Raw genomic sequence first — 59,508 nt, 5'->3', positions numbered from 1 at the left:
CTCTCCTTGGACTAAAGAATTCCGGCTATGTTTCCCCCTTTCGGCTACCCTAGCCAGAGAAACTTTCAATAGCCAGACCCGGCTTTCCAAAGCCTCGAAACTTTGCTTCACAAGTCACTCAGCCACCTTTTCCTCTCCTTCTCTCTCAACTCCTCACTCTAACTCCTCACTGCTAAACCCTAACTCCTCACTCCTTGGAACCTAAAACCTAACTCATGACTGTTCACTCCTCTGAACCTAAACCCTAACTGAACATTAACTGTCGTTTTTCAAACTCTCCCCTCTAAGCTCCTCCCACTTCTCTCTCTAGCCTATATCGTCTCCATGGCAACGCACTCCTCTCAGTTAGGCCGCTCCAGCATTAGTGCAGCCAATCTAAACACAAATACAGTTAAAATCATACAATTTATAATCAACTTCTGTACAGACCGAAATAAATGATTTGATTGGATTGACTTAAAAACAAAACAGTTTTGTCAAAACCTAAAAAAAAATCTCTAAAATCAGTAGATGTGTGAATATTCCTGAAAGTTGTGGGGAATTATCTCCTGTTATCTTGTGTCATTGGATAGAAAATTCAAGGGGATCGCTGTTGTAGTTTTTTTTAATTGTTCCTAAATTTTAGAAAATTACCCAAAATCTGTAGATAACTGAAACATTCTGAAATTTGGTGGGCTATTAGTGGTAAATGTGTTCTACTTTTGTAGCAAGTTTCACCCAAAAAGCTGTGCAAATGAAGGAGTAAGGAACCTCTGAAATTTCCCCACTTGCGCAATTACGAGAACAAAAAAGTCACAAAATTTCGTTATTCTCGTTATAGTAACAAAATTTTCCCTAATGATATTTTAGAATCACTTTAGAAATGAAATGTTGGTGCATTTTGTAATTATTTTTGAAACATTTTTATTGATTGCACATGCCTAGTATATATATACCAGGGCTTCCTAAACTTTTCAAACTCATTTCGCCTGAGAATTTTCTAGGTGACCAAACCAAACATTTACTGATAATAAATCACAACAAATATTTATTTCAAAACAATTCTTTGGTATACATATAATTTTACTATGTATGAAAGATCAAAGCAAATTTGCATATTCATGAGATATGGAAGTGCTTGTTTATTTCTGCATGGAGAATTACATCTTGAATATTTGAGATTGCAGGATGCAGAGTATTTTCAACATTTTTTATGTCATGCTAGCAGGTTGCTCAAGAGAAACAATAGACTTTGCTGGGTCTCCTTTGTACTCCTGAATTCATGTACATCCCCGAAACAACCACTAGGTGGCAAACTGCACACTAATTTAAGTGTATTGTGTGTATTTATTGTATTTTAATCTGTTTTTACCACACTGTTATTATTTAATTGTTATTTAGCTTTTGTATTGTGCTTGGAAGGGAGCAGGGAGAGACTGGTGGAAATTAGGCCTGGGTAACAACGCAAAAATTTGTTTCTAAAATTGATTTGTATTTGGGGGGTTTTTTTGTTTCGATATTTAAAATAATTACAAAATTTTCCTTTTAAAAAGTTCGATATTTACGAAATTTCGTAAATGGTAAAAAATTAACGAATCGATTTCCGAAACAATAACAAATCGATTCGTTAATGGCGGACGCGACCGTGAAATATGCTAAAAAACCTCCAAAAACTTCTGAAGCTTCCCTCTCCCTCTGTTCTTGACTGTTGGTGTGATATTATAATTTTTTTCACTAATTAAACCATAAAACTGGCCCAGACATGCGGAAATAATAACGAAACGACCTCAGAACAATAACGAAACGAATACAATAACGAAATACGAAGCATTTACAAAACGTGTTTAAAAATTCGTTTTTTTTAATGATTGCTCCAGAATGATTCGTTATCGTTTTGTAATTGGAAAAATTAACGAATTATTAACGAATTACGAATTAACGAAACGAAACCGCCCAGGCCTAGTGGAAATCTATATAAATCCTTAGTAGAAGGTGGGAAGGAGTGACAGAGTTGGGCATCATCCGCGTACAGATGACACCGCACCCCAAAACTCCGGATGATCTCCCCCAACGGCTTCATGTATATGTTGAACAACATGGGAGACAGTATTGATCCCTGAGGAACCCCACAAGACAAAGGTTGTGGAGTTGAACAGGTGTCCCCCAACAACACCTTCTGGGTGCAACCCTCCAGAAAGGACTGGAGCCACTGTAAAACAGTGCCCCCCCCCCAAGCCCATTCCAGCGAGGCTTCCTAGAAGGATACCATGGTTGACGGTATCGAAGGCTGCTGGGAGGTCTAGCAGAACCAACAGGGACACACTCCCCCTGTCTAGCTCCCGGCGTAGATCAACTAAGGCGACCAAGACTGTCTCGGTTCCATGCCCTGATCTAAAGCCAGACTGTGCTGGATCCAGATAATCTGTGTCTTCCAATAATACCTGGAGTCGTGAAGCCACCACACATTCCAGGACTTTGCCCAAAAATGGGAGATTGGAAACTGGCCGATAGTTGTCGAATTAAGTGGGATCCAGTGATGGTTTTTTCAACAGCGGTTTTATTACCTTGTTTTAAGCTCGCTGGAATATGGCCTTCCCGAAGGGAGCCATTAACCACCACCTTTACCCACTCAGTCAATCCCCCTCTGGCTTCCTTTAAAAGCCAGGATGGGCAGGGGTCTAGGATGCATGTGGTTGGCCTCATTCCTCCAAGTATCTTGTCCATATCCTCGGGTTTCACCAATTGAAATGAATCCATCAAAACCAGACAAGCAGGTGCTTGTGTTAGATCAGGGGTCCTCAAACTTTTTAAACCGGGGGCCAGTTCACTGTCCCTCAGAGCGTTGGAGGGCCGGACTATTAGGGCTGGGCGGTTTCGTTCGTTAATTTCGTAATTCGTTATTAATTCGTATTTAAATTAGCTTACGATCCGATATTGAGCCATGCAGGAGCAATTAAAAATCGAGACAAATTTTTCAATTTATTTCGTAATTGTTTCGTAATTGTTTTGAAATTGTTTCGTAATTGTTTCCGTATGTCTGGTGCAAGTTTTAGGGTTGTTGTTTGTTTTATCAGTGATAAAAAATAAATTATCACACCAACAGTCAACAACAGAGGGAGAGGGAAGCTTCAGAAGTTCCCCCTGTCCCATTTGGAGGGGTTTTTTTTTTTGCATATTGCGCAACCGCGTCCGCCATTAACGAATTGATTCGTAATTGTTTTGTAATTGTTTCGTAATTTACGAAATTTAGTATATTTCGAACCTTTTTAAAGAAAAATTTCGGAATTCTTTTAAAAAACGAAACGCAAAAACACCCTAAAAACGAATCGAGTTTAGAAACAAGTTTTTCCCTGGTTACCCAGCCCTACGGACTATAGTTTTTTTAAAAAAAATCAATTTAAAAAATCCTTTTATTTGGCTGTGTGGAAGGGTTCTTTCTAGCCCTCTTTAGGCAGTAATTCCAGGAGCAGAGAACGGGAAATCTTCCTATTTCTAGTCTGAACAAAATCTGGCTACCAGTATTTAAAAAAACTCTAAAATTATAACTGTAAATAAAGAACAACACTCAAACACAGGGGACCTCCAGACAAGAAACAATCAGGGCAGCTAATCACCTCTCAACAAAGAATTCTCCCTAAAAACTGTCAGGCTATGAAATGGTAATCAAGGTGGCCAATTGAAACATTCATACCTACCTCCAACAGACAAGAGTTCTTTCTCCCACCCTGGATCTTCCACAATTTTCCTAGTTAAAGGTTTTCCTCTGACATGAAGTCCAGCCGTGTCTGACTGGGGTGTGGTGCTCATTTACATTTCTAAGTCAAAGAGCCGGCGTTGTCCGTAGACACCTCCAAGGTCATGTGGCCGGCGTGACTGCATGGAGTGCCGGGGCAGCCTCCGTTGGCTGGCTCACGCTGCCCATCGGGCCTGTCGGATAGCGTGAGCCAGCCAAGGGAGGGGCACTGTGTGTGGGGGAGGCGCTCCTCCTCTGCAGGCTGGATAAGTGCCCTTGGCAGGCCGGAAGTGGCCCACGGGCCGTAGTTTGGGGACCCCTATGTTAGATCCTCAGAGACTGCTGTTAACATGGCGTCTAGGTCAGAACGGGTCAAAGCAACTTTGTCCGTAAAAAAATGAGCAAAGGCTGCACAGCAGGCTGCCAAGTTGTCAGGGCTCCCATCCTGGATGGTGGGATTTAAAAGGCCTCTGACAACTCGAAACAGCTCTGCTGGATAGTTCTTTGCAGATGCAATATTGGCTGCAAAGAAAGATTTCTTTGTGGCCTTTATTGCCATGGCATATGCTCTTAGAAAGGCAATAAGCCGTGTTCGATTTGGCTCGCTCGGTTCCGAATGCCACACGCTCTCTAGTTCCCTCTTCCTTCACTTTATTGCTGCCAGCTCCTCGTTGAACCAAGGAGCTGGTTTAGCTCGGCTTCTTCTGGAGCAATCATGTCTATTGCCCTAGTCATCTCCCCATTCCAGAGAGTGACCAGGGCATCAATAGGATCACCTACCGAGTTAGCGCGGATCTGTGACTTTAGGGGGAGTGCAACCTCATCAAGCACAGGCTGACAATTTTTTAAAAAAGCACAATGGCGACATTGCTGATAGCATTACCAACAGGCAGTGTAAAACTCTTAGTCTGAAGGGTTGAGAGATGCTGGGAGGGATATCTGTGCTGGCGAGGTGGGAATAAATGGCTCGTAGGAAGAGCAATGAGAGGCCAAGGCAGAAGATGGTCCACAACTAGGGCTGGGTAACAACAGAAAAAATTGTTTCTAAACTCGATTAGTTTTTAGGGGGTCCATTGCGTTTTGTTTTTTAAAAGAATTCCGAATTTTTCTTTAATTTTTTTTCGTTATTTATGAAATTTCGTAAATTTCGAATTGATTCGTTAATGGCGGATGCGATTGCACAATAAAAAAACTCTCCAAATGGGACAGGGGGAACTTCTGAAGCTTCCCTCTCCCTCTGTTGTTGACTGTTGGTGTGATAATTTATTTTTTTTATCACTGATAAAACAAACAACAACTATAAAACTTGTACCAGACATACGGAAATAATAACGAAACAATTTCGAAACAATTTCGAAACGATTTCGAAACGATTTCGAACCAATTACAAAACAATTACGAAATAAATTGAAAAATTCGTTTCGATTTTTAGTTGCTCCTGCATGGCTCAATATCGGATCGTAAGCTAATTTAAATACGAATCAATAATGAATTACGAAATTAACGAACGAAACCACCCACAACACCGTAAGAGCCCAGAGCAAATCCATCTATTCACCTCACCCTGGGATTTTTCTTTACATGAGATAAAATTGAGATAAAATGACAAAAAGCCTGTCATGCCACATGTTGGTCATATTACAGGAAACTTAATTTTACTTAATCTTCAGGTCCATCAGCAAAGCTCATGCATCTTAAATTATCGCTGGTTTAGGTGGAGTCGTCTACCAAAAATTCAAGTAAGGACGAAGCAATTTAGGTTAGAAGCTGAAGCAAAATTTCAATCTTGGCCTTTTTCTTGGTGTTGTCACAAATACGCACTCTCTTGAAGAATGGGAGAATATCTGAGTATAGGCCTGGGTAACAACGGAAAAATTTGTTTCTAAACTCGTTTCGTTTTTAGGGGTCCATCGCGTTTCATTTTTTTAAAGAAATTTTCCTTTTAAAAATTTCGAAATTTACGAAATTTCGTATAATTACGAATCGATTCGTTAATGGCGGATGCGATTGTGCAATATGCTAAAAAAACCTCCAAATGGGACAGGGGGAACTTCTGAAGCTTCCCTCTCCCTCTGTTGTTGACTGTTGGTGTGATAAAACAAACAACAACTATAAAACTTGCACCAGACATGCAAAAATAATTACGAAATAATTACGAAATAAATTCGAAATAATAACGAAATAATTACGAAATAAATTGAAAAAATTGTTTCGAATCTAATTTACTCCTCACACTATTCCTGCATGGCTCAATATTGGATCGTAAGCTAATTTAAATACGAATTAATAACGAATTACGAAATTAACGAACGAAACCGCCCAAGCCTACTGAGTAATTCAAGGGAGAGCTGTCAAATCTTGCCATCAAGACATCAAAATATCAAGTAGATGATAAGGTCATTGGAGGACCTCCTGTTGGTTCAGAACTTGGATCCAGACTTCTATGTCTTACAACACACCATCATCATCATAGACAACCACGGGAAGTTTTACCCTCTATAGGCTTGCGTATCTCCTTTTACAGAGGCAAGGCAGCCTTTTTGGCTTTGCTTTGCTTGCTTTGGGAGAGACGCTTCCAAAGTTTACAAAATACAAACAAAAATGTATTGGCTAAATTCTGATTCTTAAGTTTTGGGCATGGGCCACGTGTCAGATATTGCTCTGGATCTACAGATTTAACTAATTTTCTTATGACTTACAAACTTCCAGAAAGTTTGCACATTCCTAGTAGCTCTTTTGCTCTCATAGAATCATAGAATCATAGAATCAAAGAGTTGGAAGAGACCTCATGGGCCATCCAGTCCAACCCCATTCTGCCAAGAAGCAGGAATATTGCATTCAAATCACCCCTGACAAATGGCCATCCAGCCTCTGTTTAAAAGCTTCCAAAGAAGGAGCCTCGACCACACTCCGGGGCAGAGAGTTCCACTGCTGAACGGCTCTCACAGTCAGGAAGTTCTTCCTCATGTTCAGACGGAATCTCCTCTCTTGTAGTTTGAAGCCATTGTTTCGCATCCTAGTCTCCAAGGAAGCAGAAAACAAGCTTGCTCCCTCCTCCTTGTGGCTTCCTCTCACATATTTATACATGGCTATCATATCCCCTCTCAGCCTTCTCTTCTTCAGGCTAAACATGCCCAGCTCCTTAAGCCACTCCTCATAGGGCTTGTTCTCCAGACCCTTGATCATTTGAGTCGCCCTCCTCTGGACACATTCCAGCTTGTCAATATCTCTCTTGAATTGTGGTGTCCAGAATTGGACACAGGTGTGTGGTCTAACCAAAGTGGAATAGAGGGGTAGCATGACTTCCCTAGATCTAGACACTATGCTCCTATTGATGCAGGCCAAAATCCCATTGGCTTTTTTTGCCACCACATCACATTCCTGGCTCATGTTTAACTTGTTGTCCACGAGGACTCCAAGATCTCTTTCAGACGTACTGCTCTCGAGCCAGGAATTGTCCCCCATTCTGTATCTTTGCATTTTGTTTTTCCTGCCTAAGTGGAGTATCTTACATTTGTCCCTGTTGAACTTCATTTTGTTAGTTTTGGCCATTCATCTCTCTAATCTGTCGAGATCGTTTTGAATTCTGCTCCTGTCCTCTGGAGTATTGGCTCTCCCTCCCAATTTGGTGTCGTCTGCAAACGTGATGATCCTGCCTTCTAACCCTTCATCTAAGTCATGAATAAAGATGTTGAACAGGACCAGGCCCAGGACAGAACCCTGCGGCACTCCACTCGTCACTTCTTTCCAGGATGAAGAGGAAGCATTGGGGAGAATCACCCTCTGAGTTCGACCATTTAACCAATTCCAGATCCACCTCACCGTAGTTTTGTCTAGCCCACATTGGACTAGTTTCCTTGCCAGAAGGTCATGGGGGACCTTGTCGAAGGCCTTCCTGAAATCCAGACACGCTCCATCCACGGCATTCCCCGCATCTACCCAGCTTGTAACTCTATCGAAAAAAGAGATCAGATTAGTCTGACATGACTTGTTTTTGATAAATCCATGTTGACTATTAGCAATGACCACATTTGTTTCTAAGTGTTTGAAGACCACTTCCTTCACAATCTTTTCCAGAATCTTGCCTGGTGTTGACGTGAGGCTGACCGAACGGTAGTTGTTTGGGTCATCCTTTTTTCCCTTCTTGAAGATTGGGACCACATTGGCCCTCCTCCAATCTGCTCTTTCTATGGAAACCGATGGTGTCCTCTCTGTGTGTTGGGAAGCCCATAAGCCTTTCCGGGACCTTTAATGTTTTCTTTTTGCTTCCATTGTGGTCTGTTGGAAACAGAAGATCAGCATCTTTCCTAGAGGTCTACTGACACCTAGAGGCCACCGACGAAAAGCTTTCTTTGAGAAACAAAGGGTCAATGAAATATATAGACTTTGACTATAGTTATAAGGGTTGCAGTGGCGCAATGAGTTAAACCCTTGTGCCAGATGAACTGCTGAGGTTGGCAGTTCGAATCCACAAGATGGGGTGAGCTCCCATCTGTCACCGCTAGCTTCCCTTCGGGAAGGCAATATTCCAGCCAGTTTAAAACAAGCTGTTATAAAACCGCTGTTGAAAAATCCATCAACTGGCCAGTGTCCAATCTCCCCTATTTGGGCAAAGTCCTGGAACGTGTGGTGGCCTCACAACTCCAGGATTTCTTGGTAAACACTGATTATCTGGATCCAGCGCAGTCTGGCTTTAGGCCGGGACATGGTACCGAGACAGCCTTGGTCGCCTTAGTGGATGATCTTCGCCGTGAACTGGACAGGGGGAGTGTGTTCCTGTTGGTTCTGCTGGACCTCTCATCAGCCTTCGATACCGTTGACCACGGTATCCTCCTGGGACGCCTCGCGGGAATGGACCTCGGGGGTACTGCTTTGCAGTGGCTCCAGTCCTTCCTTGAGGGTCGCTCCTAGGGGACTCCTGCTCAACTCCGTGGCCATTGTTCTGTGGGGTCCCACAGGGTTCAGTACTGCCCCCTATGTTGTTCAACATATACATGAAGCCGTTGGGAGAGATCATCCAGAGTTTCGGGGTGCGGTGTCATCTGTACGCAGATGATATCCAACTCTGTTACTCCTTTCCACCTGCAATAAGGAGGCTGTTCAAGTCCTGAACTGGTGCTTGGCCGCTGTGACGGACTGGACGAGGGCTAACAGATTGAAACTAAATCCAGACAAGACAGTCAGTCGAAAGGCCGAACAGGGTATAGGGTTACAACCTGTGCTTGACAGGGTTACACTCCCGCTGAAGGCGCAGGTTCGTAGTTTGGGAGTGATCTTGGACTCATCACTGAGCCTGGAACCCCAGGTCTCAGCGGTGGTCAGGGGAGCTTTTGCACAATTAAAACTTGTGCGCCAGCTGTGCCCGTACCTTGGGAAGCGCTGAGTCCAGGAGGACCCCCAAGCTGTGGACCTGTGTATTCAGGGGGAGTGCAACCCCATCAAGCACAGGTTGCCACCCAATACCCCGGTCAGGCATACGACTGACCTGGAGAACCTCTGTCTTGTCGGGTTTCATCCTCAGCCTGTTTGCCCCCTCCAGATCGACAGAGCAGCCAGGCACTGGTCCAGTATCTGAGGGGCTTCCTTGGATTCTGGTGGAAAAGAGTAGTGGAGTTGGGTGTCATCCGCATATGGAATGTAATAAATATTGTTATTGTTGTTGCACATTAAATGACAGTGTATTACAGTTCGCTTTGCGGTTCGCTTACTGCAGACTCACTGTTTCACGGTTTTCCCTATGTGGCCCCCGAGACTAGCCCAGCACCCCCACATCCATCCTCCTTCCCCTCGTCTTCAATCCCTCCTTGCCTTCCTTCCTCCACCATGGTGCCAGAGGGGGCTTCTTCTTCCCAGCACCCCCCTAGGTGGTGGGAGAAGTTCCCACCAGTGGGGTGGCCAGCCAATGGGAGGCAGACCCTGCTCTCCTTCGATTGGCTGGGCTGGACACTCTCGGGAGCTTTGGGCCTTCCTTGTGTTCAGTGTGCCTTCCCTGTGTCCTGTGTCCTGCAGTGATCTCGGTGATGAACTTGGTGGTGGCGGCAGCGGGGATGTGGCAGCACTGGTTTCTCCGGCGGCTGAAAGTGGGTTTGCTTTGAGCCTTCAGCCCAAGTTTTGTAGGGGAGGGAGGGGTTGTCTCCTTCTGCCTCCCTTTTCCCCTTTTTTCCCTTCAGCCTGGGGTTCCCTCTGGGGTTCCCCCCCCCTTCCCTTCCTTGGTGGCCTGTCTTGCTTTGGGCTTCCTCGTGTGGCCACCCACCACCCTCTGGCCAGCATTGCCACTATTATTAATTAATTAATTAATTAATTAATTAATTTACTGTATTTGCATACCGCCTTTCTCAGCCTTTCAGCGAGAAAGGTTTACAGGCAACAAATAATATACATAATATTCAAAATGTGCATAAAAACATTAAATACAATATAAAACCACAACAGAAATAATAAGCAACAGCCAGGAGACAGGTGTTTTTAAAGTCTCTTCCTCAGTCCCCTTTTCCCTCTAAGCCGGCTTGAAGGTGGGGGAAGAAGCAGTAGAATTTCCTCCTTCTCCTCCTGAGATGTGGCAGGCATATGTAGTAAGCAATAGCCAGGATACAGGTGTTTTTAAAGTCCCTTCCTCCTCTTAGCTGGTTTGGGAGGGGGAGAGTAGCAGCAGGATTTCCTCCTTCTCCTCCTGAGGTGGCAGGCAGATGTAGTAAGCAACAGCCAGGAGACAGGTGTTTTTAAAGTCTCTTCCTCAGTCCCCTTCCTCCTCTTAGCTGGCTTGGGCAGGGGAGAGTAGCAGCAGGATTTCCTCCTTCTCCTCCTGAGGTGGCAGGCAGATGTAGTAAGCAACAGCCAGGAGACAGGTGTTTTTAAAGTCTCTTCCTCAGTCCCCTTCCTCCTCTTAGGTGGCTTGGGGAGGGGAGAGTAGCAGCAGGACTTCCTCCTTCTCCTCCTGAGGTGGCAGGCAGATGTAGTAAGCAACAGCCAGGAGACAGGTGTTTTTAAAGTCTCTTCCTCAGTCCCCTTCCTCCTCTTAGGTGGCTTGGGGAGGGGAGAGTAGCAGCAGGATTTCCTCCTTCTCCTCCTGAGGTGGCAGGCAGATGTAGTAAGCAACAGCCAGGAGATAGGTGTTTTTAATGTCTCTTCCTCAGTCCCTTTCCTCCTCTTAGCTGGCTTGGGCGGGGGGGGGGGGAGAGTAGCAGCAGGATTTCCTCCTTCTCCTCCTGAGGTGGCAGGCAGATGTAGTAAGCAACAGCCAGGAGACAGGTGTTTTTAAAGTCTCTTCCTTAGTCACCTTCCTCCTCTTAGCTGTCTTGTGGGGAGGGGAGAGTAGCAGCAGGATTTCCTCCTTCTCCTCCTGAGGTGGCAGGCAGATATAGTAAGCAACAGCCAGGAGATAGGTGTTTTTAATGTCTCTTCCTCAGTCCCCTTCCTCCTCTTAGCTGACGGGGGGGGGGGAGAGAGAGAGTAGCAGCAGGATTTCCTCCTTCTCCTCCTGAGGTGGCAGGCAGATGTAGTATTGTTGCTGGGGGGAGGGGCTCCCAGCCGATGACCCAGGGAACATGGTGAAAACAGGGACAGCTCATCCATTACGCGAAGTAAGCGGTCGCAGAACATTTTTTTTGCCAGGGGCGCAGAGGTGCTTCTGTAAATGCCCCTCGACTGCCACTTGAGGAGCGCCCCCTCAGCTCACAACAGCCCTAGCAGTCCGGGGGGAGCCTCGGCTTTCTTGCCTCGCTGCCGGGCAATCCTCTTCCCAAAGGGGCCGGGCCCTTGAGCCTTGCCTAGCCCCTCTTGTTCCTGCTCCACCTGGCCACCAGGTGCGCAAGCAGAGCCGGAGCTCAATCGTTCTCCGCGTTCGATCCCTTCCCCATGACCGGCTCCCTTTCCCAATCCCCTGGCACTCCACCTGCCTCCTCTCCTCTCCCCAATCGGCGGGTGGGCCAAGGGGCGGAGCTGCCATGCCTGGCCCGCTTCGGGTCCGGAGGCGTGTCTGAAGACCCCAGCGTGCACACCAAAAGTTGCCTCTTCTCCTGACTTTCTCTTCAGCCATTGGGACCGAGAGAGAGAGAGAGAGAGAGAGAGAGCCCCTCTGGCTGGAGTTATCTCCCACCTCCGCTCCCTCCTTTGTTTTGGCGCCTACCTTCAGGAAAGATGGGCATCTCCACCTCTCTCTCTCTCTCTCTCTCTCGGTCCCGATGGCTGAGGAGAAAGTCAGGAGAAGAGGTGACTTTTGGTGCACATGTCGGGGTCTTCAGGCATGCCTCTGGACCCAAAGCGGGCCAGGCAAGGGAGCAAGTGCGGCAAGTGTAGTTACTGGGATGTATAGTTCACCTACAATCAAAGAGCATTCTGAACTCCACCAATGATGGAATTGAATCAAATATGGCACACAGAACTCCCACGACAAACGGAAAATATATATCAATGATTGGTTGGTTGTGGCACACAGAACTCCCACGACAAACGGAAAATATATATCAATGATTGGTTGGGGGGGGGGCACCAAAATATTGTTTGCTTACCATTGAAAATTACCTAGGGCCGCCTCTGGGTGGAAATCTGTCTTCCTGGCTGCCCCTCTTCACTCTGGCTTCAGAGTGTCAGTTTGTGCTGGGGGAGGGGCACCCAACCGATGATCCAGAAAACACTACTTCACGGATTTTCACTTATCACATGTGGTCCTAGAACATAACACCCACGATAGGTGAGGGAACACTGTATATGACAAGGCATTATATGACAGTAGAAATCCAGTTGAGGGAGCCACAGACCCAAGTTTGCAAGACCTATTGATGACCGAGGCTCTTGTATTCAAAGGGTTGCCAGATGTTAAGCAGATATGATGGCACAAAACCACAACATTGTAGGAAAAACCCTGGAGTGTTTTGCTCCGATTGCACCATGGATAATAATCCAGCCCTGTCTGTGGGACAAAGACATGTTCAACTCCCTTTAACCACGATTAGGAAGGAGAAACCCATAATTAAATCTCATCAATGGGCAGGTTGAAGGCCACCAATTGAGAAAGTCCTCTTACAAAACCTAATCCCTTCCCTCTCTGAATAATGCAAATAGGTGTTCCTAGCATGAAATCTATGGGATTGCCTCTTGCCAAGAACTTGCCTCCGATAGCAGGTTGAAAGACTAACCTCCAAGTTCAGGTTCTGGGTGTGAATCATAGAATCAAAGAGTTGGAAGAGACCTCCTGGGCCATCCAGTCCAACCCCATTCTGCCAAGAAGCAGAAAGATTGCATTCAAATCACCCCTGACAGATGGCCATCCAGCCTCTGTTTAAAAGCTTCCAAAGAAGGAGCCTCCACCACACTCCGGGGCAGAGAGTTCCACTGCTGAACGGCTCTCACAGTCAGGAAGTTCTTCCTCATGTTCAGATGGAATCTCCTCTCTTGTAGTTTGAAGCCATTGCTCCATTGCGTCCTAGTCTCCAGGGAAGCAGAAAACAAGCTTACTCCCTCCTCCCTGTGGCTTCCTCTCACATATTTATACATGGCTATCATATCTCCTCTCAGCCTTCTCTTCTTCAGGCTAAACATGCCAGCATTGCCCTGTCTTCTTCTCGAAGAGATCCTATCGCCTCCTTGTTTTTCCTTTTTCTACTGACATACGAAAAGAAGCCATTTTTATTGTTTTTAATGTCCCTGGCAAGCCTGAGCTCGTTTTGTGCTTTAGCCTTGTGGACCTTTTCCCTACAGGTGTTGGCTATTTGTTTGAATTCTTCTTTGGTGATTTCTCCCTTTTTCCACTTCTTGTGCATGTCTCTTTTGTGTCTTAGCACAGTTAGAAGTACTTTGGACATCCCTCCTCCCTGTGGCTTCCTCTCACATATTTATACATGGCTATCATATCTCCTCTCAGCCTTCTCTTCTTCAGGCTAAACATGCCCAGCTCCTTAAGCCGCTCCTCATAGGGCTTGTTCTCCAGACCTTTTATCATTTTAGTCGCTCTCCTCTGGACACATTCCAGCTTGTCAATATCTCTCTTGAATTGTGGTGCCCAGAATTGGACACAATATTCCAGATGAGGTCTAACCAAAGCAGAATAGAGGGGTAGAATTACTTCCTTAGATGTAGACACTATGCTCCTCTTGATGCAGGTCAAAATCCCATTGGCTTTTTTTGCCGCCACATCACATTCCTGGCTCATGTTTAACTTGTTGTCCACGAGGACTCCAAGATCTTTTCCACACGTACTGCTCTTGAGCCAGGCATCCCCCATTCTGTATCTTTGCATTTCGTTTTTCCTGCCAAAGTGGAGTATCTTGCATTTGTCACTGTTGAACTTCATTTTGTTAATTTTGGCCAATCATCTCTCTAATCTGTCAAGATCGTTTTGAATCCTGCTCCTGTCCTCTGGAGTCTTGGCTCTCCCTCCCAGTTTGGTGTTGTCTGCAAACTTGATGATCCTGCCTTCTAGCCCTTCATCTAAGTCATTAATAAAGATGTTGAACAGGACCGGGCCCAGGACGGAAACACCTTAATGTGAGTCAGGTTGCAGGCGGGGGAAATATTGCTTGAACTCAGATTAAGGTTTAGCTTCGGTTGCTTGTGTTTCACACTGTAAGCCTCGCCTTAAGTCAAGGCCATCCCGTATCCGATACTTGAGAGCAGAGGCGGCCCTAGGTAATTTTCAATGGTAAGCAAACAGTATTTTGGCGCCCCCCCCCCCCAAACCAATCATTGATATATATTTTCTGTTTGTCGTGGGAGTTCTGTGTGCCATATTTGGTTCAATTCCATCATTGGTGGACTTCAGAATGCTCTTTGATTGTAGGTGAACTATACATCCCAGTAACTACAACTCACATATGTCAAAGTCTATTTTCCCCCAAGAGCGCCTCAAGAGCACCCCGGGCAAAATCAACTGTACTGCGAGTGCTTACTTTGCGTAATGGGTGAGCCGTCCCTGATTGAGAGGCAGGTTCCACCAATCACTGTCCTAGCAATCGCCTGTGTTCAATTTTGCCCAACTAATTCCGTTGATCCACCTTGAAAGTAATGAGCAAATCACCTCATAAAGTTCTCAATCTCAGGCCTACTTGTGGGCAGAGACTCAAGGTGGGGAAAATCCCTTTTGCCATTTTGTTTGGGGCCAAGATAACAAGTGTAGGGCGAGTGTTAGTCACCATTAGTAATGGTCGAATGACGGTTTCATTCTTTTTGACTTTGCCTCTTTCTCTCCTTCATTGTTCTCCTCCTCCTTCTTCCTCCTCCTCTTCCTCTTTCTGCTCCTCCTCTTCCTTCCCCTTCCTCATTTCCTTCTCCTCCTCCCCCTCCTCCTTCCTCCTGCTCCTCCTTCTGCTCCTCCTCCTCCCCTTCCTACCCCTTCTCTCCCTCTTCCCCTTTCTTCCCCTTCCCCTTCAGTTCCCTTCCATTACCCACTCCTCCTCCTCCTTCCCCTCCTCCATCTCCTCCTCCTCCTCTTTTTCTTCTTCCTCCTGCTCCTCCTTCTGCTCCTTCTCCTCCTCTTCCTTCCCCTTCTCTTTCTCTTCCCCTTTCCCTTTAGTTCCTTTCCATTTCCCTTTCCTCCTCCTCCTCCCCTTCCTTTCCCTTCCTTCCTCTTCCCCTTTCTCCCTCTTCCATTACCCCTCTCCTCCTCCTCTCCTCCTCCTTCTTCTTCCTCCTACTCCTCCTCCTCCCCCTTCCCCTTCTCTTCCTCTTGTGTGCCATATTTGGTTCAATTCCATCATTGGTGGAGTTCAGAATGCTCTTTGATTGTAGGTGAACTATACATCTCAGGAACTACAACTCGCATATGTCAATGTCTATTTTCCCCCAAGAGTGCCTCAAGAGCACCCCTGGGCAAAATCAACTATACTGCAAATGCTTACTTCGCATAATAGGTAGAGCCGCCCCTGCCCTGGTCAAAGTGGTCCCTGGTCAAAGTGGTCCCTGGTCAAAGTGGTCCCTGGTCAAGTGGTGCCTGGTCAAAGTGGTCCCTGGTCAAAGTGGTCCCTGGTCAAAGTGGTGCCTGGTCAAAGTGGTCCCTGGTCAAAGTGGTCCCTGGTCAAAGTGGTCCCTGGTCAAAGTGTTCCCTGGTCAAAGTGGTCCCTGGTCAAAGTGGTCCCTGGTCAAAGTGGTCCCTGGTCAAAGTGGTCCCTGGTCAAAGTGGTCCCTGGTCAAAGTGGTCCCTGGTCAAAGTGGTCCCTGGTCAAAGTGGTCCCTGGTCAAAGTGGCCCCTGGTCAAAGTGGTCACTGGCCAAAGTGGTCCCTGGTCAAAGTGGTCCCTGGTCAAGTGGTGCCTGGTCACTGATCTAGGTGTTATGCTTCTATTGACACAGACTTTTCACTGGATAGAATGAATTATAGAATGGGAGCTTCCGGGAGTCTGGAGATGATCCAGGAGTCTAGATTCCTGGTTCAGGAGTGTCCGGTGTCATGTTACAAAGGTTCCAGGATAGCCTCTAGTGACATCATGAAGTGTGATGGATTAAGCACCAACTTTAGCTGCTCACACCTTGTTATTCAAATATATGCACACCATCACATCTCACGTTCCCCGGTTTAGAAATTGACTACAAAAGTTGTGCATCCTGTCAGGGATGCAGTATGTGCCACCTTAAAGTTCTGAGTCATAGCCTCAGATACAGGATCTCAGCGGAGGCAGGAAGTTGTGTGGGTGGATCAATGCCCTTTCCAATGCCCTTCAGGTTTTTCAAATGTCTTGAAATACCCAAAGTACTACCACACAGATGGCAAAAAACAAAATCTATTCTCTGTGGCCCCAAAAGGCAGGATTAACTGACACAGATTAAAAAAATACTATTGTTAATCCAAACTATCACAAAAAACATTATTTATTTATTTATTTATTTATTTATTTATTTATTATTTGAACTTATATGCTGCCACTCCCCTGGGGCTCGGAGCGGCTTACAAGAACAGGCTAAAATCTAACACAATTTAAAAACAATTTAAAAACAGCAATATCAGAAATCAAAGGCCCATCGAAACATATATGTCTTACATGCCCTGCGGAAAGCTGATAAGTCCCACAAGGCACGGACTTCAGGTGGCAGAGTGTTCCAGAGTGATGGTGCCACTGTTGTGAAGGCTCTACGTCTGGTTGCTGTTAGACGCAAGGTCTTGACACTGGGGACTTCCAATAGATCTTGGTCCTCAGAACGGAGGGATCTATGGGGTTGGTAGGGGGTGAGGCGGTCCCTCAGGTACATCGGCCCCAGACCATGCAAGGCCTTAAAGGTGTGTACCATCACTTTAAAAGTGATCCGGTGCTCAATTGGTAACCAATGCAGCTGTAGTAAGATTGGGGTTATGTGGCATCTCATCGGAATTCCCGCAAGAAGCCGACCAGCTGCATTTTGTACCAACTTGAGCTTCCGGATCACCGACAGAGGAAGGCCAATGTAGAGGGTGTTACAGTAGTCCAGTCTTGAGATGACCGTAGTCTGGATCACCATAGCTAGGTCGTCCCTGGACAGGGAGGGGGCCAGCCGTCTAGCCTGCCGCAGATGAAAAAAGGTCGTTCTGCTAATGGCGGATACCTGGGCCTCTGTCGTAAGCAGAGGGTGCAAAAGGACTCCCAGACTCTTGACCAATGATGACGGGCGTAGCGCCTCGTCATCCAGAGTAGGCAGCTGGATATCCCCACTGCCCGGTTGACCCAGCCATAGGATCTCCGTTTTTGCTGGATTCACCCTCAACCTCCTGGCATGCAGCGATCCAGTAACGCCCTCGAGGCACTGATGGAAACAATCGGGTACAGAGTCCGGTCGGCCTTCCATCTTCAGCACAAGCTGAGTGTCATCAGCATACTGGTAACAAGCCCAAAATCTCGGACCAGCTGAGCAAGTGGTCGCATATAGATGTTAAACAACAGAGGGGAGAGAATGGCCCCCTGAGGAACTCCACAAGAGAGAGAGGGGGGACCTCTCAGAGACCAGGCCTCCCCTCTCCACTCGCTGTCCACAGTTGAGAAGAAAGGAGGACAGCCAATTCAAAGCTCTCCCCCTGACTCACTCCAGCAACAGCAAGGCGGTGGGTCAAAAGATTGTGGTCGACTGTGTCCAATGCTGCTGTGAGATCCAATAACACAAGCAGCGCCGACCCGCCCTGGTCAAGCTGGCATCGAAGGTGATCCGTGATGGAGACCAGCACAGTCTCTGTCTCATGCCCCGCACGGAAGCCGGACTAGAAGGGAGGAATCTAGTCCGGCTGTGGCGTCTAGGAATTGCTGCAACTGCTCCGCTGTTGCCCTCTCAATCACCTTGCCCAGGAATGAGAGATTCAAAACTGGGCGGTAACTGGAGGGAACCGAAGAATCTAAATCTGGTTTCTTCAGCAGGGGAGAGACCACCGCCTCATTAAGTGAGGTGGTTTTACTTCTCCAAATTTCATTAAACTTTGTAACAAAATTTGAAAACAATTCTGTTCCTGGTTTGAAAGTGTTATTTCCTGTTTAATTGTGGGGTACTTATGTTGAAAGTAGTTTTTTCACTTGAGATATTTTGTTTCTGTGGCTGTCACAAACTAGGTTGGATTTGTGGATACTAGATATTCATTGAAAAACTAGAGTCAACCATGCTGCTGCAGAATGTCTCATAAAAAGAAAGTTTTCTTTGCAGTTTAATACACTTTTTCTATTATTATGATAGAACCAATTAGGAAATGGTATTTATAACCCAGGAACAAAAATCATGTTACATAGTGTAATTTAAGCTACACAAATGACACCGTACTTGTGTCAAAAACTAGCAAAGGCTTGGAACAGTTAGTGAAGAGAGTTAAAGCCGAAAGTGCTAAGGCAGATTTACAATTGAACAGTAAAGTAACATAAGATGGAAAAAAATTAGAATCAATTAGGGAACAACATTTAGGAACACAAATCGTGTTGCATAGTGCTATTCACAGATTTGATTAATATGTTCTCTCGAGATTCCATCCGATGTTGATGATACAGTCTGACTGTTTGAAGACGCAGGTTCGCAGCTTGGGTGTGATCCTGGACTCATCGCTGAGCCTGGAACCCCAGGTTTCGGCGGTGACCAGGGGAGCATTTGCACAGCTAAAGCTTGTGCGCCAGCTGCACCCGTACCTTGGGAAGTCTGACTTGGCCACGGTAGTCCACGCTCTGGTTACATCCCGTTTAGACTACTGCAACGCTCTCTACGTGGGGTTGCCTTTGAAGACAGCTCGGAAGCTCCAACTAGTCCAACGCTCGGCAGCCATGATTTTAACAGGGAGCATACAACCCCCCTGTTGCGTCAACTCCACTGGCTACCGATCTGCTACCGGGCTGAATTCAAAGTGCTGGTGTTGGCCTTTAAAGCCCTAAACGGTTCTGGCCCAAGCTACCTATCCGACCGCATCTCTGCCTATTAACCCACCAGGACTTTGAGATCTTCCAGGGAGATTTATTATTTATTAGGGCTGGACAATTCGTTTTGTTAATTCGTAATTCGTTAAAAAATTCGTTAATTTTTGAATTACGAAACGATTATAAAACTTTTTTTTTAACCTGGAAGTGTTTTTAAATATCAAAACGGCAGGCGCCCCCCCCCACTCCTTCCTCCCTCTCCCCCCAGGAAAGTGCGGGATTGGTCTCTCCGCCTGCCGATGCTTGCTGAGAGGGCGAGCTTACTTTTCCTTGGAAGGGAGAGGGGCGAGCGAGCGGCTCGCGAGAGGGGCGAGCGAGCGGCGAGAGAGAGGGCCCGCCAGAGTGAGTGCCTGCCTTCCCCCCTTAATAATAATTTAATTCTACTAAATTAATAATTAAATTAAAAAAATATTTTAAAAATATTGAAAAAAAAAGGGCGCCATCTTTACAAAATGTTTTGTAAATATTTACGAAATTTCGTAAATACCGAACTTTTTTTTTGGAAAATTTTGTAATTATTTTAAATATCGAAACAAAAAAAAAAACCCCAATTACAAATCAATTTTAGAAACAAATTTTTGCGTTGTTACCCAGGCCTATTATTTATTATTTATTTCATAGTTTTGTATACCGAGCTTCTCAACCTCGTCGAGGGACTCAGCCCGGTTTACAGCCATAAAAACATATACATTCATTAAAATATCATATATCACAAATTACAAAACAACTTTAAAAATACTAAATATAAAACTACAGTGGTCAGTCGTCCTAATAAGATGGATCTATATCCACTTCCATCCAGAGTCCTATGGTGTTGTCTCATTCCTCGAAGGCCTGACTCCACAGCCACGTCTTCACCCGTTTCCTAAATGTTAGGATGGATGGGGTGGTTCTGGCCTCCAGAGGGAGAGAGTTCCAGAGTCATGGGGCCACCACCGAGAAGGCCCTGTCCCTCGTCCCCACCAGCCGCGCTTGCGAGGCTGGTGGGACCGAGAGCAGGGCCCCTCCAGATGATCTTAGTAATCCTGATGGTTCGTAGGGGAGAATACGTTCGGAGAGGTAAACAGGGCCGGAGTCGTTTAGGGCTTTATAGGTCAACACCAGCACTTTGAATTGTGCTTGGAAGCTAATTGGCAGCCAGTGGAGCTGGTGTAACAGCGGAGTGGTGTGCTCCCTGTACCCAGCCCCCATTAGTAATCTGGCTGCCGCGCGTTGGACTTGCTGCAGCTTCCGGGCAGCCTTCAAAGGCAACCCCACGTAGAGAGCGTTGCAGTAATCTAAGCGGGGAGACCCTCCTCTCGATCCCGCCTGCTTCTCAAGCTCGGCTGCCGGGGACGAGAGATAGGGCCTTCTCGGTGGTGGCTCCTCGGCTGTGGAACGCCCTTCCTACGGACATTAGACTAGCACCATCTCTAATGGTATTCCGCAAAAAAGTGAAGACCTGGCTGTTTGAACAGACGTTCGAATAATTAGTGCAATGATTGGTTAATGAACACTGGAATGGAACAATGGATGACGAATCTGGAACATGTTTTTGATGACGAGACGACAGTGAATGGGTATTGTAGTAACTGTTTATTAATTGTGTAATGTGTTAGGTTGTTAACTGTTTCTATACTGTAGCACTGATTTTTTGCTGTTCGTATTTGTTGTGAACCGCTGTGAGTCACCTTCGGGCTGAGAACAGCGGTATATAATAGGGCTGGGCAACCGCGGAAAAATTTGTTTCTAAACTCGATTCGTTTTTAGGGGGTTTTTGCGTTTCGTTTTTTAAAAGAATTCAGAAATTTTTCTTTTAAAAAGTTCGATATTTACAAAATTTCGGAAATTACGAAACAATTTCGAAACAATAACGAATCGATTCGTTAATGGCGGACGCGATTGCGCAATACGCTAAAAAAACCTCCAAATGGGACCAGGGGAACTTCTGAAGCTTCCCTCTCCGTCTGTTGTTGACTGTTGGTGTGATAATTTATTTTTTATCACTGATAAAAACAAACAACAACCATAAAACTTGCACCGGACATACGGAAATAATAACGAAATAATAACGAAACAATTTCGAAACAATTACGAAATAAATTTTAAAAATTCGTTTCGATTTTTAGTTGCTCCTGAATGGTTCAATATCGCTTCGTTATCAAAAAAAATAATGAATTAATTAGGCCTGGATAACAACGCAAAAATTTGTTTCTAAAATCGATTTGTATTTGGGGGTTTTTTTTGTTTCGATATTTAAAATAATTACAAAATTTTCCTTTTAAAAAGTTCGATATTTACGAAATTTCGTAAATGGTAAAAAATTAACGAATCAATTTCCGAAACAATAACGAATCGATTCGTTAATGGCGGACGCGACCGCGAAATACGCTAAAAAACCTCCAAAACCTTCTGAAGCTTCCCTCTCCCTCTGTTGTTGACTGTTGGTGTGATATTATAATTTTTTTTCACTAATTAAACCATAAAACTGGCCCAGACATGCGGAAATAATAACGAAACGACCTCAGAACAATAACGAAACGAATACAATAACGAAATACGAAGCATTTACAAAACGTGTTCAAAAATTCGTTTTTTTAATTATTGCTCCAGAATGGTTCGTTATCGTTTTGTAATTGGAAAAATTAACGAATTATTAACGAATTACGAATTAACGAAACGAAACCGCCCAGGCCTAGAATTAATAACGAATTACGAAATTAACGAACGAAACCGCCCAGCCCTAGTATATAAGTAAGATAAATAAATAATAATAATAATAATAATAATAATAATAATAATATGGTCTCAGGATTCCCGGAGAGAGCAATTTTTAATTCTTACGTAGATCATACAGTCTTCACCGCGGAGGACCTGGAGATTTGAAATGTTTTCTTAGAAACGTCTGATATAGTTGACCATGTTGTCTGCTCCTTCTTTGCAAATCGAAAAAGCAAAAGGCGTATTGATGATAAAATTCAGAAATCCATGGAAGCCGTCCTCTAAGTGGCACCAGGTGACCGGGACCCCATTGTCCTCCAGACGCTTCTTGTACAAAACCCCGTCGTCTCTCAAGGCATCAAACTGACAGGTCATAATGAATGTGTCTGGAAGCCGCCGGATTATAGCGTCCTCAACCAATAGTGGAGAGAGGAGTGGCCCACACAACTGGTCGACAAGCTCCTCCATACTCCCAAAGGAGAAACCGCGCGAAGTTCTAGCTTTGGTTTCCCTCCCTCTAAATTCTTCCGGGAGATTCTCTTTGCTCAGCCATTTATCATATTTGGCCTTCACCTCCTTGGAGACATGGGCTCCTTGTAGGATCACCTCCAGGAGGGAGACGTCTTTCTGGATGTACTTCAAGGCCAGTGTCACCAGGCCTATCTTGCCTAAGGGAGGTGAATTGAGATTTTGCATGTAGGAAGGCAGGCTGTGCTTCACGGACTGAAGAAAAGGGTACACCAACACCTGAGCGCATAATTTGGGGGCACCATCCTTCTGGATGAGCATCTGGGAAACGGACGCTGCTACCAATCCTCCGAAGCTGTCCCCCCAGATTATCACCCGACTGGAATCAACCCCATACTCTTCGGCATGTTTCATAAAATGAATGGCAACGTCCAGGCATTGGTAGTATTGTACCGGATAGGGCTGGTAAGGAACCAGAGAATACCTATGAAAATGAGAAAAAAAGGGGGTTCACATTTGTCTCGTGGTGCTACAAATCTGAACCAAGAGGGTCGAATCCTATTGTCAGTTGCAACAAGAGTAGAATCATTGAATTAATGGGTTTCACTTAAGTGTTGCTTCATAGGATCTTGGCATTGGAAGAGGCCACAATGATTATTTATTTATTTATTTATTTATTAACACTATTTATATCTCACCCGAAAGGGGACTCAGGGAAGATCACAGAACACTCATATTCACTAAACATCCAATGCTGTTTAGACACTGACAGATAGACAATTATAGATAGATAGTAGGCTTGGGTAACTACGGAAAAATTTGGTTCTAAACTCGTTTCGTTTTTAGTGGGCCCTTGCGTTTTGTTTTTTTTAATAATTCCAAAATTTTCCTTTAAAAAAATTCAAAATTTACGAAATTTCGTAAAATTACGAATCGATTCGTTAATGGCGGATGCGATTGCGCAATATGCTAAAAAAACCTCCAAATGGGACAGGGGGAACTTCTGAAGCGAAACGTCAGGAGAAAAATTGCCTCCAGAACATGGCCATACAGCCCGGAAAAACCTACAACAACCCAGTGATTCCGGTCATGAAAGCCTTCGACAATACATCAGAGACATTGTTTTATCTTTACTTACCCAATGGATAAAATGACTGAGTCACTTTCTTTGGAGAGATAGCGGCACAGTGGGTCATAGGAAGCTGGAAAAGAAAAGATGTTCTTTAGCCTTCCCTGCCAAAGACTGTTGGTGTCTCACCAAGATACAACTCTACCTTTAATCTTGTTTAAGAGACAAGATAATCCTAATTATAACTACCATAACATTGACTCATGGCAGTTAAAGAGATGCCAAACTATGTTAAGTGTAGATGCGCCTACGGAGAGAATAGCTGCTATTACATAAGAACTAGTTTTCTAATGCTTGAGATAACGAGAGAAGTCTGATGATAAACTGATAAACTGGGGAAACTTCCATGCTTCAAAGTTATAGCACTAGGCTTGGGTAACAACAGAAAAATTTGTTTCTAAACTCGTTTCGTTTTTAGGGGTCCATCACATTTCGTTTTTTTAAAGAATTCCGAAATTTTCCTTTTAAAAATTTCGAAATTTACGAAATTTCGTATAATTACGAATCGATTCGTTAATGGCAGACGCAATTGCGCAATATGCTAAAAAAAACCTCCAAATGGGACAGGGGAAACTTCTGAAGCTTCCCTCTCCCTCTGTTGTTGACTGTTGGTGTGATAATTTATTTTTTATCATTTTTTCTGTGAAAATTGGAATTTACTTTCGATCCGAACCACCTGGCCCCCCACTAGGCTTGTGTAACCATGGAAAAAATGGGTTCTAAACTCGTTTTGTTTTTAGGGGTCCCTTGTGTTTCGTTTTTTTAAAGAATTCCGAAATTTTCCTTTTAAAAATTTCAAAATATACGAAATTTCGTATAATTACGAATCAATTCGTTAATGGCGGATGCAATTGCGCAATATGCTAAAAAAAACCTCCAAATGGGACCGGGGGAACTTCTGAAGCTTCCCTCTCCCTGTGTTGTTGACTGTTGGTGTGATAAAACAAACAACAACTACAAAACTTGCACCAGACATTAGGTCTGGGTAACAACGGAAAAATTTGTTTCTAAAATCGATTTGTATTTGGGTTTTTTTTTGTTTCGATATTTAAAATAATTACAAAATTTTCCTTTTAAAAAGTTCGATATTTACAAAATTTCGTAAATGGTAAAAAATTAATGAATCGATTTCCGAAACAATAACGAATCGATTCGTTAATGGCGGACGCGACCGCGAAATACGCTAAAAAACCTCCAAAAACTTCTGAAGCTTCCCTCTCCCTCTGTTCTTGATTGTTGGTGTGATATTATAATTTTTTTTCACTAATTAAACCATAAAACTGGCCCAGACATGCGGAAATAATAACAAAACGACCTCAGAACAATAACGAAACGAATACAATAACGAAATACGAAGCATTTACAAAACGTGTTTAAAAATTCATTTTTTTAAATGATTGCTCCAGAATGGTTCGTTATCGTTTTGTAATTGGAAAAATTAACGAATTATTAACGAATTACGAATTAACGAAACGAAACCGCCCAGGCCTACCAGACATGCGAAAATAATTACGAAATAATTACGAAATAATAATGAAATAATTACGAAATAAATTGAAAAAATTGTTTCAAATCTAATTTACTCCTCACACTATTCCTGCATGGCTCAATATTGGGTCGTAAGCTAATTTAAATACGAATTAATAACGAATTACGAAATTAACGAACGAAACCGCCCAAGCCTATATAGCACTATGATTCCATTTTGCATTTGTGCCAGTTGTAAGCTGCCCTGAGTCCCCCCCATGGGGGTTGAGAAGGGCGGGGTAGAAATGCTCGAAATAAATAAATAAATAAATAAATTTTGACTGACACGGTTCTATCCTGTGAGGTCCTGGGATTAGTGCCTCCGCAAACTACAACCCCCTGGAATTCCATAGGACACAGCCCAAGGCATTTTCTCATAGGACTAAAGTTCTATACTATATAGTGTGAAACAACACTGAGTTACATGATTAGACCATGGCAGGAAGCTATAATTGCTCTGAACATGACCCCAAGCTCATTTGAACATTTTGAGAAAGAGAGAGAGATAGAGAGGAAGGAGGGAGAGAGGGAAAGAAGGAAGGAGGGAAGGGAGGGAAGGAATGAAGAAGGAAGGATGGATGGATGGAAGAAAGGAAGAAAAGGGAAAAAGGAAGGAGGGAGGGAGGGATGGAGGGACTGAAAAGGAAGGAAGGAAGAAGGGAAGGAAGGAGGGGTGGAAAGAGGGAGGGAAGGAAGGAAGAAAATAAAGATGGAAGACGGGAGGGAGGGAAGGGTAGGAGGAAAGGGAGGAAGGATAAAAGGGAGGAAAGAGAGAAGGAGAGAGGGAAGGAACGAAAGAAGGATGGCAGGAGGAAGGGAACGAAGGAAAAAGAAGAAGGATGGAAGGAAGGATAGGAGGGAGGGAAGGACAGAAAGAAGATTGGGTGAAAAGAGGGAGGGAGGGAAGGGAAGGGAAGGAAGAAAATAAGGATGGAGGGAGGGAAGGAAGGAAGGAGAGGAGGAAAGAAAGAGAGAAGGAGGTTGGGAAGGAGGGAAGGAACAAAAGAAGGATGGATGGCAGGAGGAAGAGAGGGAAGGAAGGAAAGAAAGAAAGATGGAAGGAGGACGGAAGGGAAGGAAGGAAAGAAGGATGGATGAAAGGAAGAAGGGCATGAGGGAAGGAGAGAGGGAAAGAAAGAAGGATGGAAGGGAGGAGGGAAGGAATGAAAGGATGAAAGAAGAGAGGAAGGGAAGGAAGGAAAGAAAATAGGGTGGAAAGAGGAAGGAAGGGGAAAAGGAGGAAGGAAGGAAGGAAGGAAGGAAGGAAGGAAGGAAGACGGGAGGGAAGGAAGGGTAGGAGGAAAGGGAGGAAGAAAGAAGGGAGGAAGGAAAGAAGAAAGGAAGGAAAGAGAGAAAGAGGGAGGGAAGGAACGAAAGAAGGATGGCAGGAGGAAGGAAACGAAGGAAAAAAGGATGGAAGGAAGAAGGGAAGGATAGGAGGGAGGGAAGGACAGAAAGAAGTTTGGGTGAAAAGAGGGAGGGAAGGAAGAAAATAAGGAAGGAAGGAAGATGGAAGGGAGGAAGGGAAGGAAGGGTAGGAGGAAAGGAAGGAAGAAACTAGGGAGGAAGGGTAGAAGGAAAGAAAGAGAGAAGGAGGGTGGGAAGGAGGGAAGGAACGAAAGAAAGATGGCAGGAGGAAGGGAGGGAAAGAAGGAAAGAAAGAAGGATGGAAGGAGGAAGGAGGGAGGGAAAGAAAGAAGGATGGAAGGGGGAGGGAGGGAAGGAATGAAAGAAGGATGAAAGGAGAGAGGAAGGGAAGGAAGGAAAGAAGTTAGGGTGGAAAGAGGAAGGAAGGGGGAAAGGAGGAAGGAAGGGAAGGAAGGTAGAAAAGAAGGATGGAAGACGGGAGGGAAGGAAGGGTAGGAGGAAAGGAAGGAAGAAAGAAGAGAGGAAGGAAAGAAGAAAGGAAAGAGGGAGGGAAGGAGGGAGGGAGGGAGGAAAGAAAGAAAGGATGGAAGGAGGGAGGAAGGTAAGGAAGAAAGAAGGAGGGAAGGAGGGAAGGAAGGAAGGAAAGAAGGATGGGGAGGAAAGAGGGAGGGAAGGAAGGAAGAAAAGAAGGATGGAAGGAAAAAGGGAGGGAGGGAGGGAAGGAAGGAAGAAAAGAAGGATGGAAGGAAGACGGGAGGGAAGGAAGGGTAGGAGGAAAGGAAGGAAGAAAGAAGGGAGGAAGGAAAGAAGAAAGGAAAGAGGGAGGGAAGGAGGGAGGAAGGTAAGGAAGAAAGAAGGATGGAAGGAGGGAAGGAAGGAAGGAAAGAAGGAAAGAGGGAGGGAGGGAAGGAAGGAAGGAAGGAAGAAAAGAAGGATGGAAGGAAAAAGGGAGGGAGGGAAGGAAGGAAGGGAAGGAAGGAAGAAAAGAAGGATGGAAGGAAGACGGGAGGGAAGGAAGGGTAGGAGGAAAGGAAGGAAGGGAGGAAGAAGGGAGGAAGGAAAGAAAGAAAGGATGGAAGGAGGGAGGAAGGGAAGGAAGAAAGAAGGATGGAAGGAGGGAAGGAAAGAAGGATGGGGAGGAAAGAGGGAGGGAGGGAAGGAAGAAAAGAAGGATGGAAGGAAGAAAAGTAGGATGGAAGGAAAAAGGAAGGGAGGGAAGGAAGGAAGGGAGGGAGGGAGGATGACGGAAAGAAGGAAAAAAAGAAGGATGGAAGAAGGGAAGCAAAACTTGAAGAATGAATATTTGAAGTAGGATGTTCCTTGAAAGAAAAGTTTTCATGGGCTCTCTTGATTGTCCTGTATTCATCATTACCAATGCTTCCAGTGGTACCACCTCCTCCATGAATGAAAAGGACCCCTCTCTGCAAAAGTCGGTGCGGTTTGGGCCGATAGAACCTCACAGGGACGCCCTCTATGTGGGTATTGCAGATGGAGAGGGATGGATCCTTGGACACAAAAAGAGGTGTGTCCAGGATGAAGTTCGCCAGAGCAAAGTCGGTCTTTATGATGCCTATTTTCTTGAAAATGTAATCCTGTTTTCAGATGAGACAAAAAAAAATCGTATTTATTTATTTATTTATTTATTTCACAGTTTTCTATACTGAGCTTCTCAACCTCATTGAGGGACTCAGCCATAAAAACATATACACTCATTAAAATATCATATATCACAATTACAACAACAACTTTACAAAACACTATATATAAAACTACAGTGGTCCGTCGTCCTATTAAGATGGATCTACCTCAACTTCCATCCAGGGTCCTATGGTGTTGTCTCATTCCTCGAAGGCCTGACTCCACAGCCACATCTTCACCCGTTTCCTAAATGTTAGGATGGATGGGGCGGTTCTGGCCTCCAGAGGGAGAGAGGCCACCACCGAGAAGGCCCTGTCCCTCGTCCCCACCAGGCGCGCTTGCGAGGCCGGTGGGACCGAGAGCAGGGCCTCTCCAGATGATCTTAGTAGTCTTGATGGTACGTAGGGGAGAATACGTTCGGAGAGGTAAACAGGGCCGGAGTCGTTTAGGGCTTTATAGGTCAACACCAGCACTTTGAATTGTGCTCGGAAGCTAATTGGCAGCCAGTGGAGCTGGCGTAACAGCGGAGTGGTGTGCTCCCTGTACCCAGCCCCCGTTAGTAATCTGGCTGCCGCGCGTTGGACTTGCTGCAGCTTCCGGGCAGTCTTCAAAGGCAACCCCACGTAGAGAGTGTTGCAGTAGTCTAAGCGGGATGTAACCAAAGCGTGTACTACCGTGGCCAAGTCAGCCCTCCCAAGGTACGGACGCAGCTGGCGCACAAATTTTAATTGTGTGAATGCTCCCCTGACCACCGCTATGACGTGGGGTTCCAGGCTCAGCGATGAATCCAGGAGAACTCCCAGACTGCGTACCTGAGCTTTCAGGGGGAGTGTGACTCCGTCCAGCACAGGCTGTAACCCCGTACCCTGTTCGGTCTTACAACTGACCACAGGCCTGGGTAACAACGGAAAAAATTGTTTCTAAAATCGATTCGTTTTTTGGTGGGTTTTGCGTTTCGTTATTTAAAATAATTACAAAATTTTCCTTTTAAAAAGTTCGATATTTACGAAATTTCGTAAATGTGAAAAAAATTACAAAACATTAACGAATCGATTTCCGAAACAGTAACGAATCGATTCGTTAATGGCGGACGCGACCGCGAAATACGCTAAAAAACCTCCAAAAACTTCTGAAGCTTCCCTCTCCCTCTGTTGTTGACTGTTGGTGTGATGTTATAATTTTTTTTCACTAATTAAACAAAAAACTTGCCCCAGACATGCGGAAATAATAACGAAACGACCTCAGAACAATAACGAAACGAATACAATAACGAAATACGAAGCATTTACAAAAGTGTTTAAAAATTCGTTTTTTAAAAAAAAATTGCTCCAGAATGGTTCGTTATCGTTTTGTAATTAAAAAAAATAACGAATTATTAACGAATTACGAATTAACGAAACGAAACCGCCCAGCCCTACTGACCAGAAGTACCTCTGTCTTGTCTGGATTTAGTTTCAATCTGTTGTCCCTCATCCAGTCCGAGACAGTGGCCAAGCACCGGTTCATGACCTGAACAGCCTCCTTAGTGGCAGGTGGAAAAGAGTGATAGAGTTGGACATCATCTGCGTACAGATGACATCGTACCCCAAAACTCCGGATGATCTCTCCCAACGGCTTCATGTATATGTTAAACAACATAGGGGACAGTATTGAGCCCTGCGGGACTCCACAGTGCAATGGCCGAGGAGTCGAGCAGGAGTCCCCTAGTGACACCTTCTGGGAGCGACCCTCGAGAAAGGACCGGAGCCACTGCAAGGCAGTACCCCCAAGACCCATTCCCGCGAGGCGTCCCAGAAGGATACCATGGTCGACGGTATCGAAGGCCGAAGAGAGGTCCAGCAGAACCAGCAGGGACACACTCCCCCTGTCCAGTTCCCGGCGCAGATCATCAACTAAGGCGACCAAGGCTGTCTCAGTACCATGTCCCGGCCTAAAGCCAGACTGTGACGGATCTAGATAGTCCGTGTCCACCAGGAATTCCTGGAGTTGCGAGGCCACCACACGTTCCAGGACTTTGCCCAAGTAGGGGAGATTGGAGACTGGCCGAAAGTTGACGAACTGAGTGAGGTCCAGTGGGCTGAATGTTCTTCATTTTAGCATAGGTTAGCCAACTACGCAAGGTTAAAGGCCATATAAACCCACCAGGAGACCCAATACTCACAAATACCAAATAGAGTACCACGCTTTCATGCCCATTTTAAGCTCAAAAGAAATAAGAAACGAACATAAGTTATTTCTTGTTCATTCAATAGCTGCATATAAACAAATACAGTTTGCTACCACTTTAACTATCATGAGTCAATGTTGTGGAATCATGGGAACTGTAATTCCACTGCTGCTGAAGCAACAAGATCAGCTTTGCCAAGGGCCATGCTATTCAAAATTTGGCGACCCAGAAGGGACACGCATATTGGTACCGCAAACGTGAGCCCTGTTTTTGGGTATATTTGACCTGCTGATTCCAAACATTTCACCCATTCTCCCCATCAGCTCTAGTTTGTGAGATAAAGAACATATGCCATCTACCAGTTGCCATCTGTTCACTGATAAAAAACCATGATAACCATTAGGCTTGGTTGATCCAGTTCGTTAATTTCTTAATTCGTTATTAATTCGTTAAATAATTACCTTTAGAAGCGATATCAACGCGTTTTGGCTGAGACATTCTGCGGGGTGCTAATGCTACTCTGATATCGCCAAACTACAAGTTAGGGGTATACATCTTGGCAAAAACCTGTGCTGTTTTCAACCCTGTTTTTAGCTCCCCCACCCACCATTATGTTTACTGGGAAAATCTCCAAATTGAGAGGGGGGTTCCATTTTTGTTCCAGTAAGATTCAATCTATTACTGCCAATGGGGAAATTTTAGATGCTCATTTATCCATCACTTTTTAGGCCTATCAGGAAGAAACTTGCCTTAGTTATAGGCTACATTTATGAGTGCAAGTCTGCCAAGTCTGCATTGCCCCATCTTCTCCTCGAAGAGGTCCTATCACCTCCTTGTTTTTCCTTTTTCTATTGACATAAGAAAAGAAGCCCATTTTATTGTTTTTAATGTCCCTGGCAAGCCTGAGCTTGTTTTGTGCTTTAGCCTTGTGGACCTTTTCCCTACAGGTGTTGGCTATTTGTTTGAATTCTTCTTTGGTGATTTCTCCCTTTTTCCACTTCTTGTGGAAACCATCAAACTCATTTTCATGTATTCAGCAGCCCAATCCCCCAAACCCGGTACAACAAGACGATATCGTACACAGCCCTACTACAAATACCAGTGTTCCATAGCATTGGATCATGGCAGTTAAAGTAGTGTCAAACCATTATGTTTACTGGGAAAATCTCCAAATTGAGAGGGGGGTTCCATTTTCGTTCCAGCAAGATTCAATCTATTACTGCCAATGGGGAAATTTTAGATGCTCGTTTATCCATCACTGTTTAGGCCTATCAGGAAGAAACTTGCCTTAGTTATAGGCTACATTTATGAGTGCAAGTCTGCCAAGTTTCAGAGCATTTCACCAATCTGCTATTATTTTTTTGAAAAATTTAAAAGCTGCTGTGATCTGTATCGGCTAAGGTTCTGACTGCAGACCACCAGACAGCTTTGTTGAGATATAACAGTGCCGGTTATAACTACCAAGAGTAATCATATCCCAGAGGGGAAGCCCAGTATAGAAATAACACAACTATGTTGATATTGCAGTGCAGGATTGTTGGATATGCCAATGTAATTGGCTTATACCACCATCTAGGGCTCACATAAAGTCATTGCATTTAACTTGAAGGGAAAACAAAAGAGGCAGAGTTAAATGCTAGGTTTTGGATTTTTCAATGATAGAATCATAGAATCATAGAATCATAGAATCAAAGAGTTGGAAGAGACCTCATGGGCCATCCAGTCCCACCCCATTCTGCCAAGAAGCAGGAATATTGCATTCAAATCACCCCTGACAGATGGCCATCCAGCCTCTGCTTAAAAGCTTCCAAAGAAGGAGCCTCCACCACACTCCGGGGCAGAGAGTTCCACTGCTGAACGGCTCTCACAGTCAGGAAGTTCTTCCTAATGTTCAGATGGAATCTCCTCTCTTGTAGTTTGAAGCCATTGTTCCCTTGCGTCCTAGTCTCCAGGGAAGCAGAAAACAAGCTTGCTCCCTCCTCCCTGTGGCTTCCTCTCACATATTTATACATGGCTATCATATCTCCTCTCAGCCTTCTCTTCTTCAGGCTAAACATGCCCAGCTCCCTAAGCCGCTCCTCATAGGGCTTGTTCTCCAGACCCTTGATCATTTTAGTCGCCCTCCTCTGGACACATTCCAGCTTGTCAATATCTCTCTTGAATTGTGGTGCCCAGAATTGAACACAATATTCCAGATGTGGTCTAACCAAGGCAGAATAGAGGGGTAGCATTACTTCCTTAGATCTAGACACTATGCTCCTCTTGATGCAGGCCAAAATCCCATTGGCTTTTTTTGCCGCCACATCACATTGTTGGCTCATGTTTAACTTGTTGTCCACGAGGACTCCAAGATCTTTTTCACACGTACTACTCTCGAGCCAGGCGTCCCCCATTCTGTATCTTTGCATTTCATTTTTTCTGCCAAAGTGGAGTATCTTGCATTTGTCACTGTTGAACTTCATTTTGTTAGTTTTGGCCATTCATCTCTCTAATCTGTCAAGATCGTTTTGAATTCTGCTCCTGTCCTCTGGAGTATTGGCTATCCCTCCCAATTTGGTGTCGTCTGCAAACTTGATGATCATGCCTTCTAGCCCTTCATCTAAGTCGTTAATAAAGATGTTGAACAGGACCGGGCCCAGGACGGAACCCTGCGGCACTCCACTCGTCACTTCTTTCCAAGATGAAGAGGAAGCATTAGTGAGCACTCTCTGTGTTCGTCCACTTAACCAATTCCAGATCCACCTCACCGTAGTTTTGCCTAGCCCACATTGAACTAGTTTCCTTGCCAGAAGGTCATGGGGGACCTTGTCGAAGGCCTTACTGAAATCCAGGTACGCTACATCCACGGCATTCCCCGCATCTACCCAGCTTGTAGCTCTATCGAAGAAAGAGATCAGATGAGTCTGGCATGACTTGTTTTTGATAAATCCATGTTGACTATTAGCGATGACTGCATTTGTTTCTAAGTGTTTGCAGACCGCTTCTTTAACAGTCTTTTCCAGAATCTTGCCCGGTATCGACGTGAGGCTGACCGGACGGTAGTTGTTTGGGTCGTCCTTTTTTCCCTTCTTGAAGATTGGGACCACATTGGCCCTCCTCCAATCTGCTGGAACTTCTCCCGTTCTCCAAGAACTCTCAAAGGTGGTTGCCAATGGTTCCGAAATGACTTCCGCTAGTTCCTTCAGTACTCTTGGGTGTAGTTGGTCTGGCCCTGGGGACTTGAACTCATTAAGAGCGGCCAGGTATTCCTGGACGACTTGTTTCCCAATTTGGGGTTGGATGTCCTCTAATCCCTCATCCACTCCATCTTGCTGAGGTTGAAGACTCTCTTTTTGTGAGAAGACCGAGGCAAAGAAGGCATTAAGTAGTTCTGCCTTTTCCCTGTCCCCTGTCAGCATTGCCCCATCTTCTCCTCGAAGATGTAAACCAGTCTAATCTACAAATATGACAACTAGGCTGAAAGGATGGCATTCCTTGTCCAAAAAGTTTAGGACCCAAAGAATGTAGGAATAACTGCATTTGCATATATGTCGATGACGAGTATAAACAAATTATGTGGTCATGAAATATCACTATGCAACAAAAATTGAAAAAAATGTTCTGTTCCTGCCTTGGAAGTGTTGTTTCCTGCTTAATTGTGTGGTCCTTACTCTGAAAGTAGTTCAGAGTAACTACTGCTTGGTTGAGATATTCATTGAAAATCTAGAGCAAAGCATGCTGCAGGACATCCCTCCCACAAAGACAAAGATTTTGAAGTTTTGAAGCAATGGATTCAAATTGCAGAAGAGGACACTCCACCTCAAGTTTAGGAAGACCATCCAGAGGGAAAGAGCTGTACTGCGATGGAATATGCTTCTAACTGATAGTTCATTTAAGAGGAGGCATTGTTTTGATTGTGTTGAGTCTCTTCCAACTCAAGTTGGGTCTCTTCCAACTTAAGTATTATTATTATTATTATTATTATTATTATTATTATTATTATTGAGACCCCAGTGGCGCAATGGGTTAAATCCTTGTGTTGAGTCTCTTCCAACTCAAGTTGGGTCTCTTCCAACTCAAGTATTATTATTATTATTATTATTATTATTATTATTATTATTGAGACCCCCAATGGCGCAATGGGTTAAATCCTTGTGCTGGCAGGACTGGTTGACTGACAGGTTGGTAGTTTGAATCCGGGAAGCCTGGTGAGCTCCCATCTGTCAAGCTCTAGCTTATCAGACGGAGGCATGAGAGAAGCCTCCCACATGTAAAACATCAAATATCTGGATGTCCCCTGGGCAACGTTTTTGCAGACAGTCAATTCTCTCACACCAGAAGTGACTTGAAGTTTTTCAAGTCACTTCTGACACAAAGTTATTGTTGTTATTGGGGTGGACTGGATGGCCCCTGGGGTCTCTTCCAAGATATTATTATTATTATTATTATTATTATTATGTTACTAACACAAAAACACAGTATGTCACAGCAAATGAGATATATATGCTGGATTACATATCACAAAATCACAAATCGAAAAATTCCCAAGCATCTAGTGTGATTTATTATTATTATTATTATTATTATTATTATTATTATTAGGAACGGGATGGCTCTTGGTGTCTTTTCTAGGAGTGGAGAAGAGGAAGCAAGAGGAAGATGGAGGAGAAGAACAAGGAGAGGAGGAGAGTGAAAGAGAAAGCAAGAGAGGAAGAGGGGAAAGATGAAGGAGGAGAAAAGAAGAATGAGGAGAGGAGGAGAGCAAAATAGGAAGAAGAAGAAGAACAAAGAGAAGAGGAAAGGAGGAGAAGAGGAAGAAGGAGAAGAATGAGGAGAGGAGAGCAAAAGAGGAAGAGGAAGAAGAAAAAAGAGAAGAGAAGAGGAGGAAAGGAGGAGCAGGAGAGGAAGAAGGAGAAGAATGAGGAGAGGAGGAGAGCAAAAGAGGAAGTAGAGGAATCGAAAACTTCTCAAGCATCTAGTGTGATTTATTATTATTATTATTATTATTATTATTATTATTATTAGGAACGGGATGGCCCTTGGTGTCTTTTCTAGGAGTGGAGAAGAGGAAGCAAGAGGAAGATGGAGGAGGAGGAGAGAAGAACAAGGAGAGGAGGAGAGTGAAAGAGGAAGAGAAAGCAAGAGAGGAAGAGGGGAAAGATGAAGGAGGAGAAAAGAAGAAGGAGAAGAGGAGGAGAGCAAAAGAGGAAGAAGAAGAAGAAGAACAAAGAGAAGAGGAAAGGAGGAGAAGAGGAAGAGGAAGAAGGAGAAGAATGAGGAGAGGAGAGCAAAAGAGGAAGAAGAAGAAGGAGGAGAAGGAGAAGGAGAAGGGAAGAAGAGGAAAGGAGGAGGAGGAGAGGAAGAAGGAGAAGAATGAGGAGAGGAGAGCAAAAGAGGAAGAAGAAGAAGAAGAAGAAGAAGAAGAAGAAGAAGAAGAAGGGAAGAAGAGGAAAGGAGGAGGAGGAGGAGAGGAAGAAGGAGAAGAATGAGGAGAAGATGAGAGCAAAAGAGGAAGAAGAGGAAGAAGAAGAAGAAGAAGAAGAAGAAGGGAAGAAGAGGAAAGGAGGAGGAGCAGAGGAAGAAGGAGAAGAATGAGAAGATGAGAGCAAAAGAGGAAGAAGAGGAAGAAGAAGAAGGGAAGAAGAGGAAAGGAGGAGGAGCAGAGGAAGAAGGAGAAGAATGAGGAGAAGATGAGAGCAAAAGAGGAAGAAGAGGAAGAAGAAGAAGAAGAAGAAGAAGAAGGGAAGAAGAGGAAAGGAGGAGGAGCAGAGGAAGAAGGAGAAGAATGAGAAGATGAGAGCAAAAGAGGAAGAAGAGGAAGAAGAAGAAGAAGAAGGGAAGAAGAGGAAAGGAGGAGGAGCAGAGGAAGAAGGAGAAGAATGATGAGAAGATGAGAGCAAAAGAGGAAGACGAAGAAGAAGAAGAAGAAGAAGAAGAAGAAGAAGAAGGGAAGAAGAGGAAAGGAGGAGGAGGAGAGGAAGAAGGAGAAGAATGATGAGAAGATGAGAGCAAAAGAGGAAGAAGAAGAAGAAGGGAAGAAGAGGAAAGGAGGAGGAGGAGAGGAAGAAGGAGAAGAATGAGGATAGGAGGAGAGCAAAAGAGGAAGTAGAGGAAGAAGAACAAGGAAAGGAGAAGAAGGGGAAGAGAAAGCAAGAGTGGAAGAAGAAGAAAAGGGGAGAGGAGAGCAAAAAATGAAGAAATTGAAAAACAAGGAGGAGAAGAGGAAGAGAAAGAAAGAGAGGAAGAATGTATATATCGCAAATGGTTATGCTGATGCTTTTATGTTAAGCCACTTTTGGGTCCCCTTTGGGGGAGATAAAGAGGTAAATAATAGGCCTGGGTAACAACGCAAAAATTTGTTTCTAAAATCGATTTGTATTTGGGGTGTTTCTTTGTTTCGATATTTAAAATAATTACAAAATTTTCCCTTAAAAAAGTTCGGTATTTACGAAATTTTGTTAATATTTACAAAACATTTTGTAAAGATGGCGCCCTTTTTTTTTCAATATTTTTTAAATATTTTTTAAATTTAATTATTAATTTAGTAGAATAGGGAGGAGAAATTATTATTGAGGGAAGGCAGGCACTCACTCTGGCGGGCCCTCTCGCTCGCCGCTCGCTTGCCGCTCGCCCTCGCCCTCTCGCTCGCCGCTTGCCCTCTCGCTCACCCTCTCGCTCGCCGCTCGCCCTCGCCCTCTCGCCCTCTTGCTCGCCGCTCGCCCTCGCCCTCTCGCTCGCCGCTCGCCCTCTCACTCGCCCTCTCGCTCGCCGCTCGCCCTCGCCCTCTCGCTCGCCGCTCGCCCTCTCGCTCGCTTGCTCAGCCGGCGCTGAGAGAGGAGAGCTCCCAGCAAGCCAGGCGGCCATCTTACGTATTTCCGAAATGGACGGAAATACAAAAATTTTTGGCGCCTGCCGTTTCAATATTTAAAAACACTTTCAGGTTTAAAAATAAGTTTTGTAATCGTTTTGTAATTCAAAAATTAACGAATTTTTTAACGAATTACGAATTAACGAAACGAATTGCCCAGCCCTATTAAACGGGACTGACACTTCCGAACCAGGAACAGAACAAAGCATGAGTTCCAGGGCAACAAACTTACCATTGACACCACCCATATAATTAAAAACGCTAAAAACTTCAGATTCCAGGGTCCACAGACGCCATGTGGGACTTTGACGTTGCGGAGATAGTACCCCACAACAAATGCCAGGTGGAGGAGAGCGAAGAGGACCACAAGCTCTGCGACTGCAGACAAGAGAGTCCACAGAACATCCATCCCATTTGCAGAGCGGGAGCCCGATGTGAGCGAGGAACTCTTCCAGAAAAACCTGAGAGTGTTTAGCAACGTGCTCGTTCCTGCCCCGGCCCCTTTATTTTAGCTGCGGGACAATTAGGTAAGAGAAGAGTTTATCAAAACGAGTTCTTCTTCTCTTTCTTCCTTTGCCCGACCGGCAATTAGAAAGCTGTCTCCCATGCATTCATGAATGAGGATCTTTCGAACTTGAAAAGCAGACGACGGCGGTAGGACGACATTTAAATACTTTCATGAATCAGAATGGGGATAGCGATCCATAAATTATTTTTGGGATCCCAAGCAAACTCTGAAGCATCCTCCAACTTTTACTAAGTCAATACAATACAATACAATAAGCCTTTATTGGCATAACATGGCAGAGAGTATAAAAAATAGGTGAGCAGGATTTGTTTGCCAAGCTCAACAATTGGTTGTGGTCCCTATCTAGCAGCCTCCTTTTGATGAGGGTAAAAATCTCGGGAAAAGATAGTAGGGTCAGGAAATCGCTGTCGTAGCCCAATTCCCCGATCTTTGCCAGGACAGTTGAGCACCATTTGGAGTGGTGGAGTTCGCTCAAGGTGAGTTGAGTCAGAGAGTCTCTGGGACTTTGATAGTGTATAGATAGCCAAAATTTAATGACGATTAGCCAGATAGTAGCCTCAATAGAATATTGCCCAGATTCAAGACAAAGAACTGCATACGGGACACAGTTGGGGGCACCATATAGTTTGTGGAGGAATTTCGAATGAAAAGATCTGATGGCGCTGTTATTGGGGGTTAACCAGATGGGTGCTCCATAGAGAAGTTGTGACATCGCCTTTGCTTTGAAGACTTGCAGAGCTAGGGGGATATATTGATTACCCCTGGAGTGGAAGAACCTCCTGGTCACACAGCCACTCGATTTGGCCCGGGCCAGTGTATATTTTAAGTGGGTGGACCATGACAAGTTGTTGCTAAACCAGAGACCTAGGTATTTGAAATGTTTTACTTGCTCAATATAGTGGCCCTTTATCTTCCAGACTTGTCTTTTGTTGCTTTTCCCAAACGCCAAGATTTTGGTTTTGTCGTAGTTCACCTGCAGTTCGTTCGCCTCGCAAAAGTCAACAAATTTATGCAGGAGTCTTTTTAAGCCCACATGAGAGAGGGATAATAGGGCTGCGTCATCCGCAAATAACAAGAGGGGGACATGCTTTGGGCCAATCTTGAGGCTATGCCCGTCAACTTGAGCCAGGGCAGTAGGGAGATCGTGCAAAAAGATGTTGAAGAGGAGTGGGGCTAGTACACACCCTTGTTTGACTCCCTTTTGGACCAGGATCGGGTTTGACAGGCATCCCCTGTGGTCTTTCACCTGGCAGAGGTTTTGGTTGTGCAATTTCTTAATCTTGACTTTTACTAAGTCAAGGCTAACCCACAATTCTTCCCAGAAGTGAAGAAATGTCATGGGGAGAGCAAGGAGCCACCTCGAGATGAATCGGGGTGTCAATATACTTGCAGATGATCACTGTTTTGTCCTATAAGACCCTGCTTGAACTTACAAATCGGCTCGAGTTTTCACATCTGATGGAAGGCTTTTTCTCAGTCCGACCACCACCATCCCAGGCATATTTGGGATATTTATTGGTATCTTCCATCATCAGCATCATCAGCATCATTTTACTGACACTATTATTATTATTATTATTAATTTATTTTACTGACACAAAAGCACAGTATGCTCGAGTTTTCATACCTGACGGAAGGCTTTTTCTCAGTCCCACCACCACCATCCCAGGCATATTTGGGATATTCATTGGTATCTTCCATCATCAGCATCATTTTACTGACACTATTATTATTATTATTATTATTATTATTATTATTATTATTATTAATTTATTTTACTGACACAAAAGCACAGTATGCTCGAGTTTTCATACCTGACGGAAGGCTTTTTCTCAGTCCCACCACCACCATCCCAGGCATATTTGGGATATTCATTGGTATCTTCCATCATCAGCATCATCAGCATCATTTTACTGACACTATTATTATTATTATTATTATTATTATTATTATTATTATTAATTTATTTTACTGACAAAAGCACAGTATGCTCGAGTTTTCATACCTGACGGGAGGCTTTTTCTCAGTCCCACCACCACCATCCCAGGCATATTTGGGATAGTCATTGGCATCTTCCATCATCAACATCAACATCATCATCATCATCATCATCATCATCATCATCATCATCATCATTTTACTGACATTATTTTTATTATTTATTTATTTTACTGGCACAAAATCACAGTATGTCACAGCAAACAGATCTATATCACAATCACAAGTCGAACACTTCCCAAGCATCTAGGACTGTGTGATGTATTTTCATACTATTATTATTATTATTATTATTATTATTATTATTAGAAACACAAGATGAGTCCATAGCAAACAAGATCACTCTGCTGGTTTTATATTTATTGGTTGTAAGCCACCCTGAGGCCTTTTGAAAAGAGAGCGGGATATAAATTATTATTATTATTATTATTATTATTATTATTATTATTATTTATTTTACTGACACAAAAGCACAGTATGTCACAGCAAACGGATCTATATGCTAGATTTCGTATCAAAAAATCACAAGTCGAACACTTCCCAAGCATCCGTCCACCTCGCTGCACTACAGTCTCCCTACCTGAGCTAGCGGGGGTAGTCTCGAGCCTGGTGTTGGAGTCTCAACAGCTCCTTGTGCTGGGAGACTTCAATATCCATGCCGAGGCGACCCTCACAGGTGCAGCTCAGGACTTCATGTCTGCCATGGCAACCATGGGGCTGTCCCAACAAATATCTGGCCCCACCCACTGTGCTAGACACACATTGGACTTGGTTTTCTGCCAGGGATGGGAACAGGGTGGCGGTGTGGAGGAGTTGTCCATCTCTCCATTGCCATGGACCGACCACTTCCTGATCAGATTTAGGCTCACTGCGCCCCCTAACCTCTGCAAAGGTGGAGGACCCATTAAGATGGTCCGCCCCAGGAGGCTTATGGATCCGAATGGATTCCTGACGGCTCTTGGGGATTTTCCCGCCACCTCGGTAGGTGACCATGTCGAAGCCTTGGTCGCTCTCTGGAATGGGGAGATGGCCAGGGCTATTGACATGATTGCTCCGGAACGTCCCCTCTCAAGTAGCCGAGCTAAACCAGCCCCTTGGTTTATTGAGGAGCTGGCAGTGATGAAGCGAAGGAAGAGGGAACTAGAGAGCGTGTGGAGCTCGGATCCGAGCGAGTCAAATCGAGCACGGTTTGTGTCCTTTCTTAGGGCATATGCCGCGGCAATAAAGGCCGCAAAGAAAACCTTCTTTGCGGCCACTATTGCGTCTGCAAAGAACCGTCCGGCGGAGTTGTTTCGGATTGTCAGAGGCCTTTTAACTCCCGCCACCTCAGGCGGGAGCCCTGACAATTCGGTCACGCGCTGTGAAGCATTTGCTCAGTTCTTTGCAGACGAAGTCGCCTTGATCCGTTCTGAGCTGGACGCCGCGTTAAATGCAGTCTCCGAGGATGTAACAAGAGCACCTGCTTGTCCTATTTTGATGGATTCTTTTCAGTTTGTGAAACCCGAGGATGTGGACAAGATACTTGGAGGAATGAGGCCCACCACGTCCATCCTAGACCCCTGCCCATCCTGGCTTCTAAGGGAGGCCAGAGGGGGATTGGCTGAGTGGGTAACAGTGGTGGTGAATGCCTCCCTTCGGGAAGGCAAGATTCCAGCGAGCCTAAAACAGGCTATTATAAAGCCGCTGTTGAAGAAACCATCACTGGACCCCACTAAATTGGACAACTTTCGGCCTGTTTCCAATCTCCCCTTTTGGGGCAAAGTCATGGAAAGCGTGGTGGCCTCACAACTCCAGGTATTCTTGAGAGACACGGATTATCTGGATCCGGCACAGTCTGGTTTCAGACCGGGACATGGTACCGAGATGGTCTTGGTCGCCTTAGTGGATGATCTGCGCCGGGAGCTAGACAGGGGGAGTGTGTCCCTGTTGGTGCTCCTGGACCTCTCAGCGGCCTTCGATACCGTCGACCACGGTATCCTTCTGGGGCGCCTTGCGGAAATGGGCCTTGGGGGCATTGCTTTGCAGTGGCTCCAGTCATTCCTGGAGGGCCGCACCCAGAAGGTGTTATTGGGGGACTCCTGTTCTACACCACAACCTTTGACTTGTGGGGTTCCACAGGGTTCCATACTGTCCCCCATGCTGTTTAATATCTACATGAAGCCGCTGGGTGAGATCATCCGGAGTTTCGGGGTGCGGTGTCATCTGTACGCAGATGATGTCCAACTCTGTCACTCCTTCCCACCTGCTACTAAGGAGGCTGTCGAGGTCCTGAACCGGTGCCTGGCCGCTGTAACGGTCTGGATGAGGGCGAACAAACTGAAATTAAATCCAGACAAGACAGAGGTACTCCTGGTCAGTCGCAAGGCCGAACAGGGCATAGGGTTACAGCCTGTGCTGGATGGGGTCGCACTCCCCTTGAAGACGCAGGTTTGCAGCTTGGGTGTGACCCTGGACTCATCGTTGAGCCTGGATCCCCAGGTGTCAGCGGTGACCAGGGGAGCATTTGCACAGCTTAGGCTCGTGCGCCAGCTGCGCCCGTATCTCGGGAAGTCTGACTTGGCCACGGTGGTACACGCTCTGGTCACATCCCGCCTTGACTACTGCAACGCTCTCTACGTGGGGCTGCCCTTGAAGATGGCCCGGAAGCTTCAGCTGGTTCAGCGTGCGGCAGCCATGTTACTAACTGGAGCGGGGGGCAGGGAGCACACAACGCCCTTGTTGTCCCAGCTCCATTGGCTGCCGATTTGCTACCGGACCCAATTTAAGGTGCTGGTTTTGGCCTACAAAGCCCTAAACGGTTCCGGCCCAAAATACCTTTTGGACAGCATCTTGGCCTACGAGCCCACGAGGACCTTGAGATCGTCTGGGGAGGCCCTTCTCTCGATCCCGCCTGCCTCACAGGCACGTCTGGCGGGGACGAGGGAGAGGGCCTTCTCGGTGGTTGCCCCCCGGCTGTGGAACAATCTCCCTGCAGACATCAGACAGGCGCCCTCCCTCATGTCCTTCCGAAAAAGCCTCAAGACATGGCTGTTCGAGAAGGCATTTAATTAAGTGCTATAACAATGTGGTAAAGATGATTGGAATGGAACAAGGAATATGAGATTGGTTTATGATTCCACTATGAGACGAAGCGGATTTTTAGTGTAGTTTTTGTAATTGTTATGTAGTTTATATGTTGTTGTAATTGCCTCTTTGTAAATTGTCTTTTATATGTGTGTACACCGCCATGAGTCGCCCTAAAGGGCTGAGAATGGCGGTTAATAAATGCATCAAATAAATAAATCTAGGACTGTGTGATGTATTTTCAAATTATTATTATTATTATTATTATTATTATTATTATTATTATTATTAGAAACACAAGATGAGTCCATAGCAAACAAGATCACTCTGCTGGTTTTATATTTATTGGTTGTAAGCCACCCTGAGGCCTTTTGGAGAGAGAGCGGGATATAAATTTATTATTATTATTATTATTATTATTATTATTATTATTATTATTTAGAAACACAACAAGATGGGTCCACAGCAAACAAGATCACTCTGCTAGCTGTTGTATGGGATCACATATCGGACACTTCCCAAGTGTCTTGGACTGTGTGATGTATTGGTGAGTAATGAGTGCAGATCCCAGTAAGGTCGTCTTCTACAGCTGACAGCTGGTTACTTTGTCAGCACCAAGTGTGTTTAAGTGTAGGCCAAGGTCTTGAGGCACTGCACCCAGTGTGCCGATCACCACTGGGACCACCTTGACTGGCTTGTGCCAGAGTCTTTGCAGTTCAATAGTTAAATTCTCATGTGTCAGCTTTTCCAGTTGTTTCTCTTCAATCCTGCTGTCGCCTGGGATTGCAACATCAATGATCCATACTTTGTTTTTTAGCACAATCGTGAAGTCAGGAGTCTTGTGCTCCAAAACTCTGTTTGAATTCGGAAGTCCCAGAGTAGTTTGACGTGTTTTATTTTCTGTAACTTTTTCCGGCTTGTGATCCCAACCAGTTCTTTGCTGCAGGCAGATGGTATTTGTGGCACAGGTTCCAATGGATCATCTGAGCAACGGTGTTGTGCCTCTGCTTGTAGTCCATCTGCGTGATCTTCTTGCAGCAGCTGAGGATGTGATCCATTGTTTCGAAATAACTTCTAACTGTGCTAAAACACAATAGAGACATGCACAAGAAGTGGAAAAAGGGAGAAATCACCAAAGAAGAATTCAAACAAATAGCCAACACCTGTAGGGAAAAGGTCCGCAAGGCTAAAGCACAAAACGAGCTCAGGCTTGCCAGGGACATTAAAAACAATAAAAAGGGATTCTTTTCTTATGTCAGTAGAAAAAGGAAAAACAAGGAGGCGATAGGGCCTCTTTGAGGAGAAAATGGGGCAATGCTGACAGGGGATGATAGGGAAAAGGCAGAACTACTTAATACCTTCTTTGCCCCGGTCTTCTCACAAATAGAAAGTCATTTTCAACCTCAGCAAGATGGAGTGGATGAGGGATTAGAGGTCATCCAACCCCAAATTGGGAAACAAGTCGTCCAGGAATACCTGGCCGCTCTAAATGAGTTCAAGTCCCCTTTCAGGGCTAGATCAACTACACCCAAGAGTACTGAAGGAACTAGCGGAAGTCATTTCGGAACCATTGGAGCTCTTGGAGAACGGGAGAAGTTCCAGCAGACTGGAGGAGGGCCAATGTGGTCCCAATCTTCAAGAAGGGAAAAAAGGATGACCCAAACAATTACCGTCTGGTCAGCCTCACGTCGATACTAGGCCAGTGGGGTATATACATCTGTGGAATGTCCAGGGTGGGAGACTTGCCTAGTTCCCAGCAGACCTCACAACCTCTAAGGATGCCTGCCATAGATGTGGGTGAAACGTCAGGAGAGAATGCTTCTGGAACATGGCCAGAAAGCTCACAGCTACCCACTGATTCTCGCTTATTAGAAACTTTGCAATTTTTAGGAGATCCCTTCTTTGCTTTCACTGCTTTCGAAATTGTGCTTTTTCTTCTTTTCTTTCGCAATTTCGCAGTTCACAATTTTTTTTAACCTGTGTGACAAATTTGAAAACAGATAATGTTGGGACACAGGGCTAGAAACAATGTGTGATGAAAACATGCGAGACAATGCAATTTGCTTTCTAGTGCAACAGAATATAACACAACAGTAATGTGATGCTTCCTACGTAAATTTATATTCCACTTATTTGCATAAAAGGGTGGAAGCGTCCCATTGCATCATCAATAGGTAGTAAGGTGGAATCAATAATGGGCGGTAATACCTTCCGGACTAATAATTAACTTAAAGCATTCATGTATTAATATTAATCATTGTATTCATATAATAATAATTCTGCACTAATTCTGTAATCTGCCTTTTTGTCTCATTGCGTATTGGTATGGAACTTGCCATGGCTTTCTGAGTTTTGAAAGTACATGACAACTAATATATTTTATAACTAGCCATCCCTTGCCATACGTTGCTGTGGCCCAGTCTGCTGATCTGGAAAATAAAGTAATGAGAAACTGTTGGTTTCTTATATATGTAATTTATTTATGCTTGTGGGTAAACAGTATTTCTTACTGTTTCTTTGTCAGCGTTGCTGTGGCCCATTGTGGAGAAATGGGAAAGAAAAGAGGAAGAGGTGGTTTCTAAACTATCAATACACAACTGAAGTGGCAAAGTGTCAACCTAAGATAGGCCCATTTAAGTTTCCTTGAGGCTAAAGAGTTATATTGTTGCAGAATATACGTTACCCGGGATCATTAGAGTGCTTTTGGAGAAGGAAGAAGATGGAGAAACAGCTCGGCAGATTTCCAGGCGTTTATTTCTATCTCCGGAGTATAGGGTGTTCAGCAAAACCAAGGGTTGACACCACCTGACGTCGCATTTGTCCAGTTTTTATAGCATGAAATTGCTAGTTTTACACATGCGCAGAACAAATCTGACATTTACACAATACAATCATTAACACGTGTTTTCATATATAGTTGCCAAGGACATCTTTTGGCAAGCACGTTGTGACCCCAAACATCTGCTCGGTTATATAACTTATCTCAACTTTCACCCATTATCCTAAGATGGCACGTCCAATTGCTTTAATTCCTTTAAATCTCTAATTGAATTATAATTGAATTATAACTTTTATATACTTATAACATAAGATTTGATCAAGGCAATCTCCTCTTAGTCAATCCAGCCTTCATTACTTCATTACAACTTAGTTCCTAATATGAAGACCAAAGGAATTTGCTTTTGGATGAAGCATTTCTGAAATTGCCTGCTATTTACATTAAGTGGTCAGAGGATGGCGCTCTCTCACCATATGACCTTAGATGTTCCAAGTCTTGGATCAATATATTGATTTCTGTGTCCTGCCAAATTCTCTTGTTCCTTCATATCTATTGTAAACATTGGCTAAGCTCTCTGACCTGTGTCAATCAATCATCTGCAGGTCTTTGCATACTTGCAAATGTAACTCTCTCACGCTGGTCTTTTCAGAATTCAGGTAGGAACAAAATCTTATTTTATTCTAAATTATGATTTTTCCTTTATTATTATTTTATTTTCTCCTAATGGCTGCCGCAATATGGATGTGTGGAAGAGCCCTGGGTTACCTGAGTCCACGCTGCCTGTACTGGTACAGCTGTACCAGGAGCTCCAACTTTATTTTTCTCCTGTTAAAGTTTGCAGTCATAGGATAGGCCACCTGTCTATCATCATTAAGCTTTGGTTCTGCCCTCAGGGCTCTGGGAGAGAAAGGAACCATTTTGGGCAGTCTCACAGAAGGAAGCTAGACTATAGGACATAGACCAGCTCATCCTGTAGAAAAAGCTTCATTCCTCAAGATCATCTGGGGAAATAGAAACAGACCATCCAGGGTTACAGAAATTCCAACTGAAACAGAAGGAAAAGAGTCCCAAAAGCTCTGGCTGAGAGCTCACAGCCTCTCAGCCTCACAGCATCAGGGGGAAACAGCCCTGAAGTTTCCTAAGATCTCTCGGAGGGAGAACAGCATTACAGATCTGCGAACCCCAGTTGAAATATCTACAAGCCTTGGCTGGTGGGTTTACTCGATGTCCAGATGCATTTGGAATCGGTAGTAAGACCCACACCAACTAGGCCCAGATGGTAGACAGCCTAGGAGAGGTTATAAAGGGTTTTCCTCATGCAGAGAAAGTACAGTTAATCTAAGTCAGTTGCCAGTCTCTTAAGGACTAGAATAAGAAAGCCTTGAAGTGTTGTTTGAAGATTTGTTATTTGTTCCATAATAAAGACTTTGTTGTACCATTAAAGGCTCTAAAGATCATCACTTCAGGAAAATCCCTGAGAACCTTTCTTTGAGGCACCCCGGCTTCCTGCTGGGCCAAAGTATACGTCCTATAGAAAAGACAGTTGTTACAGGCCCAGCGTGTGATAGAACACTGCCATATAATTCAGTTCAAAGTTATTATAGGTATTATTATTGTTATTATTATAGATGTATAGATATTATTATAGGTATGTAGATTTATTATAGACACAGATATTATTATTAACGGCATATAGGTATTATTATCATTATAGATGTATAGATATTATTGACATACAGGTCAAAGGATGTATGGATATTATTATTACAGACCTATCGATATTATAGGCTTCTAGTTATTATTATTATTATTATTATTATTATTATTATTATTATTGATATGATATAGAATCATAGAATCATAGAATCATAGAATCAAAGAGTTGGAAGAGACCTCATGGGCCATCCAGTCCAACCCCATTCTGCCAAGAAGCAGGAATATTGCATTCAAATCACCCCTGACAGATGGCCATCCAGCCTCTGCTTAAAAGCTTCCAGAGAAGGAGCCTCCACCACACTCCGGGGCAGAGAGTTCCACTGCTGAACGGCTCTCACAGTCAGGAAGTTCTTCCTAATGTTCAGATATAGCTGTTGTTATTACAGAGGTGGAGCCCCTGGTGTCAGTTCCAGCTCCCCAAGCGGGGACATGAGAGAAGCCTCCTACAAGGATGGTAAAACACCAAAACATCTGGGCAACGTCCCCTGGGCATGTCCTTGCAGATGGGAATTCTCTCACACCAGAAGTGACTTGCAGTTTCTCAAGTCGCTCCTGACATGGATTTTTTTTTTACAGAGGTATAGATATTTTTATTAGTATTTACATAGATATCCTTATAGGCGTATAGATATTATTATTATTATTATTATTATTATTATTATTATTATTATTATTATTGATATGATATTGCTATTATTATTACAGAGGTATAGCTAGTTATTATTATAGATAATAGAGGCGGTGGTCTCTCCCCTGCTGAAGAAACCAGACTTAGATTGTTCGGTTCCCTGCAGTTACCGCCCAGTTTAGAATCTCTCGTTCCTGGGCAAGGGGATTGAGAGGGCAGCAGCGGAGCAGTTGCAACAATTCCTAGACGTCACAGCCAGACTAGATCCCTTCCAGTCTGGCTTCCGTGCGGGGCATGGGACAGAGACTGTGCTGGTCTCCATCACAGATCACCTTCGATGCCAGCTTGACCAGGGCGGGTCAGTGCTGCTTGTGTTATTGGATCTCACAGCAGCATTTGACACAGTCGACCACCATCTTTTGACCCACCGCCTTGCTGTTGCTGGAGTCAGGGGGAGAGCTTTACACTGTCTGTCCTCCTTTCTTCACAACCGTGGACAGCGAGTGGAGAGGGGAGGCCTGGTCTCTGAGAGGTCCCCTCTCTCTCTCTTGTGGGGTTCCTCAGGGGGCCATTCTCTCCCCTCTGTTGTTTAACATCTATATGCGACCACTTGCTCAGCTGGTTCGAGGTTTTGGGCTTGAGTGTTATCAGTACGCCAATGACACTCAGCTGGTGCTGAAGATGGAAGGCCGACCGGACTCTGTACCCAATTGTTTCCATCAGTGCCTCGAGGGCATTACTGGATGGCTGCGTGCCAGCAGGTTGAGGTGAATCCAGCAAAGACGGAGATCCTATGGCTGGGTCAACCGGGCAGTGGGGACATCCAGCTGCCTACCCGGGATGGTGAGGTGATACGGCCGTCATCATTGGTAAAGAGTCTATGAATCCTTTTGGACCCTCTGCTGACGATGGAGGCCCAGGTCTCCGCCGCTAGCAGAACCGCCTTTTTTCATCTGCGGCAGGCTAGACGGCTGGCCCCCTCCCTGTCCAGGGACAACTTAGCTACGGTGATCCAGGCTACGGTCATCTCAAGACTGGACTACTGTAACACCCTCTTCATTGGCCTTCCTCTGTCGGTGATCCGGAAGCTCAAGTTGGTACAGAATGCAGCTGCTCGGCTTTTTGCAGGAATTCCGATGAGATGCCACATAACACCAATCTGACTGCAGCTGCATTGGTTACCAATTGAGCACCAGATCACTTTTAAAGTGATGGTACTCACCTTTAAGGCCTTGCATGGTCTGGGGCCGATGTACCTGAGGGACCGCCTCACCCCCTACCAACCCCAGAGATCCCTCCGTTCTGAGGACCAAGATCTATTGGAAATTCCCAGTGTCAAGACCTTGCGTCTAACAGCAACCAGACTCAGAGACTTCACAGCAGTGGCACCATCACTCTGGAATACTCTGCCACCTGAAGTCCGTGCCTTGCGGGAATTATCAGCTTTCCGCAGGGCTTGTAAGACATATCTATTTCGACGAGCCTTTGATCTCTGATTGTTTTTAAATTGTTTTAAATTGTGCTCAATTTTAGCCTGTTCTTGTAAGCCACTCCGAGCCCCAGGGGAGTGGCAGCGTATACGTTTGAATTATAAATAAATAAATAAATAAATATTATTGACAGATATTATTATAGCTCTAAAGATATTATAGACATGTAGATATTATTGTTATAGACATATCAATATTATAATAGACCTATAGATATTATTATTACAGGCATAGATATTATTATTAAAGACTGATAGATATTATTAGTGTAGATATTGTAGGCCAGGGTTGCTATAGAGTAAAAATGGATGGCCATCTGTCAGGAGTTCTTTGATTGTGCCTTCCTGGACAGCGTTTCCTACTTTTTGTCCTTTCTTTGAGTACTGGAATTCATTTCCCAGAATTCCTTCCCATAACTCAATATGGGAGTTGAAGTGTGTAGAGATGTGTGTGTGTACACATACACGCTTAGACACACAGAATCCCTCCCGTGACAGGAGGAAAAGGGAAGGTAAGGGAGGGGAGGGGGTGGATCTGAAGAAGAGTGCTCTCCCCCTCTCTCTCTCTCTCTCTCTCCCTCTCTCTCTCTTTCTCTCTCAAGCCTTCCTTCCTTCCTTCCTTCCTTCCTTCCTTCCTTTCTTTCTTCCTTTCTTTCTTTCTTTCTTTCTCCTCTCCCTCCCTATCCTTTCCGGCTTTGCCCAAACAGCAATGCAATGGGAGGAAGGAAGGAAGGCGAGCAGGCAGCACCTCCATGAGGAAGAGCTCTAGGTGTGAGGAGGAGGAGGAGGAAGAGGATGCCACCCCTCTTTCTCTCTCAGCTGGCAAGAAGGAGGTGAAATGCTTTGGTCCAGAAGTGTTTGGGAGGAGAGAGGCAGGGCTACCGAAAGGGATCCATGGGCCACTGTTCCCTCCCTCCCTCTCTCAAGCGGTTTGTGCCGATACAGCTGTACCAGGAGCTCCAATTTTGTTTGCTTTGCATTGTATGTTTGTTGCAATCCTAAGTTTCAGGGACTCTGCAGATAGGTGGCTTCTTTTGGCTGCAATCATAGGGCAAGTCACCTGTCAATTATAGTTAGGTTCCCTGGTCCCGCCCCCTTTTTGGGTTTTTGGAGGGAAAAGGAGCCTTTTTGGGTTCAGTCCACACATAGAAGCCTTCCGTGCAGGACATAATACCAAGAGCTCCTGTAGAAACCTTCGTCTTCTATGGCTTGGCCAGGGAGATATACAGCCCACGGCTTGGTCGGGGTTATACAGCCCTACAGCCCCTTTGCTGAAGGACTTCAGTCAGCCATCACGGAAACCTGAATTCTTTTTCCCCTGGAAGTCTACAAAGCTCTGCTTGGTAAGGGTCACTCGCGGAAGGCAGAAGCAGTTGGTACCGGGTGCAGGGGCTCCACGCCAACAAAGGCAAAGACAGACTGCCCAGATTAGAAGTTAAGGATTTCCCCATTAGTTACAGTTATGAAGATAGTGCCTGTTCCCTGTGGACAAGTTTGAGAGAGAGAGCCAATAGACTGTTAAGAAAGCCTTAAAGTACCTGTTTGTCTTCATTAATAAAGAACTTTGTTGAACCGTTAAGCAATCTAAAGACTCTGTTTTAAGGAAATCCAAGGGCCTTTAATCTGAGGCAGCCCCGGCGTCCTGTTGAGCACACAGAATTTATGTCCTGTCTACAGTTTTATGCACAGGCCCAGCGTGCGACAGCACACGGTTTTTTTTGTTGGTTTTTTTCCCCTCGTGCAGGAGGGGGGCGATGCCAGGAGGGAGTCATTTTAACGCGTGCTCAGTATACTCATTTAGCATTGTGGCAGATTAAGTTCTTTCTGGTTATTTTTGTGGGGGTTTTTGAGTGGAGAACATACATTGGGTTGTTAGGTGTATCGTGTCCAAATTTGGTGCCAATTCATCCAGGGGTTTTGGAGTTCTGTGAATACCACAAACGAACATTACATTTATATTTATATAGACTAGCTGTCCCCTGCCAGGCGTTGCTGTGGCCCAGTCTGGTGATCTGGAAAATAAAGTAATGAGAAAGTGTTGGTTTCTAATATATGTAATTCCTTTCTGCTTGTGGGTAAATGGTATTTCTTGTTGTTTCTTTGTCAGTGTTGATGTGGAGAGTGTCTGGTTTGCCTACTCTGGAACATGCAACATATCATAGTCCTTCTTTAAGGGTCTCTTTCAAATCTGTGATACTATATCTGTGTGTGTGAGAGAAAATCATATCTATTTGTCTATATCAATGGCTGGATGGCTCTTTGTCTGGAGGGCTCTGATTCCATTTTCTTGCCCTGGTGAAGAGGGTTGGACTGGATGGCCTTAAGTATTTTCTGTTGGTCATGGGGGTTCTGTGTGGGAACTTTGCCCCATTTCTGTCATTTGTGGGTTTCAGAATGCTCTTTAATTGTAGTGAACTATAAATCCCAGTAAGTACAAATCCCAAATGTCAAGGTCTATTTCCCTTAAACTCCATCTGTGTTCATATTTGGGCATATGGAATATTCGTGCCAAATTTGGTCCAGATCCTTCATTGTTTGAGTCCACAGTGCTCTCTGGATATAGGTGAACTACAACTCCCAAACTCAAGGTCAATGTCCACCAAACCCTTCCAGTTTTTTCTGTTGGTAATGGGAGCCCTGTGTGCTAAGTTTGGCCCAATTCTATCATTGGTGGAGTTCAGAATGCTGTTTGATTGTAAGTAAACTATAAATCCCAGCAACGACAATTCCCAAATGACAAAATCAATTTTTTTGAGTGGAGGACATAAATTGGACTGTTAGATGTCTTGTGTCCAAATTTGGTGTCGATTCCCCCAGTGGTTTTTGAGTTCTGTGAATACCACAAACGAACATTACATTTTTATTTATATAGATGATTGGCCAAAAGTAACAAAATGAAGTTCAGCAATGACAAATGCAAGAGACTCCACTTAGGCAGAAAAAAAGGAAATGCAAAGATATTTATTTTATTTATTTATTTATCGCACTTCTACCCTGCCCTTCTCAACCCCCGAAGGGGGACTCAGGGTGGCTTACAAAAGGCACAATTTGATGCCAGCACAACAGCAAGGTAAAAATAAAACATATATAAACAGTAATTAAAACAATTAAAAACAATCCATCATACATCACAGTCCCTAAAAACCAATCTAATTCTCAAAGTTTGCCAGCTTAGAGTCTGTGAATTCAATTCCACATTGTCAAATCCATCAGTTCTAGTCGTCGCTTGTCCTTTGTCTATCTGCCAGATTACCCAAAAGCCTGGTCCCATATCCATGTTTTTAATTTACTTCTAAAAGAGAGGAGGGATGTCAATGACTTAATTTCCCCGGGAAGTGAATTCCACAGGTGAGGGGCCACCACCGAGAACGCCCTGCTCCTCGTCCCCACCAACCTCACTTGTGACAGAGGTGGGGCCGAGAGCAGGGCCTCCCCAGAAGATCTTAAACTCCGAGGTGGAACGTAGAAGGAGATGCGTTCGGACAGATACACTGGGCCGGAACCGTATAGGGTTTTGTAAGTCAAAACCAGCACTTTGAATTGTGCTCAGAATTGGATCGGCAGCCAGTGGAGCTGACATAGGGGGGTGGTATGCTCCCTGTATGATGCTCCGGTGAGTAATCTGGCTGCCGCCTGCTGGACTAATTGAAGTTTCCGAACAGTCTTCAAAGGCAACCCCACGTAGAGTGCGTTGCAGTAACGTATTCGGGATATAACAAGAGAGTGGACCACTGTGGCCAGATCAGACTTCCCAAGGTATGGGCGCAACTGGCACACAAGTTTTAATTGTGCAAAAGTTCTCCCCGCCACTGCTGAGACCTGGGGTTCCAGGCTCAGTGATGAGTCCAGGATCACTCGCAACCCATCTAACTCGAAACCCCATCTAACACAGGCTGTAACCCTATGCCCTGTTCGGCCTTACAACTGACCAGTAGGACCTCTGGATTCATTTTCAATTTGTTAGCTCTCATCCAGTCCGACACAGCTGTCAAGCACTGGTTCAAGGTCTGGACAGCCTCCTTGGTGACAGGTGAGAAGGAGTGACAGATTTGGACATCATCTGCATAGAGATAACACCTCATTCCGAAACTCCGAATGATCTCCCCCAGTGGCTTCATGTAGATGTTAAACAACATCAGGGACAGAATTGAGCCCTGTGGGACTCCACACAACAACGGTTGTGGGGCCGAACAGGTGTCACCCAGTAACATCTTCTGGGACCATCCCTCAAGAAAGGACCGGAGCCATTGCAGAGCAGTACCCCCAAGTCCCATGTCTACGAGGCGTCCCAGAAGGATACCGTGGTCGATGGTATCGAAGGCTGCTGAGAGGTCCAGCAGAACTAACAGGGACACACTCCCCCTGTTCAGCTCCCGGTGAAGATCATCTACCAAGGCGACCAAGGCTGTCTTAGTTCCATGTCCTGGCCTAAAATCATACTGTGCCGGATCTAGATAATCAGTGTCCACCAGAAATCCCTGGAGTTGTGTTGCCACCACACGTTCCACGACTGCCCAAGTAGGGGAGGTTGGAAACTGACCGAAAGTTGTCTAATTGAGTGGGGTCCAGTGATGGTTTTTTCAACAGCGGTTTTATGATAGCTTGTTTTAAGCTCGCTGGAAACTTTCCCTCCTGTAAGGAAAGAGAAGAAGAGGCCGGGAACCTGTCCTCCCCAGTGAAGGCCCTCCCTTGTCTGCCACCGACCGAGTACCTCCGAGCATTTGCAGCAAGCAACGACAGCGCAGCAGCAGCAACTCCCTCCTCCTCCACCTCTGTCTCCTCCTCTTCCTTGGAGGTCTCTTGGATACTGTGGACACCACTACCAGGCTGGGCTGAGGCCTCAGTCCTGAGCATGAAGACCAGGCCTCAGCCCAGGGTGGCAGTGGCATCAACGGTGCCCAAGGGGCCTCTGAGGAAGGGGTGAGAAGTAGCGGAGGTGGCAAGGAGGAGGAGGCCGCTGCCGAAGAGGGCTGCTCTGGAGACTAGTCCGGAGACAAGCCCAGTGCCTGGCTCCCCTCCCCTTCTCCTCCTCTTCTTCCTCCTCTTCCTTGGAGGTCCCTTGGGTGCTATTGATGCCACTGCCAGGTTGGGCTGAGTCCTGATCTTCTGTGCTCAGACTCCTGCTCCTCCTACTACTATTGCCACCTCCTCCTAGTTGGCCAGCAGTGAGTGAATGAGAGAGAGGGGGGAGGGAGGGAGAGAGGAGTGGAGGAGCTTCCCTACATCATGGATTTTCACCTATCGCGGGTGGTCCTGGAACGTAACACCCGCAATAAGTGAGGGAACACTGTACTGCAAAGATTCACCCAACATGATGGCCATTGCAAAAGAGGAAGGCTTCTAACCTGACATCGACCTGGACAACTGCATGCCTACAAACTGTTGATGTAGCTCACTACTCTATCTAATCCTCTTTGGCAGAAGGCGAAATTGAGGAACAAGCGATTGAAAAGGAGGAAGACTCCATGGAACCCATCTTTGAGGTGGCACCACGAGACCTTGACCCCGTTGTCCTCCAACCGTTTCTTGTACAAGAGGCCATCATCTCTCAGGACGTCATATTCACAGGTTAAGATGAAGGTGTCCGGAAGCTGCCGAATGACAGCGTCTTCGGCTATAAGCGGGGAAATATGGGTCTCTGTGATCATTTTCATTAAGGTGTGGATATTGTCCAGGGGACAAGTGGAGACCTGTAACTCCTGGTAGAACCCTCTCGCTTTCAGTTCTTTGGGGATGTCATCCGCATTGAGCCACTTCTGGTAGATGACTCTCTTCTCTTCAGGGATGTGGGTTTCCGACAAGGCGATCTCCGTTGATGATGTATTTCTGCTGATGTAGAGGAACATCAAATGCAAGAAATCGTTCTGGGAAAGAAAAGGGACCAGCCGGTTTTCTTGGTATGAAAGACAGTTGAAATCCAGGGCCTGGAGGAATGGGCTCACCAGGATCTGAGCCCGCAGTTTGGGAAGGTCCTTCCTCTTCGCTAGCTCTTGGGCCAGGAATGCGGCCATCATTCCTCCAATGGAATCACCACTCAGGACAATGCAAGCGGGGTTGACCCCAAAGCCTTCAACGTTCTTCATGAAATACTCGGCGGCTGCGATGCAGTCGTTCAACTGGACAGGATAGTGGTGCTCTGGAGCAAGGCGGTACCTGTGAAGCCAAGGCCAACCATCATTACATTACATTCCACATCAAAAAAAATCACCTGTATGAACATAACTTCAGACTGGAGGGCTGCCACCAAAAGTTTGAAGTCTGTGTTTTACCACTGGGACTATATTTTATGATTTACTAGCTGTTTCCACCACACGTAGCTGTGGCCACCTTCCCTCCCTCTTTCTTTTTTTTCTTTCTCTCCTTCCTTCCCTCCCTCTTTTCTTCCTACTTCCCTTTTTTCTCTTTCTTTCTCTTCTTCCTTCTTTCCTTCCTTCCTTCCTTCTCTTCCTCTTCCCTTCCTTCCCCCCCCCCCAACTTTTTTACACTGCTTAGCCGGTATTGCACCACCTGACATCCGTCAGGAAGTAGCAACCAATAGTGAAAGGACCAAGGCAGTGACATCTCTGGTCCATCCCCAACAAACTAATGAATTTTTCCAAACTTCGTTTTAGATACAACATGGACCTCTTATGAATTTTTCAAACACTTTAGAATCAAAACGGAGGTTGCCTGAATTTTGTAAATACAAACTTGGCAGATTTTTGGCATTTTGCAAACCTCTATCACTTACCCAATAGACACGACCACCGAATCACTTTTCCGGGCCATGTAAGAGCACACGCTTTCATAGGCATCTGGAAAATAAATTGGCATTAGTACTAATATTAGTATTAGTATTAGTATTAGTATTTGTTGTGTTGGAGTTGGAGTTGGCCAACAAAGACTGGAGCTGGCTATTGGGAGCACACAATGCCCATAGGCCTGGGTTTGAGTTGGAGTTGGCCAACAAACACTTACAAGGCCTGTGTTTGAGTTGGAGTTGGCCTACAAAAACTTTCAAGGCTCGTGTTTGAGTTGGAGTTGGCCAACAAAGACCTATACAGCCAGTGTTTGAGTTTGAATTGGCCTATAAAAACTTACAAGGCTCATGTTTGAGTTGGAGTTGGCCACCAAAGACTTACAAGGCCTGTTTTTGAGTTTGAGTTGGCTTACAAAAACTTACAAGGCTCATATTTGAGTTGGAGTTGGCCAACAAAGACTTCTGCAGCCAATGATTGAGTTTGAGTTGGCCTACAAAGACCAGAGATGGCTATAGGGAGCACACAATGCCCCTAGACTTGGGTTTAAGTTGGAGTTGACCAACAAAGACTTCTACAGCCAGTGTTTGAGTTTGAGTTGGCCTACACAGGCTGGAGCTGGCTATAGGGAGCACACAATGCCCGTATTTGTTGTTTATTCATTCAGTTGCTTCTGATTCTTTGTGACTTCAAGGACCAGCCCATGCCAGAGCTTCCTGTTGGCTGTGGCCATCCCCAGCTCCTTCAAAGTCAATCCAGTCACTTCAAAGATACCATCCACCCACCATCCAACAAAGACTTACGAGATCCGTGTTTGTGTTGGAGTTGGCAACAAAGACTAACAAGGACTGTGTTTGAGTTTGAGTTGGCCTACAAAAACTTATAAAGCCCATGTTTGAGTTGGAGTTGGCCTACAAAGACTTACAAGGTTCATGTTTGAGTTGGAGTTGTCCTACAAAAACTTACAAGGCTCGTGTTTGAATTGGAGTTGGCCAACAAAGACTTACAAGGTTCATGTTTGAGTTGGAGTTGGCCAACTAAGACTTACAAGGCCTGTGTTTGAATTTGAGTTGGCCTACAAAAACTTATAAGGCCCGTGTTTGAGTTGGAGTTGGCCAACAGAGACTTATACAGCCAGTGTTTGAGTTTGAGTTGGCCAACAAAGACTTGCAAGGCCCGTATTTGAATTGGAGTTGGCCTACAAAAATTTATAAGGCCCATGTTTGAGTTGGAGTTGGCTAACAGAGACTTACAAGGCCTGTGTTTGAGTTTGAGTTTGCCTACAAAAACTTATAAGGCCTGTGTTTGAGATGGAGTTGGCCAACAGAGACTAACAAGGCCCGTGTTTGAGTTGGAGTTGGCCTACAAAAGCTTATAAGGCCTGTGTTTGAGTTGGAGTTGGCCAACAGAGACTAACAAGGCCTGTATTTGAGTTTCAGTTGGCCTACAAAAACTTATAAGGCTCATGTTTGAGTTGGAGTTGGCCAACAAAGACTTGCAAGGCCTGTGTTTGAGTTGGAATTGGCCTACAAAAACTTATAAGGCCCGTGTTTGAGTTGGAGTTGGCCAACAGAGACTTATACAGCCAGTGTTTGAGTTTGAGTTGGCCAACAAAGACTTGCAAGGCCCGTATTTGAATTGGAGTTGGCCTACAAAAATTTATAAGGCCCATGTTTGAGTTGGAGTTGGCCAACAGAGACTTATAAGGCCTGTGTTTGAGTTTGAGTTTGCCTACAGAAACTTATAAGGCCTGTGTTTGAGATGGAGTTGGCCAACAGATACTAACAAGGCCCGTGTTTGAGTTGGAGTTGGCCTACAAAAACTTATAAGGCCTGTGTTTGAGTTGGAGTTGGCCAACAGAGACTAACAAGGCCTGTATTTGAGTTTGAGTTGGCCTACAAAAACTTATAAGGCTCGTGTTTGAGTTGGAGTTGGCCTAAAAAGACTTACATGGCATGTGTTTGATCTGAAGTTGGCCTACAAAGACTTACAAGGCCCATGTATTGGGATTGAAGAATATGTATTTCTTTTACAAGACAAGATAGAAGTTTTGTGTTTTGAATTCATTATTGGTGAATTCATTGAATGTTTTTTCATTCCTACCGTTCCCATATGTCAAAACTGACACCAGCAACAACTCTAACTCTTCCCAAGAAGGATGACTGTTGCCAAACATCGTTCTCTTAGAAATGGCCATTCTGCTTTTCTTACCAATGCTTCCAAATGTGCCACCTCCTCCGTGAAAGAAGATGACTCCTTTCCTTGGTTCAGAAGAAGGTTCTTTGGGTTGGTAGATCCGCACTGGTATGGTGTTGAAGTACGTATCCTTAATGAAGAGCGATGGGTCTTTCCTTGATGGGAATCCATCGACGAGGAGCCGGAGGACAGTAAATCGACCACAGAGGCCTATTTGCCATAAAATGTGGCCCTATTTACAGTCGCAGGGGAAACAAAGACAGAATTCAGTCGGAAAGATAGTTCAGCATGATTTACGAACTCATTGGTACCAACATGAAACCTATTGAATTCAATGGAAACAGTTGGCTTTTTTTGGTCAATGAAGAATATCAAAGTTCAGCTCAGGATTGTGAAATCAAGTACTATACAGATGCTCATGGGTGTGCATACACATTGGGGTTGCGTATGAGAGCAGGCATTGTAATTCAATGCTTCCAGGCATATTTAAGGATTTCACAGTGCAATTAATGTAATTCTGCATAGGGAGATTTATGTTGAGCGTCCCTAATGCTGGGTCTTGCCCAACGAGCTGAGACACAGAATCTATCTATGCCTTGCGACACAGAATCCCTGGCCGACGGTTGCCCTCAGCAGAGCTGAAATATTATTTTATGATGCAATTAAATATTATACTGTATTATAATATATACTACAACTAAAACATATGCTATAATTAAATACTATGATATGTATAATTAAATATGATAATATATGACAATACAAATATAGCATTAATCTATATAAATAAAAATGTAATGTTCGTCTGTGGGATTAACATAACTCAAAAACCACTGGACGAATTGACATCAAATTTGGACACAAGACACCTCTCGGGCCAACGAGTGACCATCACTCATAAAAACACTGAAAAACACAGAGGAAGAGACTTAAAAAGCCAAAAAACAAGAAATACATTACTATGTATGCACAAAACCACATATATAGATAGACAGACAGTTAGATAGCAAGATAGATAGCAAGATAGATAGATAGATAGATAGATAGATAGATAGATAGATAGATCTAGGATTGTAGGATTGTAGGCTTCTATGATTAGACAGATAGACAGATAGATAGTCAGATGGATGGACGGATGGATAGATAGATAGCAAGATAGCAAGATAGCATGATAGCATGATAGCAAGATAGATGAATGGATGGATGGATAGATAGATAGATAGATAGATAGATAGATAGATAGATGGCTAGATAGATAGATAGATAGATAGATAGATAGATAGATAGATAGAAAGAAAGATAGGTAGATAGGTAGATAATTCTAGGATTCTAGGATTGTAGGATTCTATGATTAAACAGATAGATAGCAAGATAGACGGATGGACAGACGGACGGATAGATAGATAGCAAGATAGCAAGATAGCAAGATAGATAGATGATAGATAGATAGATAGATAGATAGATAGATAGATGATAGATA

At 44.7% G+C, this 59,508-nt stretch overlaps 2 protein-coding genes across 2 annotated transcripts in view; both read right to left on the bottom strand.

The window, feature by feature from the left end:
* Positions 1–21,777: 21,777 nt before the first annotated feature.
* Positions 21,778–39,331, bottom strand: LOC132764925 (arylacetamide deacetylase-like 4). The gene is made up of 5 exons (XM_067472893.1): positions 39,237–39,331; positions 28,692–28,773; positions 27,614–27,833; positions 23,356–23,419; positions 21,778–22,701 (listed from the first exon to the last, which is right to left on the bottom strand). The coding sequence occupies exons 1-5, from the start codon at positions 39,329–39,331 to the stop codon at positions 21,924–21,926; spliced, it is 1,239 nt and encodes a 412-aa protein (XP_067328994.1). The 3' UTR covers positions 21,778–21,923.
* A 15,082-nt stretch (positions 39,332–54,413) lies between these two features.
* Positions 54,414–59,508, bottom strand: part of LOC132764753 (arylacetamide deacetylase-like 4) — a 22,717-nt gene continuing 17,622 nt past the window's right edge. Inside the window, exons 2-4 of the mRNA XM_060758804.2 lie at positions 58,044–58,260; positions 55,826–55,889; positions 54,414–55,248 (exon numbers count right to left, since the gene is read on the bottom strand). Of these exons, the coding sequence (XP_060614787.2) occupies positions 54,468–55,248; positions 55,826–55,889; positions 58,044–58,260 (1,062 nt within the window). The 3' untranslated portion in view covers positions 54,414–54,467. The remainder of the gene's footprint in view (positions 55,249–55,825; positions 55,890–58,043; positions 58,261–59,508) is intronic.

This window comes from Anolis sagrei, chromosome 13, assembly GCF_037176765.1.
Source record: "Anolis sagrei isolate rAnoSag1 chromosome 13, rAnoSag1.mat, whole genome shotgun sequence".
NCBI classification, from domain to species: Eukaryota; Metazoa; Chordata; class Lepidosauria; order Squamata; family Dactyloidae; genus Anolis; species Anolis sagrei.
The sequence above is the reverse complement of the archived record's forward strand: the minus strand, read 5'-3'. Positions and strand labels throughout refer to the sequence as shown.

Excerpts from the sequence above, each read along its gene's own strand:
- LOC132764925 (XM_067472893.1), bottom strand. The coding sequence starts at position 39,331 with ATGATGCTGATGATGCTGATGATGGAAGATACCAATGAATATCCCAAA. Across the intron at positions 27,834-28,691 it reads CACTCCCCCTGAAAGCTCAG|GATTACATTTTCAAGAAAAT; the intron begins GTACGCAGTCTG and ends ATCTGAAAACAG. Across the intron at positions 23,420-27,613 it reads TGGTACCACTGGAAGCATTG|CTTCCTATGACCCACTGTGC; the intron begins GTAATGATGAAT and ends TTTCTTTTCCAG.